Genomic DNA, 60,948 nt, shown 5'->3' with positions numbered 1-60,948 from the left:
AAACGAGTGGACAACAACTGTCATTTTTCTGACTTGTTTATAGGTAGCTTAACCTCTTTCTTATATGACAGTCGCATGCAATTCCATTATATCGACAACGATATGTTAACAAAACAAACCGACAAATATGTGATGATAATGCATTTATATTCAATACCAGACAACACAACTAATAAGCAATTGATACAAGGTAAATGATGATCATGATGCAGTTAAAGGCGTATTTTAATACAATGCTAATTCAAAATGTGATCTTTAATGTGGTTGAAGTGTAACCTTATGTAAACAAATAACACTTTATAGATTTATGAATTCGAAAAGTGTTATTACTTTTTCTGCATACTGAATGTTTCTAAATTTTTGTCATTAGTATCTCTTGTATCTATTGTATAGAATTATATTGTAACATGTTAATACATTTTTGTTATTTTCAATGTAGAAAAGTATGTTATACTTTACTGTGTTTAATTTGTAATAGTTATGGCATTTGTGCTAAATTAAAGAAGAACTAGGAAGTCGGTTTTTTCCAAATTGCATGACAGTTTGTTATGGCTTTATTTAAAACTTCCATAAAAGTTGAACAACCAACAAACAAACAAAAAAGATTTTTCAAAGTCATCGAGAATCAAATTATATTGATGCATATTGTATTGGCGTTTGGTTTTGTTGCACTTCAGTGTTTCTATTGCTCCAATGTTTTCTCTTTTAAATTATTTAGTCGAATTCCTTGGTAACATGTATTAGTTTGTAAGTCCAGATTTGCGTTTACTCAATCGATGTAAGGCCTTTGAACAATTTTATACTTTTGTTGCCCTTATTTGAGTTGAATCTTTTTGTATTTCATAGATCGTAAAAGAATGACTTGAATTAAACGAAACTTACGTTCTGGCTCAAGATACAAGTAAGCCTATTTAAGGAGGCTCGAGGGTATAAATATTTCAGAAAAAAAAACATTTTGTTTTTCATAACAAATTTCTTTATCCTATGGTACAAAATATCATCAAAAAAATATATTCGTTTTGGCCCCAGATGACTATGAAATGTACAAATCATTGAAAAAGCTCCAAATTATCTCCCTTTTGTGCAAACATGTCATTTGTTGGCATTCAAATTGAAATATCTTTTTTAACTCATCGGTGACCTATATTTTTTATTATTATTTTCAAATAATCTGTTCTTAAACTTAATTATTGTAAAATTTGAGCGATTTCTGTAATATAGTTCATTTCCATATTACCTCTACTTCTCCTATTAGTTTAACAGACAAAAAAGTACTTTACAAAAATGTATGCTTCTTTCGTAGCCAGATTGTGAGCGTAAATGAACTGTGACCCCATGTTTTATTTTATTTTTCAATTAAGTATAAGATAAAGTTCAATTATAAAAAATATAGCGAAATCCTATATAAAGGAAAAAAATGATTTAGACCCGTGGCCCCCTGATGCTATTATGAGTGTTTATGATATGTTTTGTACGCGTCATGTTTTTTTTCTTCTGTAATTGTATGTTCTTTTATATGTATTTGTATATAAATATATCGATACATGGTTAGGGTTAAGGTGAGGGTTTGAGTAAATCTGACTGTAATTATGAGAGTATAAAAACTATAGTATTAAAACCATATCCGACGCTCAAAAGACATATTCAAATATCTATTAATTTTTGAGAATTTGGTAAAATAACTGCGGATCTTTATTTTTATGATTTTTTTAAAGCGAAATGGCTGTCGATTTTATGTTATGTTTACAATTTAAACTATATTTTTATTGATGAATATAAAAACAAATGAACAAAAATTACATTTTCAGGTTAAAATATTATATATCCCCCCAAAAAATGTGGTATGATCGCCAATGTACAAAAGTATGATCGAAAAACAAATATGTAACACTTAACAAACGGCAACTACTAAATTACAGTCTCCGGACTTGTGATAGGAACATATATACAGAATGTGGCGGAGTTTAACATGCTATTGGGATCCCAACCCTCCCCGTAGTAAAAAAAGAATTCTTTACCGTTAGGAAGATTATAAGACAGAAGACACAGATCACAGTAATTACAATACTCATAGAAGAAGACCCTATATCAATACTGAACGACAATGAGATGAAGAACAACGATCAATAGTTGTTGAAGTATTTTCTAAACTATGTTGAAGTCCTTCCTAAAATCACAAAGTGATTAAAAATTAATCTAGATTTGTCTCTCTTTGTCTGTTGTTAATTGTAATTCACAAATACCAAAATAAAAATGCTACAGACTTTCTGTATATTATACTCATTTGTGTAGAGGTTCCATCCTCTGTTTTCCATTTATAACTTTTACAAATTATAAAAAAACAATCCTTTGAATTAATCATACATTTTATTACACCAACTTGTATTTACATGTTCATGACTAGAATGTACATGCTTACTTCGTGGCATTACTTTGGCTACAGAATATTCTATAATATTTTGTTGAGGCGCCAGCGTGACTACCGATTACCCATACACAATGGCTATCAGCTGACCTATGTTGACATAGTGTCATAAAACCCCTGGTAGTTAAACACGGTTACACCACCACCTTCCATGGGGAGTGACCGGGGAAAACACTCGTATTACCAATCCTTCGGTTATTAGTGCCCCACCTGTCGGCAGGTTTAGGCCTCCCCTCTATAAGATGAGGTGGAGGAGGTCACAGAGTTACTCATCTGTAGACCCCACCGTTACCACTAATCACATTTTCCAAACCTGCAAATTGTAGAAATTGTCAGACCCAGAGCAAGGGCCGAGGTGAATAATCCCCCAATCACGACCAGTTTCCCTGGACTGCCACATGAGAGCTCAAGTCAGCTACCAAATCTGATTTGGGTTCTCACCTCCACAAAACTTTCATTAGTGAATCATTCGAAAAGTTGATTTTGTTGTGCGTAGGAAAGACTCACCCCCCTGTATATTATTTAAGAAAACCTGATTTCCAGTTTGTGACAAATGAGTTCCATCTGTTCTTTATATAGACACTTCACTTGCCCTAATGTTCTCATGTTATATAGCTATTCCCCCATTTTATATTACAAAGTTTTTGTAAGAGTAAGAAAAGCACCAGAGAGACTTATTGAAAACGTATGACTGTAGATATTTGTGGTTAAAATAGTGTAGTGATATAACTGTAGGTTTAGGATATCATAATTGAGCATTTAATACATAGACAGTACAGCTTGGAGCTGTTTAGTTTAGTTGAGTGCAAATTGAATTTATTACTTTCATTCACTAAAGAATAATCTCGTTTATCTTGATCATCTAAATAAAAAAGGGGGAAAGATTGTTATGTTTACATTATACATTAACACTTTTATAGTTTAATTGGCTTATGATAAATACTGACAGTTAGGAATTTATAATCATTAGATTAGCGGATGTTGTGTATTTGTTCTATAACCCTGTGATTGTGATTGCACTGACACACCCTTTTTGACTGTGGGAGATGTAATGTGTAATAGCCAATATTCACCGTGTATATTTCTCCGAGATCAATTTTGATTCTTTTCTACTTTTAGCCTAAATTGCTTGTCATAGGTGGCCCAGTTTTCTGACCTCGTTGCCGCTAATCGTATATCGCGCATATATTTTAACAATTCCTGTAACAAATTAAGTATGTGAGTTCTATAGAGTTGTTTTGTTCACACTTTGTTTCTGTAAACGGAATTGCATGTGACTGATATGCAACTAAAAGGATGCGCTAGTTATAAATAAAGGCAACAGTAGTATACCGCTGTTCGAGAGTCATAAATCGATTGAAAGAAAAAAGTTAATGCCTACTGTTCTGCATAGAAAAATGTATGTTCTTATCCAGCAATATGACAGTTATATTTGAGATATTACATGTTGCTGCTAGAGAAATTTAGAATTGAATAAAAGCGACAGGACCTTACTGTTCTTCATATACAAATTTGATAAACATTAGAATATATAGCTGCAATGCCAGATGCTTTAATTTAATTATGTCACTCTATCAAACTGTTAGTTTTCAAATTTTGCTGTTTTGAAGGCTACCGCTCTTAACCATCACTTATCATATAAGTAATGTATATTTTAAATAAACTACTGTTCAGCCAATAAAAAACAAAAAACATTTTTTTATCAAAATAAGTGTACGAAACTAGTCGTTTTGAATACTTGCAGTCAATCTTTTCTTTCCTAATGTCAATAGTATTAATTAAGAAAATAAACCACTGTTTTCTAACATCCATTCTATAACGTGCTTTGTCTGCCTATGATATATACGTTAACTATCAACAGGTGTACGCTAGTGTTTCATTGTTTTTTGCTTTGTGTATTGTTGTTTGTTTTTGATGTTTTTATTTATTTGTTTGCCATGGTGTTGTCGGTTTATTTTTGACTTATGCGTTTAAATATCCCCTATCTGTTGTCACAATTTCAAATTAGAGGGACATTATGTATTTAAGAAAACATTTGACATACTGATTTTTAAAACCATAGTTATTCTTTTTCTCAAAATTGATGACTTACCGAAACTGCAACTCTCCGAATAGGCTGTCTATTTCTGTGTGTGAATGCTTTTCGTTTCTGTATGACACATAGTGGGAGATATTATGGACATAAGTGTGCAAATCGTGATACAAGCATGAAATTTGGTATAAAGGACGACTAAATGATACTAAAAAAAATTCCGCTGCTGGCAAAAAAAAAACATTTTTTCAAGATGGCCACCACTCATTTTGAAAATGGCGTCATTACAAATTGACAATACTGCCTTTATCCTTAAAAGGTGTGTTATACCTAAAATCCGATGTTAGTTTTGATAAAAAGTAGATAACAGATCCTAAATGTCGACTGCACAATACATAAATGAAACAAAAGGTGACTTCCGGTTTTAAAATGCCGGCAAAAAGGTCAAACATGCCAATTTTTATACTTTCAAGCAACATCACAAGGGATGTTACTGATTACTTTCAGTTTTCTTTCATAGTTTGGTTAAAAAACATTGTGGGTATCTAAAAATTATCAAACTGACAGTTGCATGTACACAAACCCGTACAACGAAGACCAGGCCGGTAGCATTTACAATTACCAACACAGCTGGTTTTCTTGCATCCGCATTTCACAAGTTCCTGACACGACGATGCAACTGCAGAAGGCGAAGTCCATTTCTGTTTTCAATTGTCGATGTCATTTTCTTTCGTCCAACCCCAGTGTTCAGGACTTGGTACCTGTTGAATGCATACGTCCGTTTGGGCCCAAACATGTCCGCCTTGGAATGCAGCTTTTTTTGTGTGTTCCAAAAGAGCACCTCTGGTAGGCGGAATAGCATCATAAGACCGCTGCTTCCTCGCAAATAATTCAAACCGCGCCTCGTTCACTGCAAATTTTGCTGTTGATCTGTCATACATAATGCAAACAAATGCTTCTATGGGGTCGATGTCTGTGTCTTCAATAGAGTTTGGTCTCATACTCAAGCGGGCGAAAACGTCTGTTACATCCGGAAATACTTCCCATGTCTGCCAAGCTGATTTTTTCCCTTTCCCACGAAATGTCACACCCACTGAATGCATGGAAGAGAGCATAGCCAGAAATTAGTAGTGGTTTTGCTAATTAATATTCATAATATGTAAATGAGAATTGTACCACGTGATAGTAGTTTGAACTGGACTGGCTTGATATCATTAAAATCATTAAAATCTTTAAAACACGGATATTATAAGTTGCCCGTCACAGAGTCCTTATTTACAATCACTTTGATATTTTCATAAAGTTGTCAGGCGGTCAAAATCAAAACAATGAACGCGAATTTAGTGAATTTGTCATGCTTTTGTGAGTTTATTCTTCTTGAAATAGTGACATTTTAACTTTACATGGGAACCTAGAGTTCAACGACTACACACACAAGGTTTGGACTTGCTTATTCGTTGGAAATTCAAGTTTCAAATTTCACCCCGGCAACCTGTTTTTGTAATGACCTTAGTAGCCAATTTTCAACACGAAGTCTGCAAATTTGACGTTTCAGCCATTTTAGCCTGTATTTTACACTGCAATATTAAAAGCCTCTCGCTTCGATTTTGAAAATAGCTCAGGAACCTGTATTTTTGCAACAACAGTCATTATGTTTCGTTTAAAATGTGTATATTGTTGTGTATATTCATTTTCTGCCCCGGCAACTTGTCTATCACTTAAATTAAAATTAAAACAGACATTTTTTCAAAATTCCCTATCATTTTAATTTAATTTCCGTGACCCGTATCCGATTTCTTTAGTATAATATTCAAATAAGCAAAGTGGCGTTGATTTCTGGATATGGGAAGAGCAGCTACGCGAGGATCTAACGAATTCGATAATTCATGCACTGGAAGCCATCGGAAGTCTTTACTTCTTCCAAAACCGATCCACAATTTTTCCACACCTAATCTTTCAAATGCTGCAACTCCTAACACTACTACATCCGTGTCAGTACTACTTATTATCACTTTTTTACAACCATTTGCAGCAGCATGCTTAACATGGACAAACAGTTGTGTATCGGCTTCTTCGTGGTTACAAGGGAGATATTCGTATTGCTATTACAAAGATTATTTTCACCTTGCGTCACATAACCAATTTTTCTATCAGTATCTAAACGAGCGATTCTGTCGGCCAGAAACTGGAACAATTCAGTTTTGTTGTCATCCTCACGGAGAAAACTACTCCAAACCCTTGGCGTTCTACCTGAACCAACAACTTTCCGTCTTGTACCAGCATCTTGCTTTCTTCTTGTTCCAGCCTTCAAACTATTCTTCAAGTAAACGTCAAATACAATCTCTACTCTTGAATAATCATCTGTTCAAGATTTTATGTAAGGCAGTATGACATCATTTGCATAGTCATCAAATGTTTTTGCCCCACGTGGTGGTCTGGAATTAACCATTGCTGCCCCATCAACAATGAATGCGTCAGAGTGTTGATCAGTTGATGGCAAATCGCAGAAGGATTCAAGTATGTCCATTAGCTGCAATTTATTTCCACTGTTGAAAGTGCCATCCTGAGACAAAGACGGTGGAGCAGTTTGGTTTTCATGACTAAAGAAATCTTTTAAGTCACTCTGTCTACTTTGACACGAAATGAAAAGTCTAGAAAAGAGATCACAATCACTTTCAAGGTTCTTAAGCTTTGTTTTTTATAAAGACGTTTCGTTTTACGGCTGAATAACGGGAAATTGTTCTTTTTTATCGGGTCATAAAAAGAAGATTCTCCTTCGTTTGCATTTTTTGTAAGAGATCTTCGTATTGTTTTGATCCAATATCTTCGAGTCTTCAATTTCCTTAGAGTCAATTTTGTACAAATCTGATGACTCCTCTAGAAAAGGATTTCCAAACTCAGACATCACTTTAGAAAGCCGTTGAACTCTTTCGAAGAAATCCCTTTAGTGATGTTGGAATGGTTGATTGGGTATCTTCGGCAGAAAATGAACCAGAAAATTTTGTTTTATGTTCCTTAATTTGTGCCCTAATAATTTCTGCAGTTTTTCCAATATGTATGGTGTCGTCGTAATTACATGCTAATGCTATTGCTGGACCGACATCTTTTTCAAAAACCAATAACACCTCCCTACCTTTCGTATATGCTTGAAGATATGGTATCTTTGCAAGAAGCATTTCTTTCAATCGTGTCCTGTGTATTGGAATTGTACCCTCACTTAATTGCTGAACCCTTTTTTCATACATATTTGAAAGGTTTGCGAGTCTAAATGCATTGGCCCCATCACTATTTCTTAGAGTTTCAAATACGTAATTAACCAATCCAGCCAAGGCAACATCTCCTGCTTCTTTTTCTGCATCGGTATCAATCTGTGCCTGTTCTTCTGTCCTTTTCGTCATGGCTCTTTCTTTATTACATAAAGCTACAAGATAAGCGGGGTGGTATTTCAAGTCTTGGGCTATGACATCCCCAGTACTTAGTTTGGCTTTTTGTCTTGGAGAGTTTCCGCACAACTTTTCAATCTAGCATTCAGCTTCATTGTCATTGCTTCCCTGAGTGAGGAAGGTGGAGCCTCTTTGTCACACAAAAAAACACTTAACAATATCTTGTTTTAATTTTGTATCTGAATGATCAATTGAACGGCGAATGAACTTAGGAGAACAACAAGGTTCACTTTTGATTGATTGTGTCGACTCGTATCGTTGTTCGACACGTTTTAATTTGGTGTTGTTAAATTTGATTCGACAACTTGGATGGCATTTTGCCTCGTTCGTTGTTAAAGTGCTTTCAATACCAGAACCGTTGTTAAACCTTCTAACGTCTAGTGGTATAGGTAAGCTATTCATTTCGTGAAACTTAGGAATGTTGATAGCCAACATTTTATACCCATCGGCAGTTAATTTTAATGTTTAAACTGTGTCTTCTTGACATAAACAACACTTTGTCCAGTCAGTTTCTCAACTGTCTGTTGAGACTGATGACAGACGAATTCTTTTCGCCATAATGATTGTGAAAATAAAACCAAATCAAATATTTACACTTATAGCATTAATGATATCAACAATAATTGCAATACAGTTATAAAAAACCTTTTCTAAATTTCACGCAAATGATAACAGGTCCACGGATTTATCCGACTACATCGACGCACAAAAGTGAATTTACACGTAATTTTTAATAATTTTCAAGAAAAAGGAATAAAGTCAAGATTAGGTTTGTAATAATGATATTCGATGCATTTATTAACAATTTAAGTTACAATACTATAATAATAGAATAGAAAATAAAATAGTTACAACTACAAACGATAAAACAGTTAACAATATTCGATCAATATAACAAATGAAACATTGAAACCAAATTCATGAATGTGGGATAACTAAATACCGTGACACGTCTTATAGCAATGTGATTTTGTACTCAGCAAAAACAGTCACAATAGGGATTAAGTGAGATCTGACGAGGTAATTGTAAATAACAATCATTATTATACGTGGCAAAAATATCATTAGTTAGTATAGACAAATACATAAACGAAATGGTAAATGTTTTTGAATTTTGTAACTTTTTTTTTAGCATGCGCAAACCCCAAACAAGTCAAATATTCATTTATATAATATATCTCTCATGTAAGAAAGGAACCCACCGAACCTCATATGTTTTTTACCAAAAGAATGACAAAGAAAAACAGTTTTCCAGAAAAATAGGTCTTTTCGAACTTTGAAACTACAGCCATTTTGAAAAGGCCGTGGCCATCTTCAAAAAATGAGGTTTTTTTTGGCCAGCAGCGGATTTTTTTTTAGTATCATATAGTCGTCCTTTATACCAAATTTCATGCTTATATCATCATTTGCACAATTCCCTCGATTTTGCTTGCTAATATCTTCCACTAACAGAAGATCTTTGCTGAACTTGTTTTAGATCTATGTTGTCCACATCGACTTTAAGTTTCTTCAGTTTTTGTAACAATGGTACATCTGCTACTGTTTCCAATTCTTTTATGTTCTTTTGCCATTGCTGGCAGTTTTCGAAAACTCCACGATAGACTTTGGTTAGTGCAGACATATTGTGTAATGCTTTCTGTTCCTCGTCCTGTACTAGCTCTACCAAACTATCTACTTTTTTATCAATTAATTTCTTCCAGTAATTGCCCTCTTCAGTAATGGTCTTGATGACTGCTTTGACTTCCTCACGGTAAGCTTTTTGTGTAATTTTCAATTTTGTTTACGTTTTGTCTCGATGTTGTTATCTTCAATTCAATATCTTTAACAGGGTTCAGACCTTCGTTTTACAGTTGTTTTAGTAAGGTCTGTCATCAAATGGCGACTGTGTTTCTCGACGGAGCAATATTTACAGACAGGGGTATCACAATCCTGACAGTAGAATAAGAAACACTCCTTGTGTTCTGTACAAAGAAGTTTCTTTTTCTGGTTGATATCTCGTCCGCTTACAAAAGTATGGTTTTTACAAGATTTTGTGCGTAAATGAGATAATTTACAACTGCCGCAAAATAACTGACCACACTGCTTGCAGTAATTTTTACCTGGTCCGCCAGTACAGATTTCACAAGTCAATGCCGGAGCTTGGGCCATTTTATATGTTTTAGGGACTACTTACAGTTACCTTTTAGCTCATTGTTTTGTCTTTAAAGTGTAGTCTGGAAAAGACTTTCCTGTCGTAGAATACAAAAAATATTTAACTAATATATGCGAGGAAACAGAAAAGAAGTAATATATTAACGTATTTATATTTTCTGAGTGTCTCACACAATTAATGTTTCGACCGCTTCGATTGATAAATGAAATCATTTAAATTTGACAATTGGACGCCATCTTTGTCAATGAAAAACAAATCAGCGAGGCGCGATAAGTATTCAAATTTTAACGGTACGGGACCGAAAAAATACGTAATTTGAAAAAAAAGCCGACATTCCTTAAAATAGAAGTTAAAATAAAAGTTGTATTAAAGTGTTGATACTTACAGTACAACGTCAATGGTTAAGAAGGTTTATAATGTTTAAGCTGGATCTAATGATATATTCCTTATGCCACTTACTGATTCTAAATGATTCTACTAATATCATCAGAGTATTTCATTATTAACAATCAAACGAAGATCGGATAATTAATTCAATGTCTTTACCTGTCTATCTCCAATTAAGAGATGAAGGATACGTTTTTAATTTTAGTTTACGCATTGATGTATTTAAATAGCATTGTACTTAAGATACATAATGTATATTCATTTAAAGTTGACTTAAAATACTGTATACACTATCAACTATAATTGGCTTTGTTTGATATAATAAACCTTATGTTGCCAGATATAATGATTTCAATGACATCAACACGAAATATATCCACCAAATATGTATTTCCTTTATATATATTTCTTTTTACTTTGCACATAATATAGACGATAAAACTAGACTACCAATTATCTTCAGTTTTTGAAGGTTTTCTTATACACAATTACACTTCGATAAAGGTAAAATTAAGAATTGGACTTTTTAAATTTGTCAAAAAGACAACAAACCCACCAAAGCGCACGAAACAACCGAAAGCCACAAATACTTCTGCTGTTCCCTAAACAAACACTCGTTCTAAGTCCGTAACAAATGGAATCATACTAAATTCGTAACATAATGAGACTATTTACCGGAGTTGTTATCACATAAGCAACAGGACGGGTGCCAAATGTGGAGCATGATCTGCTTACCCTTCTGGAGCACCGGGTTTTTGGTGGGGTTCGTATTGTTTATTCTTTAGTTTTCTATGATGTGTCATGTGTTCTATGGTTTATCTGTTTGTCTTTTTTCAGTTTTGGCCATGGCGTTGTCAGTTTATTTTCGTTTTATGAGTTTGACTGTCCCTTTAATATCTTTCGTCTCTCTTTTTTGAGCTATATTTACAATTATGTCCTTATACCGATGATAAAATTTTGTAAATGTTTTGACTAGTTTGTGATATCGGTGTAATAATTTGTGAGAAAAACATAAGTTTCTCTCGTTAAAATCTAAAACATTGATGCATACACGAGCGAATCGTACAAATTTAGATATATAAAAATTGTAAGATGGTGACAAGGGAATGTCACCATTTAAAAATAGATAATTGACGAAAGAAAATGAAAATTCATCTCTTTTGTCACAGATTTTAGTATTAAGCTTTCCGTGAGTGATAAATATATATCAAGATCGAGGAAAAGGAAGTGGTAATTGTTAGTGTAAGCTTTATTTAAAGTAAAGTAAGTTCAACAGGATAAATGTCTTTAGTATACATACTAAAGTCGTCATTTTTGAGAGCCATAATATCATCCAAATATTTAAAAGTATTATTAAATTTGTTTATCAGATGTTGTTTCAATGGATCTTTGATGATTTTTGTCATAAATTGTAACTCATAGCAATAGTTTGTTTGCTTTTACAAATGATCGAAAATTTGGTTTTGTTGAGGAATTCCATGTGACTGTTATTCAATTGAAAGGTTCAACTATGTATACAACCAGGTTCTATTAGGCATGGCTGTAACAAGTCCGAAATATAACAGTTGTTATCATTTAGTTTGATGAATTTGGACATTTGAATTGGCCATTTGTGTAGGGACTGTCCATTTGGAATTTTCCTCGAACTCAGTGTTTTTGTTATTATACCTGTAGTTCAATAAGCGTGTTCAACCGACTGTCAAGTGTGTGGGAAAAAAGAACGATATATTAAAATATACTACGTTTGAGTTAAATATCATAGATTGATTGAGTTTGAGTTTTTGATTTTGATTCTAATAAATAACAAGAGAATCATTTGGTACTGTTTCGAAAGTAATGGAATGAAATACTACTGCTGTATCCGATTCGCCAAAAACAAACCTTGAGGTATAATACCACCAAATCACGGTACGTCATATCCGGTTGTATACGAAAATGGGTCGAAAAAAATTATTCCCTTGAATTTGACAGCTGTAGGTAATTAATCCTACATCTTAATGATCTTATTGCAGTAAAATATTTCTGTGTCATAAACATATGTCTTGGGTATTTTTTCATTTCGAATTTCTATAGAATATTTTGTAATCGTGAGGTTATATGGTGACTAAACCTTGTACACAGATAAAATAAGGGGAGAAATTTGATTGGTTAACTTCCAATGATGGTTATTATCTTATATGCAATGATGTTTTATGTGATTTTTTTCTATATTACTGGTCAGGATAAACCTTAACTCATGCCAAGTATTTGTTTATTTGAAAAAAAGATAAGTCTATGTGCAGCCTTTGTTCTTGTTTATAAATAAACCCGATATTACCCACGAAATCGGGTGCATTTGGAGCGTAGTTGAAATATTTCACTGTTGTAGGATGATTTTTCGTAAATTAAAATTATGACAGGGAATTTCAAGATGGGTATCAAAAGTATCTCAAACAGGAATTGATACCAGAAGTATTTGTTTTACACCAGTTCAAATTATTGAACGTGAATTCCATAGTTTTTTTTTTTAATTTGCACATGGCATGGGTAGCTTCATTCGTCAATTGTATCTGTTGCTAACGCTTTGAAGAAATTTCAAAGATAACCCAGTCCATGTGATTATTTTTAACAAATCTATGACTTGCAAGAATTATTTCTTAAAAAAAAACATGATTATATACCGATTTCGGGGTCCCCGAAAATCGGATTTTTATGGTTCACAGGGTCCAAATGAATGTTAGATACCAGTTGATGTAGGTCAGATACCCAAACATTGTGTGTAATCGAGTGAGGAATAAAGGGTTTTCGTAAATCTACCAAAATTAGGTGTGTTTTCAAACAGTCTGGAATGGGAGTCATGTTTATGACTTAATTGTCCGTCCGATAACGGGAACAATCACGGACGCCTTTTTATCATTGTCTTTCCAAATTAACCCAAAAGAAATAATCATTAGCGAGAAGGACAAATGCGTCTATGCATGTTACCTTTATGACACAGAGGGAGAAAGATAAGCGACACAATGCATGACAACTTTTTAATTAATAGTAAGGAATCAAATAACTATATACCAACCACACTACAATGATTCAACAAACTTTCATTTTTTTATATGGGAAAAATCTTTCCTATAAAAAAAGATCTTAACATATAAATGAAATATTGGATGATTGTGAAGTCTGATTGTGTCCATGTTGTCCTGTGACTTTTGCTTTAAGATGTGGCACGGTACTTTTCCATCCCAAATTAATATGTTGGGTTTTGATGTTGTATTGGTTGTCATATTTCTTCCTTTATATTGATAATGTTTCGTTTGTTGTCTATAATGTGTATATTTTGTCTAATCGTAAGCATTGTAAGATTGTTCATGTTAATGATAGATGAATAAACAATATTTGTCTTCAGAAATATTTTGTTTTAGGCAAATCAAATAAAAACACGCCGGGTGCCACATGTGGAACAGGATCTACTTACCCTTCCGGAGCACCTGAGATCACCATTATTCTTTGGTGGGGTTCGTGTTGCTACTTCTTTAGTCTTTTATGTTGTGTCATGTATATTATTGTTTGTCTGTTTGTCATTTTCATTTTAAGCCATCTGGTGTCTTTCGTCCCTCTTTTAAGTCCATGGAAAGTTCAAATAGAAAAATGAAGATTATGCAAAGCTGTACGACTTATATATTAATAAACTAACCGGCTTTAGTTGAGGTCGTGTTGTTAGGTTGTTAGTTTTTTATGTTGTGTTTTGTATACTGTTGTAAATATTTAGATTTTTTTTCGTTTTGCCATAGTTTTGTCAGTTTGTTTTCGACTTATTTCTTTGTGGTCATTCATCTTTTAAAACAAGTAGTAATTTCCATTTTTTTGTCTTCAACAAAGACTCAATATTCCAAAAGAGGTCGATCCTCTCATATTCGACTTATTCGTTTATTCATATGAGACTGATTTCACAAAGGAGCCTCTTGTGAAGAATTTAGCTTTCCGCTATTAAGACAATGTCATATCACTAAAATTTTCACAGTTTGGGGTTATGTTGAATGCATTTATCCCATTCATCTTGAAATAATAGTGAGGTGGCGGACAGGACAACTTTAGAAATTTAAATTACCTAAATACCTCATGGAATTTTAATGTCTATAATTGCCTATCGATTATCAAGCTTCAGAAAAAATATTTGTCGTAAATATCAAATCTGTCCAGCAGATAGGTGCAATATATGAAGGAATTGTGCACTTCGTGTTAAAAGCACCAAATTTTACTCAAACATACTTCTATCTATACTCTTCAATTTTAGATATGGAGGCAAGCTGGAAATATAGTTAACTTCCGGTAAAATCCAAAATGGCGGATGCATATTTAAATTTCAACTTTTCTTAATTCTCTTTCAATTTTTTTAGTTTAAACTAAAAGAACTAATGTTTTACTTGATCTGAATCGTATTAGATGGGTTTTAGTGTTGCTGAAGCAGCAATTTGGATGAGTTTGGTTAACTTCCGGTCGAAATTTCATGTCAAAATTCAAGAAAAATGTTGACTTTTAATTTGCAAAAAGTGAGAAGAATGGTGTAATAGAATCAGGTATTTATTTCTTTGGAGATCATAAAAATTCAATTGATATGGTGAACACTACTGTTTCATTATATATTTGAATGAAGATAGACATACACTTCGATAAATCAAGAGTCTAAATAACAATTGAAAGATGAGCTCTTACAGATTTGAACTTATTGAGGCGTCAGATAATCGAAGACTAGGTAGTTCGTCCCAAAATGTTGAAGAGGTTGACTGGACTTTAGTTCATTAATATGCTTTGGAATTTAGTGTGACATTCATTTACTCTGAATTAGTACACCATTTGTATAGGGACCAGCTGGTGACCACATCCGGTTGCAGTAATTTCTCGCTGCATAGAACACTTATTGGTGGCATTCGGCTAGTGTCTGCTCTTTGGTCAGTTTGTTGTCTCTTTGATATATTCCCTATTTCTATTCTCAATGTTAAATGTATAATTTGTCAAAATATGACAGATGAATAGCTGCAACGCCCTACCGTGACCCTCAAAGTGTATCAATATTGGTGCCGGATATTTTACTATGGCTGGAAATCTCGTTAAATACAAAGAACTTCCATGTTTACCGTCTACGACCCATCTGTATACACAATATGATGGCAGGGGTCTTCCACGTACTACGTACAAAAACAATGCCTCAAGGCACAAGACCTGCCATCTAAACACAGAATTAAAGAGAACTAAAATAAGACATCAAAAGGATACAGATGATATGTAAAAAAAAGACAATCGGAGCTGGAAACCCACCCGCACAGTCAATGTGTACAAATGCTTCAGTACACAACTTTATTAGAGAAGCTCAGTGCTGGGGACCTCATTGTACAAGAAACGATATATATGTCCAATGTCTTGCTTATCTTTATCGACAGGCATCAAAAGTCTCTAGTGAAGATGAGACTTAATAAGGAAGAGACGCACGAATAAGCCATGGAATCGCATTAGCTGACATCATCAGCTACAATGAAGATTCCATAACCAAAGAATATTTAGCACCAGTATTCAAGATGTCAGGTTTTTTCTAGGCGAATAAGGAATCTAGATGTTGACATTGAAGACAGAATTCATAATTCAAGATGAAAGAATAGACTTCTTACATTTTAAAATTATAGGTTGTTGGCCTGTGAGAGAGCTTTCACGTGTTTGACTTGGATGGAGATTTGTCTCAATAGCACTCACACAACTTCTTATATCTAATGCTAGCTTATTTACCTGATATTCAGGAATAAAAACAAGGGAGAGAGAATTAACTTGTTTTCAAAGATAATATAGAACCCTCGTTTCAGAAAACAGGTGATGAAGCCTTTGACTGAAACTAAATGCAGATTTATTAAGCAGTAACAAAAATTCGCAGCGACATGTTTATTGTTACATTTTGGTTTTCCAGTGAACTGTGAGGAAAATTATGTTCCAAAATCTCTTGTAGCTCTTGTTAGTATGTTGTTGTATGGACAATATATAACAACCGACTCTCATAAGCAGGAAACACTAATAATTGCTTGGATATTTATATTTAACAGCTACAAACGAATCCTTAACGTTAACTCTCCAAAGATCCGTCATCATGCATCTAAAGAAACATATGCACTGAGAAATAATGGTTCACTGTCTGACAGAACACATGAAATAAACATGTTGTTAAGTCGGATATCAGCTTGACAAGAAATGGCGAGACTTGCTAAAGAGTTTGAGAAGAGGGGCGAAAGATACCAGAGGGACAGTCATATATCGATTTCTTGATGAAGAGAACACAACTGAACATGAGCAGAAAATAAGAGCTCAAATGTCGTTTATCCATGATGTAGGTTCTGTGGTAGAAGAGATAGGACATCAATTTCTTGAAGACAGCAACGAACTGCTTGTTCTGTATACCAATTAAAGATATAGCTCCCTCAGCAGTTGTTTATACTATTCGTCGTTCGTTGAATAGAAAAGGGACTTTCCGATTTGATTTTCCTCTGAGTTCAGTATTTTTGTGATTTTACTTTTTAGAACTATTGACAAGATGTAACTATTATAGACAATATAAAGATTGACAGTTCAAGGAGACGTTGTCAAAGGCAAACATGCTAACCACGAAACTGATAGAGCTTCTCACGTGTAGATCAAAACAAAACAGAGCTCATTCATTTTCTGTCAAATAAACAGATGGATGAACACACTTTCGAGATGAGAATCATTGCTACAGTTGTTACAGATGTATTAGTACTTGTTTCATGTGACAACGCAGCTGATATTTATGGGTTGCTTTGGCAATGGAAACCACTTCGTATACATTTCAATTCATGAGCTTGCTAACTTTTTAGAACAAGAAAAACATATGCATTGCCTGTTTTCCATGCATTCACTGTATTCGACACTGTGGCATAGATCGCTGGTTAAGGTGAGAAAAAAAACAGGGGATACATGAATGGTATTGAATGGTGTCACAAGAGTATACACCGTTATGAGAGACCAGGGTTGCGTCCAATATCGTAGCAGCTACGTAGTGATACGTAGATATTTGTCTACTGAACGAGTAGCTAGTCTAGCTGCTATCTATATCTATGTTGCAGCTAGGCTAGCTACACGTTCAATAGTCATACATCTACGTAGCCCTTTGTAGCCGCTACGATATTGGACGCAACCCAGGTGAGTACTCTGAATGTCGACACCACTATTACGCAATTAATCGAATGATTCGTTATGCTGATATTTGATCGAACAATATCAGAGGTCAATGATATTTAACCTTTTTTGGACAACATTGCTTTTTTTATCAAACATAGGTATTTTGTCTCTAAATTATGTTTACTTGTGATATTTTTTACCGGAAGTGACAAATTTCTGAATACAATACCCCGAGGGTTTCAAAGAAATGATACATTATTTCAAACCATGAATACACAATAATATTATAGTCTACACAGCAAACTTTGGCTACCAGCTGTGAGATTTGAATAACCATTAATCAGTTATCAAATGCATTTCCGCCATTTTGATGATAAAACCGGAAGTGGATAAAATCAAGCTTGCCTCTATATCTAATTTTGTTTAGAATGGTCCAAACTATGTTTCTACCAAATTTTATGCTTTTAAAACATAGTACACAATTGTTCACCTATATGTTGGGTAACCATTTATCAGTTATCAAATGCATGTCCGCCATTTTGATGATAAAACCGGAAGTGGATCAAAGCAACCTTGCCTCCATATCTAATTTTGTTTAGAATGGTCCAAACTATGTTTCTACCAAATTTTATGCTTTTAACACAAAGTGCACAATTATTCACCTATCTGCTGGACTATTTCTATCTGATTCTATTAGTGAATATGTTGCTTTCCTTTAATTGAGGTTTCAGTTTGGCTAAATAATATTAGTTTAGATATGTGGGTAACTTCGAGTTTTATATAAAACTGAATCCTCCTTCGCCTAACTGGATGACAAAATCACGTGTAAACTACATTTTTTTGTCGGTTGTATTTCTTTTCCAAAATATATTATCATTTATTTTATCTTTGATCCTTGTCCATTAATGCATTCACCGTTACCCCATTGTGTACTGATTTAAAATTTTCATATGTTTTTACATAAGTTTTATTCATCATGTGTTTTGCTGTTTTACATACATGTACATTAAAAGAAATGAAGATACAAACACAATTTCATTGTGTAATTATTGACTGTTATATTTATCCTTTCAAGAAGAGCAGTAGCAGTAATTGCTGCATGTAAGTTTATTCTTATTTAATCTAACAAAAACCTATTTCCGCAGCAAACAAAAATCAGCTCTACCATCAGTCCGCTAACCACTAGGAGGAAACAAAATAAAAGATATGCATGAAACAAATCCGTTTTATTTCTGTAGCTAGTTAACACTTTGGTTTCATCATATATATCTATTATATAGTCATTTTCAAATTTACTGTTTGCAAAAGTATACATTACTCCAAATAATAGGAATGTTCTTATCCCTGACAGAAAACCCTAGCCGTATTAAGCACAACTTTTTTGAACTTTTGGTCTTCAGTACTGTTCAACTTTTTACTTGTTTTGGCTCTCGAACTTTTTTCATCTGAGCGTCACTGGTTGGTCTTGTGTGGACGAAACGCACGTCTGGCGTATTAAATTTTAAACCTGGTGCCTTTTGTTAACTATTATTCGTGTGTTTCTCTGTCTTATATGTTCTCCTATATGTTTGTATTGTAGTCCTGTAATGTTGTGTTGTCATTTTAACCTTTCACAGATTTGGCTATACTTTTTGGACCTTTTGGATTATAGCTCTTCATCTTTTATATAAGCTTTGGATTTCAAATGTTTTGGCCACGAGCAACACTGAAGAGACATGTATTGTCGAAATGCGCATCTGGTGCAAGAAAATTGGTACCGTTAATTTTATTAACGTTATATTTAACATTGCAATTAAAACGGACGGTTTGGCATGCCACAAAACCAGGTTCAACCCACCTTTTTTAATTCTAAGTCGGGAAATGTTGTCCATTCGTTTGATGTGGTTTGTCATTTGAGTTTGATATGTGATTAGGGCCTTCCCGATTGAATTTTTCTCGGAGTTCTGTATTTTTGTGATTTTACCTTTCTGACGATCCAATGCATGCATATACTATGAGTAAAGGGTTAATATGATTGTATACATGACATAAAGAATAATATTTATTATACAATGCAGTATAACTTTTCAATAAAACAAATTTTGTCCTATTTTTTTTCCATAATCTTGTTAATTAAGACAGTGTTTAAATACATAACATTGCACACACATGCACACTAACACCAAACTAGTTTTGAAAGTTTCTCTTTAATAAAAAAAAACCTGCTTTTTCAATGTAATATTATTAACTAATCATCTATAGCATCATAATTATCTTCATATTTTGTTTATTCTGGCAACAAAGGTTTCTTTTGACATCAAAGGAGCACCTGAGATCAACCCCATGTGTGATGGGATTAGTGTTGGTCAGTCTTTAGTTTTATATGTTGTGTATTATTTGTATTTTGTTCTCTTAATTGTCTGTTTGTCTTTTTTTCTGTTTTAGCCATGGCGTTGTCGGGTTGTGTTCGATCTGTGAGTATAACTGTCCCTCTGGTATCTTTTTTCCTCTTCTATATATTTTTTTTTTTATTTATTATTGTCTGTTGCATTGTAGTCTATGTAGTCTGTTTACCTTTTTTAGCCCCAACTTTTTTTCTTCTTATTTTGTCGACTAATAATGTCCTTCTTGTTCATTTTGCCTCTTTTTTGGCAGTATACATGTAACAATTTTATAACACAATGTGTTTGTCATATTAAGTTCACTTATGATCGACAGCCTTCATAAACACAAAAGTGTACAATGACTTGCAATTAAAAACAAAATATAATTTGTCGGTGTTTCTAGAATAAAACATAAAACACATTTTATAATGTAATATTAAAAACATATAATCTATATCATAGTTCAAAATTACGCATCTTCTCTGAGATTGAATAGAAACTTAATAAGCGACGATTAACCTTTTCTCTTAACAGTTTTATTTTTAATTTATTCTGTGAACGTATACATATATATTCTAACATTAATACTATTGGATTATCGGATTTATCCAATCGAGATAGTTAAATTATCCATTTTGAAGTCCGAGTCTCGGCATATTTGAATCATCCAGTTAGCTTAAAAGGTTATGACCTTTGATAGCAATCAATGGTCTCCGGCAACCACACTTTGATTATTTTTTTTTATACAATGGGTTAGGAAAGGGATAAATTTCAATAGAGAAAATGTGTTCTTCCATTGATCTGTTTACAACCATGATATATCAACCAAATGTCGAAAGTAAAATGCACAAGATTTCACCTAAAAATATCATACAGTTACAGGGGTAATGCATTTGAAGAAAGCATAACATATACATATACAGAACTGTTATATGCTTTCTAAAGAGAATATTATCCATGAGAGCCAAAGAAAGAAGTAATCAAATGGCTTGCTGGACCATGCCTTGAAAGGATAAATATCTGTTAAACTTGGAAGTCAGCATGAACAAAAGAATACTTTGTTAAAACATACTTGATCACCTCGTCAATTTTACGGACGCCATCACGAGTTGGTTGACCGTTATGGAATAACCGTTTCACAAATGATATCGGATATGTTCCTTACGTCGTAACTACAATCCCCTTCCCTTTCATGAATATGACCTACCGAATTAGACTATTTACCGGATTTGTAATCACTTAAGCAACACGACGGGTGCCACATGTGGAGCAGGATCTGCTTACCCTTCCGGAGCACCTGAGATCACCCCTAGTTTTTGGTGGGGTTCGTGTTGTTTATTCTTTAGTTTTCTATGTTGTGTCGTGTGTACTATTGTTTTTCTGTTTGTCTTTTTTATTTTTAGCCATGGCGTTGTCAGTTTGTTTTAGATTTATGAGTTTGACTGTCCCTTTGGTATCTTTCGTCCCTCTTTTACATTACTTCCCAGGTTAGGGGAGGGTTGGGATCCTGTAAACATGTTTAACCCCGCCACATTCTGTATGTACGTGCCTATTCGAAGCTAGGAGCCCGTTATTCAGTTGTTGTCATTTACTGAAGTTTTACGTATTTGTTTTTCGTTCATTTTCTGTACTTAATTTAGGACGTTAGTTTTATTGTAGAAATTGTTTAACATTTTTCATTTCGAGGCATTTTAAAACTGACTGTGCGGTATTGGCCTTGCTCATAGTTGAAAGCTGTACGGTGACCTAACGTTGTTGATTTCTGTGTTCTTTGGTCATTTGTTAAGTGTTTGCAATCGTTCCAAATCTTCTATTTACAACTTGATTTTTACAGCAGTATATTTGAGGATTTGACTGATTTTACTAATTGGCAAACTGACCATGTGACATAATATGTATATTATTTAGGATTATCTATACATTTCAGTTAAGGTGGCAGAAAATAGTCAAATAATCTTTTGTGTTTTTACCTTGTTTTGTGTGGGAAGTTTTTTTTCCTATTGTGACATATATTGTTTCCTTTTTTTTCTAATTCAAACGATATTCTAAACATAATCAAGCTTGACCACACATGAACGTTTTATTATATAAAGATATAATTATAAATACATCAAATGTATATGAATATTTTTGAAACAAATACAGTTGTGTGCCATATAATATAAATGATAATGTGTGAGAAAAAAGATTTAGTGGTCAATAGAATCAACCTTTCTATCGGTAAAGTTAACAGAAAAACAAATGTTTAATACTGTCACTTTAATGGCAGATAGATCATATGATGACGGTTATTATTGTTTGCATTAAAACGTACTGTGTATACAAATGATTATGATATCTTATAGTCCTTGGGATGTCAGCTGTTCTATGCTTCTCCAATAAACGTATGAAAACAAGATTTGTCGCTAGAATAACATATGATAACACATTAAAACAAAAACATACACACCACGTTATTGCAATTGTTTAATATTTCTTAAACCAATCAATAGCATATTTCAAAATAATAATCATAAATTGTATCACATAACGATTAACTGATGATTGTGTTTAATGTTCGGATAGATTGTTCATGTGTAAAGTCAACAGTTTCAAAATTAACAATTAACGCAAATTATTAAATGATTGTATACACGTCTTCTTTGAATTGAAACGTAATAACTTTTTGTTACCACAATTTATACGGAGATGTATTATTAATGTGATATTGCTAGATACATCATGCCTTACTAGGCCTCATAATTATTTTTTATACTTTCACACTGATGAAACTCATTTTCAAAAGATTCAGAGACATCTAATTCAAACCTTATAGTTATCAAAGGTACCAGGATTATAATTTAGTACGCCAGACGCGAGTTTCGTCTTCATAAGACTCATCAGTGACGCTCATATCAAAATATAATTATAAAGCTAAATAATTACAATGTTTAAGAGCATTGAGAATCCAAAATTCCAAAAAGTTGTGCCAAATACGGCTAAGGTAATCTATGCCTGGAATAAGAAAACCTTTAGTTTTTCGAAAAATTAAAAGTTTTGTAACAGGAAATTTATTAAAATGCCCACATTATTGATATTCATGTCAACACCGAAGTGTTGACTACTAGGCTGGTGATACCCTCGGGGATGAAACGTCCACCACCAGTGGCATCGACCAAGTGGTTTAAATAGTTATCAAAGGTACCAGGATTATAATTTAGTACGCAGAAACAGAAGTAAAATGATATACGTACATGGAGCTTTGTAATATGTTTGACTGAATGCGCAAGTTAAAAACAAAGGCATGAACGATCCGCTTTATAAATATAATACTTTACTACATTCCAGTAAAAGAGGAACAGTCAAAATAATAAATTGAAAATAAACTGACACCGTCATGGCTAAAAATGAAAAAGACAAACAGACAAACGATAGTACATACGACACAACATAGGCAACTAAAGAATAAGCAACACGAACCCCACTAAAAGCTAGTGGTGATATGAGGTGCTCCGAAAGGGTCAGCAGATCCTGCGCCGCACGTGGCACCCATTGTGTTGCTCATGTTATAACAAATCCGGTAAATAGTCAAAATAGTAAAATGTAGACGAAATCCGCGTCTGGCGTACACAATTATAATCCTGGTACCTTTGATAACTAGTGTTGTCTATTTGACACATTCCCCATTTCCATTTTCAATTGTATTATTCAGTAGGTCAGATTCATGAAAGGGAAGCTGTTTGTATTTATGACGTCCGGAACAGTCTTACATTAGCATGCATGCATTTTGTTAGCAAATTTTTAAAGGGTCGTTAATTAACTCAATTTTACTCGACGAACAAATTGTTCATATTTAACAGTCTGAATTTATATCTGATTTTTACTTGACAAGTTCTTATATATTTTATAGAATGTGACTCACACTCAAGTTTAACATGTCAAGTCAGAATCAAACGCGGATCGAGTCCGAACCATACTTTAATCAAGTATGTCCTTACTCAACCCTTATCTGAACCAAGGAATGCCATCTTATATAATCAATTCGTAGAACTTTACAAGTAATATGTTACTTTCAATATCCTTAGTTCTAGCAAATTGCTTTTTTTATATATATAGAAACCATTACATTCTTGACCTTTTGCTCACAGGAAAAATTCTTTATATACCTTTGAAACCTTGATATCGACAATTAGTTCAAATAAATGAGTGTTTATCGTAAACATACAGTAGAAATTGCAATACAAAATAAAAACATAGCAATTTAAACTACTTTATAGCTGTAGTCAGATGCAAATTCATAATTGATAAAATAGAATCAGTTTGTACTTTTTTTTTGTGATTATTAGTTATGAATCAGAAATAAAAAGATGGACATAATTTGTCAAAGCATAGGATGACCACAGGTCTAAATTGTATCAGTATGTTGAAGTACTATTTCATTGTGTTTAGTAATCTGCAGATCAAAATTGATCACAATTCGGTCGCTTGCATAGAGCAATATAGGCAGAATTATCTAAAGTATCCGATGAAAATACGAAAATAATAGAATTACATAGAATGGTCATGTTCAAACAGTACCAATTTCACACGGTAACTGGTTGGCAGTGAAATGAATAAGGACTCGCTTAAACAAAAAACATTTTAAATAAGCAAATACTTACCTCCAACAATTACTGTTAGTGCAAACCCTTAAAAAGATAAATAAAACACCCGTAAAAATGATTAGAATTATACTATATAAATATTGTTGTTTATCTGCATTACTTTAAAAAAGAGATATAGATGTATATCAAAGGGCAATGAAAATAGCTAATACGAATACACATAATTAAACAAATTTACATGTACAAATTCTATACGGTTTGGCACAACATCAAAGAGAAACGGTTTTAAATTTAAACTGTATTCAATTGATGAAATTTCTCTTGTATGCATGCAGCCTTTTGTGTTTAATCGTTGTAATATCAAAATAAACCAATGCTTTTTTAAACAGTCATCTACAATTAAAGTAAAATAAAACAAAACATTTGACTGCATATTCATGCACGCCAGATAAAACAGTTTTTCATTTTCTTGTTTTATTGTAAATAACAACAAATGTATACAAAGGGAACAAACATCATTTTTTTTATATAAGAGGAATAACTGTATGTTCCCTCATTACTTTTATTCACTATAGTCTGTTACATCAAGTATCTGGCGAACAATATCATTTTCTCTGTAATGTTTTATACGACCTCAAAAAAAATCTATAAGCATGTCAAATTGCTTTTGGTTATGTTTTATTTGTACTTTAAGTTATGTGTTTGAGTTTATCTAAATATGTCTTTTACACACACAAAACTACTAAATTATATATAAGTATTACCGGATAATTTGCGCTGTACTTTAAGATAATAAAAGAACTAACGTTAACTTCAACAAGACATAATGCAATATCCAACGACATGACTGTTGTGTTTAGTCTCGAAGACAACTAACTGAAGTTTCATTTTTCATACATTAACATCTCAAAGAACACATGATTGTGATAGGATTACGGTAAATCTGTGTTACTTACATCATCAAACCTTGACTGCTAAAAAAATAAATAAGAAAAGTGTAAGCTTATCAAACATTTAAAAATAATGTGTTTACTGAGTCTGGTATAATTATAACTTTTAATGATCCTTATCTCATACTGTAATATATAAATGTTTGCTCTTATCTAATACACACAATATGTCAGTAGTGCATTCAAATGATGCAATCACAGTTATAGTGTGACTGATCTTTTTGTAAAAATCTTAATCTGTCGTAATATATGCAACTGTTACAGTAAAAATTAAATATTTCAAAATTACCAGTAGTTGAACGTTAAAAAAATATGCTTATTTAGAATCATGCAAATATGCTATGAACACGAAAACAAAAGAAAAGAAAAGAAAGCTAAAAGAATTGAACGGTTGTTTAATGAATTGTTTATATAGTTTAAGTAATCAATATGAATACATGAACTCTCATGTTAATCTGAAGATGCTCCAAAGTATGTAATCATTAGTTACTGGATTACTGAAGTTTCATCAATATACCATTGTTCTCATATAAAAAACGTTATTTCACATAAACTTAAGAATCTTGCTAAAAATAATTTAAAGCACGAGCTATTTAGTTTTGTATGTGAATAAAACAATCTTCATAATGTTTCAGCACTGAATAGAATTAAAACGTTAATACATACCCGTTTCTGGATTCAATTGGTTCATTCCTGTAAAAAAAAATACATGCTTGTGCCTTATTACGTCTTTTTGAGAAGTCACAAATTCTTACTTTAGTACACGAGACGCATGTGTGTACGTTGTGTTCTTACAGATATTACCGTTATAACAGTTCAATAGAATTAGAGAAAAAAAAAATTCATTTCAAGATTTCTATACATTCTGAAGGCAATATGCCGACTTTATTTACAAAAGAATATTAGAAACACGCTATTGAAGATACACAGTGTGCTATGGCATGTCCTAAAATCACTACACTTCCAACAAGTTAGCAAATGGTTATGTTTTTAACATATTATATGAATGTCTTGTCTTTTTAACTTGGGTTTTGGTGTTGTCTTTTAGTTTAATACAATTGTGTACTACTGATTTTTATTTTTGGATTGCTTCGAGCTCAATACCCTGATATTTAATCTTTCTAGAAATCGTGTATTTGCGTTTTATTTTTTCATAAGCAAGAATTCTTTATTTTCAATATTTTCAATATTTTACTTCAAAAGCAGTGAAAGATAAATGAATAAAGCATACCCATGAATAAACATTTTCTATCTCAAAATAAGTTAATCCATAATATATATTTGTTTTCTGTAATCGTCCATTTAAGGTGGCACAATACAAAGATGTGTTCACTCCCAATCGGACAACTTTAAACTGATGTAATTCATTTAATTCTTCTTTATATATTATAAATGAGGTACCAAAAGAAAGAAGAAAGATTCATCTTTCAAATTGTGATAATTTCATTATGACATAATTATTACATAATTAATTATTATGTAATAAGTTGCTATATTGTGATGTCCACACTTGAATGAATTTAGCGTCTTTGTTCTTCATAGCATCCCAAAATATTTAATAGATTCTGGTACAACACAGTTTGACCTCCAAAACTGTGTCTCAGATTTTCAAAAACATCAATAGAACAAATTTTATGCCCAATTGAATTTAGTGGTCTCTTATGAATTATTGTTGCAAATTTCATTGTAGATTTATGAGAGAATGAAATACAATAGGAACAATCTGAGACACAGTTATGGAGGTCAAACTGTGTTGTGCAAGAATCTATAAAATATTTTGGGATGCTATGAATAATAAAGAAGCTAAATTCATTCAAGTATGGACATCACAATATGGCAACTAATTACATAACAATTAATTATGTAATAAATATGTCATAATGAAATTATCACAATTTGGAAGATTAATCCTTCTTCTTTCTTTTGGTACCTCATTTATAAAATTTAAAGATTTAAAGATCTCTGGTTGGGGATGAAAAATCTTTGTATTGTGATACCTTAATACAATATACTTACGTTACAACCTGCTCATTTCTGTAAAAAGAATACAATAAGCATTACAAAATAAAAAATACAGTATAAAACATTCAAAGAGTTGGTTATTTTTGTGCTAAATCTAGACACATGTATTTGTAAGACATTTATAGCAGGTTGAATTAAAAAGACTAAACAGTTTTAACAGAAATCCCAATGCTAAACTAAGTTAAGTTTAGAGGAAAACATGTATTCAGTGATAATATACAAATACATTACCGCTGTCCAGATAAACAAAACAATATTCTGAATATAGTAAATATATTGCTTTAATATTAATGAAATAAGACATGTTAAACGCATCATCGGAGACATATTACATGTTCGTTATGTATTGGTTCGTGTTGATATGGTGTCTGTTATATGTAAGTAGTAAATGCTTTCTAATCTTTAACAGGCAATTCAAATATTTAAATATTTGAACATACAACTGTCAGTAAGGTTAGTTTAAATATTTTTTTCTGTCATTTGGTTCACAGTCAATATAATACTGTATATAAGCTTTTTATGATAATTCGCTTTGGCGTTGTTTCGTTCAAATTGAATACAACTCCTTAACACAAGTCACTTATTCTGAATATATCTAAATCAACTTTAATAGTATCAATCATAGGAAACATTTTCCCTATACTACGATATATCATAACAGATGATAATGTCAGTAATGACAAGTTCTATTATAATACTTATAAATTTACCAACGTGCTCGACATAAGGTTTCAATAAGTTAGAGAAAAACACCACAAACAAATATAAAAACCACATTTTTATCACTTACCCACACCAATGACATGCGTATTTGTATATCTTTTGCAACTTTTGTGGCCTGAAAAATGATTATTCAGAGTGTAATTACTATCTTTGAAAAAATTTGCAAATGTATTAACACACTGCCACAAGGAAAAGACGAATATGAACCACCGTAACTTGTGCAAAAAAGTGTGCAAGTTTACAACGAAAACATTGGTATAACGTCATGTTCCAAGCACATTTTCGCCAATAAAGGAACCTTTTTATAGCGGACTATACGCCATTACTTTTAATAGCTTGTTGAAAGATGACTGCTGCCTGTTATTGTGTAAATCTTTTTATTCGAACTTAAGTGCATATTTGTCACACTAGCAATCATAACACATCCCATTGTTTTTTAAAGAACATCTAGAAAAGCACTGTTTATTTACGAATCTGTAGCCAATTATTGGTTATCAGCATATTGCAGTTGGTTTTTTTTATAAGCTCTGAAAGTGACTTTAAATAACTAAATGCTTGGAATTTTGGTCTTTTATCTTCTATCTTGTATTTGTGTTGTGCTTTGAACATTGTCTTCATCTTCAGTTTTCATGTTTATGTTACTGTGTCTTTAATCATTAAAGTTATACAGTTGAATAGAGTTTATGTACATATATTTACGTTCAAATTGCTAAACAAAAGATGCATTGTATTACCTGGTATTTTGCTGGTTTTCAGTTTTTGCCAATAACGCTTTACCTTCTCTAAAACACAAAACATCACTACATAATAAGCTCATTGAAATTGGTTAATACAATATGCAAGAAATAAATATTATCAGATTATTACATGGCATTTTTCATATCGCATGAATTATCAGCCCTTGGTTCAATATCAGCCCATGAGCCGCGTATTCTTCAGCAGAGAAAAAAAACATTTTAATATGGACGAATCGACAAAAAAATAAACAATATACATTATGAAGACTGTTAGGAAAAGTCAACCTTTTCAAAGTAACTTTCTAAATTATGTTTGAAACTTATAAAACATGTATTTATTTAATAATTTATTTGTTTCTTATTTTTATCTTTTTATTATTAGTTTACACAATATACTTTTCAGTATCTTTATAATTGTTTTGTGCACTATTTCATAATGTTTTCACTGAAAACGTTGCATTGAGGTGTATTTTCCGGAAGTTGTCGAGTATCACCGGAATGCCATGCGATAACGTTACGGAAAGGCATGTGATAACAATCGAAGCATGTGATAAACTTTTCATATCAGCCCGCTAAGCACCAATTTGAAAAATATGGAATCTACGTAAATTTGATGCTATTATTATACAGTAAAAATCATATGTTATTTAGTCTAAGTATATGATAAATAGAGAATAATACATGGCAAAATCTGTATCATATATCGTATCATCCCGAGACACCAATATCAGCCCAATGGCCTTAAGGCCCGGGAAATGATATTGGTCGAAGGTAATATGGCATGCGATTCGGATTTTGCAATGTTTTAGACGCTTTATCATATATTTTCACAAAAGATTATTATATTATATGAACTGTTTTCTGATCCATAGCACTGGAATACCTTCAGTTCTACTTTTGCCTTGTTTTAAAAGCCTTAAACGAATTACTTACCTTACAATTTGCTTGCTGTTGCTTTAAAAATATTTCATTTATTGTATTTGTTTTGTGTGTTTTGTATTTTTTATAGTTGCATTTAGTGTGCCAAAAAAGTAGGAGTGTGATAAAAAGTGTAATAAAGGGTATGATAAAGGGTGCGCATCAAAGTTGCGCGATATGGATTAAACAGCAGGCTATTTATCAAATAATAAAAACTACTATATTAACCACTAAATATATGATAAAAGGTAAGTTGATTAGAATTTCATTATGTCATTTACAAAAAAGTTTAGGTATATTTTAGGTTTCAGAAATTAAAAATATGTAGGATGCCAAACATGAGGTAAACACATCTCTTTTAAAGGTAGGGAAATAATTAGGTGGTTTATACAAGCACAAAATGAAAACAAAGTGATTATATACACCAGGAATCATTAATAGAAAAAAACACTTGTTTTAGAGTTAATTCCAAAGTGCCTTTTATGTAATTAATCACGACAAGAACAGCTACAACTTACAGAGTTAAAAGATGGAGATGTTTTATAACTGAAGTATGCGAGGTGCTAAATACATGATATGAACACAACCATCACAAATATAACTAGAATGGTCAATGCAGTTTCGAACAAAGTTTCTTAATATAAAGAATGAACAGTTATGACAGTAGCTTATTTATCACACGTGCCGTTTTATGTGCAGGATTGGCTACAAAACAGATAAATCATTCAGTAACTGAGAGTCCAAAATTATTGACTTTAGATAAGTGCTAGACAAATGTCAATAGCTGTTTTTCATGTATATACTCATACCTAAATATGTCGAAGAACGGTGTAAGTATAAGATACCGCATACCGATAATCCAAATCAATCAATTTTCAAATGTGTTGATGATGCTGAAAACATTGATTTCTTTAAAGTCTTAAATCTAAAGTTGAAATACCAGTAGCTTAAATGTGTCGTTCTATCAAAGCGTTTGATTTCTATTTTTTTATAATCGAGGTTCATTCAATGTGGACTACTGTTCATACAAAGCGAGCCAAAAATGATTCTTCGGCTTATCAAAATTAGCGTACGAATTGTTTTAAACAATTTCTAACAACATTGTCTTTTCTAGATCCGTAGTATCAATCATAAAAATGTGCTGTTCTTATCTTACAACCATTTTTTAACCTGCTTTGTCTGTTAACCTCTTGAAGAAGTATGTTCAACAGATGTTCGTTAGTGTAATAACAAATTTTCATTTTGTGTAGTGTTGTTTGTCATTTGGTGTTTTTTGTTTTTTTTTGTTTTGTTTTGTGACGGTGCTGTCGGTTTTTTATAAGAACGCCTTTGAATGTCTATTTTGCATCTTTTGCTCCGATTGCATTGCTACAAGACACACACTCAACAGATATAGATATCATTTATTTAAGAAAATATTCCGTATACCGAGGCAATTGTTAACACCATAATTAGTTTTTTTTTCTATGAAATGATAACTTACTTAAACTGTAACTCTCCGAATAGGCTGTCTATTTCTGTACCTAAAGGCTTTTTGTTTCTGTATGACACAGATGACCTTTCAGGAACTTGCTGTAATTCTATGTTGTCCACATCAACTTTAAGTTTCTTAAGCTTTTTTAACAATAGTACATCTGCTATCGATTCCATTTCTTTGATGTTTTTTTGCCATTGTTGACAGTTTTCGAAATCTTTACGATGAACTTTGATTAGTGCAGACATATTATGTAATGCTTTCTGTTCCTCATCCTGCACAAGCTTAACAAAACCTTCGACTTTTTTATCAATTAGCTTCTTCCAGGAGTTGCCCTCTTCAGTAATGGTCTTGATGACTGCTTTGACTTCCTCACGGTAAGCTTTTGTGTACTTTTCAATTGTGTTTACGTTTTGCCTCGATGTTGTTTCCTTTAATTCAATATCCTTTGCAAGTTCAGATCTAAGTTTTTTAGTTGATTTAGTAAGGTCTGTCATCAGATGGCGACTGTGTTTCTCGACGGAGCAAATTCTACAGACAGGAGTATCACAATCCTGACAGTAGAATAAAAAACTTTCCTTGTGGTCCATACAAAGAAGTGTTTCTTCCTGGTTGATATCTCGTCCGCTTACAAAAGTGTGGTTTTTACAAGATTTTGTGCGTAAATGAGATAATTTACAGCTTCCACAAAATAACTGATCACACTGCTGGCAGTAGTGTTCACCTGGTCCACCAGTACAAATTTCACAAGTCGATGCAGCGGATTGTGCCATTTTGTTTGTTTCCTTTTATCACCACCACCAACCTTAGGTTTGCTCGTTTAACATAAAAACGTACTCTTGCAGCATTTACACAACTATAAATAAAATCCGTAGGAAGAACTGAAAAGAAAATTCAATTAACTTTGCTTGTTCAAATGAATTATATACTGCAAATATGCAAATTAATACAAGTTAAAAAAAATAAATAATGAGGAACCAAAAATTCATTGTATAAGGTATAGATGATAACATTGCAATCTACGTAATCATTGTTGTAGTTTAATAGTATCATGTAAAATATATATGTTATAACATTTGCTTGTTTTTATATGTTTTCATTCCATAATTTATTCTAGATCTGATTTATAAACTCATTGAACAACATTGATAAAATATCCCAATAGGCCTCAGATAAATGGTTCTATATATTTACCTGTACTGAATAGATTAGAGATACGTTTTACCTGACTACTTACATTTAGTGTGTATTTAGTGTATAAATGTTAATAGTTAGCACGCATATATTGATCAATTTAAACATTTAAATTTTTTGCTACATGTATTTATCGTGGTACGTCTCACATAACTCAAAACCATATAAATGAACTAAAACTAAAAAAAATATTCAAGACTAATAAAGCCCTATACAATATATGACAACAGAGAAAGGAAACTCTATACCTATGGTTATGATTATCCGAAAATACAGCCCGTATTGTATATATGCTACACAGTACAATTACATCAGGGTGTTCTTTTTAAATTAAATTTAAGATTTCTACATAGGAATGATATAACTCTCCACCAGAGACAAACTGACCTATACGTTGATAACTAAAGGTTACTGTAGGTCCTCACCCTCATTCTGCTGCAGCAGCTAAACGAAGTCCCGAAGTGACAATTGATAAACAATTAAACAAAGAAATCTAATCACCTGAGGTATGTACAAGATTGGTTTGTAAAGAACTTTTAATTACCAAAACTGAGGGATATTGGGGACATCTTTACCTATTGAATCTGTATGAATTTGAATTTGGCTATTTTAACGATACTATCATAATTAGTCTAATGATACTATTGGCAATACAGACATGGTTCACAGGGCATTTTATGATAAGTCATTAATGAAAAAAATGAACTCTTTGTATATCTATCCAATCGAAATAGAGATTAAAGATACAACAGATACAGTTAAGTCTGTCTCATATCTATAAATAGACAATGAGGGTCGGTTGAAAACAAAGCTTTCCGACAAAGGAGATGATTTTAGCATTCCAATTATGAACTTTCCATTTCTATGTAGCAACATTCCTGCATACGGAGTATATATCTCCTTATTGATACAATATTCCATAGCTTGTATTTCTGATTATGATTTCCTTGATAGCGGGTTGCTGCTCACAAGGAAGCTATTGAATCAAGAGTTCAAAATGGTGAAGTCGATATCATCCCTTCGTAAATTTTACTGACGCCATCACGAGTTGGCTGAAAGTTAGGGAATAACCGTTTTACAGATGACATTGCATATTTTTCTTACGACGTAACTTCAATCCCCTTCCCTTTTTATGAATGTGACCGACCAAATTAGACTATTTATCGTGTTTGTAATAACATGAGCAACACAATAGGTGCCACATGTGAAGAATGATCTGCTTACCCTTCCAGAACACCTGAGATTATCAACAATGTTTGGTGGGGTACGTGTTTCTCAGTCTTTAGTTTTCTTTTTTGTTTCTTGTGTTTTCGATTTATGAGTTTGACTGTTCTTCAGGTATTTTTTGTCCCTCGTGTATGCATTTAGTAAAAGATGCATCATGTTAAAGGAGTAGGTCCGGTAAGGGCCAGTTTTGGCCTCAAATTTCAAGTTCATCTGACGAAAGATTTTGGAAACTTTTTAAACACTTAAATGTCTATTTCAATTGATTCAATTATTTTTTGTGGAAGATTTTAACTGATTCACTCATTAAAAACGCTCCGATTCAAGCTTAAATATGAAAAATCTATCAAATATGCCAAAAAATGTCACTTTTCATATGGTTTTTGTCAAGATTGAAAGTGGCCGCATCCGTGTTCATCCTCGACCTTTATATATGTTATGTATTTTCATTAAACACAACTTACATTTCAATATCAAGGATGAACACGAATGCGGTCACTTTCATTTAAGACAGAAACCGTCTAAAATTTAACTAAAATGCTGAAATTGTGAAGATTTCAGTAATTTAGCATGACTGAATGATGCAAGTACCCGATATATGTGCATTGTAATGCCAAAATAAGCCTATATTTATGTAGCAGAAGCATTATAACCTCCAAAAAATAACTAAAAGTTTACTTTTAAACAATTTTGTAAAACTGCTATATTTTGGGGCCTAAAAGGGGTCTTACTGAACCTACTCCTTTCTCAACATTCCATATTTGCCTGTCCAAAGTTTAAGAGCTATTAGTTCAGTGGTTGTATTTGGTTTATGTCTGTCACATTTGTTTTCCGTTACATGTTTTATATGAAAAAGGTCGTTAAACTTCTCAATTAAATTGTTTCATAAGTTTCAAGTTTGGATCTTTTATGACCGACTTTATGATACGTATTTTCTTAATGTAACTTGATTTTTAAAACGTTATATCACAGGGTTAGTATTACTTACTCAAATATTACATTATACATGTTTTATTCTCGAAAAATTTTACATTTTTGTTTAAGTTATCGTTTGTACATCTTGTTAATGATAAAACTATTATGTTTGCTATACTCTAAAAATGTTTGGCAAAAAAGTATCTGAGAGACATTCAAACTCATAAATAAAATGACTACGTCATAGATAACATAGACATAATAAAAGACAAATAGACAAGTAATAGTACATAAAACACAACATCAAAAACTAAACACTAAGCAACACGAACCCCACCAATAAACTGAGGTGTTCAATGTTTCTCCATGTTCCTGTTGAGTCGTCTTATAAGGGAAAAACTACAAGTTTTCAAACACTTCTTATGCATGACGTATGCAGATAAAATCCAAGAATGACGAGGTCTGTTTCACTGATAGCACACAACTTTGAATATAAAACGATTTGATTGAAGCAGTTAATCATAGTGTTCGTATCAATTGATTAAACACAAAAATGTGTTTAGAAATTTATGTTTGTATATAAACGTAATAGCGAATACATCTTTAAAAAAAATCAAAATTAGTATTTCTACTTCAATTATGTTGAAGCTCAAAACGAAATCAACTTCCATGAATATCGAATTGCCGTGGGCATTATCTCAAACATTTTGTGTCTTTTACGTTATATTGTATCACTGTATACCTTCACATGTCTAGTATTGGAAGGATTTTGCCAGACACAAAGTTTTAGCATTGCGTCTATATAGAAAGAAGAAAACGTGGGACTATGTTAATTGGATACAACCGCTATTAAACAAACTACACTTTCATGTTGTTGTCAACCTTTAGCTATAATTTTTTTTCAATCTGTTTTTCAATGTTTTGTATTATACATAGATTTCAACTACAGTTAAAGATGCAATAGTGCATTACGATTCAAAATATCCAACAGGTTCATATGGGTTTCGTCAGATTAAAGCGTCATCTTTAAAATCAACATCACATACAATATACTAGATTTGCCAAACAATGATCCCTCATAATCAACAAAATAAAAGGAAGACCTTATAACCATTACCTTTCCAAAACTCTTAATAGATAAGGCGGTAGTGAAATTGAAATTTTCCCTTTTTACAATTTGCCCCAATGGCGATATAAAACATCTTCTTATAAAAGGTAGAGAGTGCCAGCTGTTTGATTCACCTCCCGATAGGAAAGCTGATTTTAATACGCTTTTTTGAAGGAGGGAACAAGGCGTTTGCGCAATACTAATTGCGGTCGAAGAAGTGAGAACTGAAAAGAACAGGTTCAGCATATCTCAAGGATGAAGTAAAGAATCAGATCTACTCTCGCAAGGTTAGGACTGATTTGTTTAGTCACAAATATTCAAACACCGGGTATGTCTTAATCATAATGGTATCCGATAGACAAGATATACGTTGCAGATGTCATCACATCTAGGTAGTCTTACAAACATAGAGTAGATATTTAAAATACAGCGCATTAATATCCTAGAGGATGTCAATAATGGCAATTACATATAACAAGTTCAAGGAGGGTCATAATACAGGCATATGAAAATTTAGAAAGTGAAATGTAAGTTATCAATTGCATTCCATTGTTATCTTTTCATTTGATGTTTAAGCTTTTGATTTTGCCATTTGATTAGGGACTTTCCTTTTCCCCATTAGTGAAATAGGCAAACATCAACGGTAAATTAATTAATTCAAACTAGAAATTAGACGCACAAAGTAAGCAATTGAATATAGGTTAGGAAATCTATTTTAGGGGCCTTTCGGTACTTTTTGTAGCTGACTGTGCGATACGGGCTTTGCTCATTGTCGAAGGCCGTATGATGCACTATAGTTGTTAATTTCTGTGTTATTTGGTCTCTTGTAGGGGGCAAGTTGTCTCATTGTCAATTATATCACATTTTATTTTATAATAAGCGAAAAGTTTTAGAAATTGTTGATATCCGAATATGACTCCACTGTAAATGAAAAAGCTGAATTCACGGCCAGTATTTAAATGAATGTAAGAAATCAAAGAGGGGCGGTAGATACCAGAGGGACAGTCAAACTCAAAGATCGAAAATAAACTGACAACGCCATGGCTAAAAATGAAAAAGACAAACAAACTATCAATATGACTGTTAAATTTATTTTCTTCATTAATTTAAATAGAAATCAAAATACATGTATGTTTGAAATGTTAAACGGTTAATGTATATATGTTTGGATTATATTCATTTATGAGGTAGATAAATAGACTAGACATCTTCGTGTTGGCATTCTGTTGCATGTTGATGTCTATAATTTCTTTTATTTGTTTTAAAATGTTTAAAATCAATATATACCAATATAAAGAATTATCTTATTATCTTATAAATATGTTTTTGTTACAAGTTATAGTTATTGACCAAGCAAGTCGGTATATGTCATTTAATCTGCACAGGACGTGATGACCGAATAACCCGAACGCAGATTAAATGACATATACTGATTTAATTGGCCAATAATTGTTTTAACACATGATGCAATCAATTTACGTGAACGTTTAAGAAAATTGGACGTTATTCCGCAATCCACAGATCCTTGGAAAGTTTATGGTAGGGTAAAGAAAGGGGGAAATACGACTTTGGTAAGTTTTAAATTAATATTTTTTTTTTATATTTAGACTCATTCTTAAATTGCGATTTAATGATATATTCTTTTATCGTTTCCGTTAAATTTATTCCCAAATTTTATTTAATTGGTAAACTATGACAAATTGTGTTCTTTCAAATCGGAGTACGAAAAAAACATAACTGCAAAGGTTATTGAGTTTAAATTAGATTAATTGCTTTTGAATTTCTTTCCCTCAATGCTGAGAGAAAACAAGAACCAAGGAAGATGTTTTTTTACCTAAATTTAAAATGTTTATTATACAGAAAATACGTTTCTCTTTCAAAACCTTTTAGTCCCAGCAGCCCCCCCAAATTTCCTTTTATATACTGTGTTACTTTTTAAAAGACGTCCATCTGAATGAAGTCTGCATGATTGATCACCACATGCTCCAGCTAATCCCCCTGTTCTAAAACAAACTTATATAGGGTCCTTATTAAATTCGATTAAAAAATAGTCCCTTAACAGGATAGATATCCCAAAAGTCCATTGAGTCGGAAACTAATCCAAATCAGATTTCTTTTATTCGAATATTCTTAGATACATTTCTTTTTTGGTAGAAATTACGATTACCAAACATTGTTTTAACTATCTTTCTTACGTTAAAACACTGATTTAGATTTACGTTGTACACACAATATAATAAAATAGTTTTTGTCCCAGCTGAGATAAAAAAAATAATAAAGGAATGAGAAATCTTTCTTTTTCCTATTTTGAAACTACAATGTTTGTACGAAGTTCAACTATGTCGTAATTTCAAGGCAGATGGCAGATTCGGGGGTGGGAGCGAACAGGTCGTTAACCTTTGGAGTGGACACAGTATCGTGTTTTAGCTTAAAATCGTCAATATTGTCTTTAGTCTCGCTACACTCGTTGATATATATTTTTTTTAAATTTGATAGAATAACGCCCCTTTCAAAATCCAGGAACCGCCCTTTAATGTAAAAATAGATTTGAACGGTGTAGTATATCTGAGGTAGTTAATGCACACCTCTGCTGTGCAATATCCAGATTATAGCACAGTAAGACCCAGTAAGACCAAAGAGATTTTACCCTTGCCATGTGTAAATTTAATATTCAGACAATGCAAAACGTCATATATGAGCAAGGTCAAATCTACCCTCATCATCATTAAGTTTCTTAGTGCGATCAGATAAACTGCTCTAAATCACAGATCACAGGCACTTGTTTCAGAAAACAAATTTCCTGTATTAAACCTGAACATTACATTAAAGTATATAGGGGGAAATATTCAGCAAAAGCATTTTCTTCCATGCATTCATGAAATGGCTATCTTTTAAAGACATATCCAGGAATTAAAAAAAACAAAAATTCTTTCTACTTTCAATTTGAGGTACAGTACAATATGTCAGTGAAAAAACCCAAAGCCACTGTTACAAGTTGTGGTATGCATAAAAAATGTCCATCAGCATTCGTCCTTCTACTCGTAAAGGCATTTGTTTCTACGATCGATATGGTGTATACAATTATGTCAAAACTCAAATGAAGCAGAAACGCCGATGTAACTTAAATGCTTTACTCGATCCCTAAAGACAAATACATGACAGAAGTGTAATAAAGCCTAACACAAATGCAAATACGCACAAACATAAAACAGTACACCATAGCCACCACTTTATTCCAGAAACTGATGCCGAATGCTATCGTGAAAAATTGTAATTGAAACCTTCCCAAAACAATTAGAACTTTTCTGAAAAAAGACTATAAATGAAAACAGAAATATATCATCTTCCCATTATGTTTGAATATTAGGAAAATGACCAGAGTTATCTTACTTTTATCACAGAGAGGGTATAGCAAACAATTTTTGATGTAAGCCTAATTAACATAAAAACAATTGTCCACTTACAAATAATTTTACCTTTTTTCAAATATAAGGACTTTGTTAGCTAGATCTACTAATTGTATTAGATATTATGAATTTTTATGACAATAGATAAACATGCTTTAAGATACACTTGAATTATTGAATTACTATATCATATTCATGTTATTCAAAAGGTTGACTGGTTTATATATTCAACATGTTAAATTCTATATTGTCGCGACTGTTCAATGATAAATCGATGAGGGTATAAAAGGTAAATACAGATGATAGAAGTGAAAAAATGTCATGATAATGTAGGTCAATCTTCACTAAAAATCTGACCAGTTTAATTTTTATTTAGTATAACAAGTTTTTCCATTGTCTTTTTTGTTTTGTTTTTTTAGTTAATACTTACCTCTTACTCTGTTTAAACTGAATATGTGATAAACATCCGCACGTAAACTCCCACTACTGATTATATGTATGTATACTTATAGCGATAAGAATAACGAGATCTCTCACATATTAGATTAAACTAAGTTATCTGCATGTGATAAATCCATACACGTATTCAAAGCTATGTTTAACTCCTGTCTACTATTGATCTATATTAAAGCAGGTATAAAAGGCCCAAACAAATGTACTGTATACTATATATAGGGTTCTTCGTGATACTATGCATACTAACTGCGCATACTTATTAAACACTATACAACATATATAACAAGAATAGATAAACAACACATAAAAACGCATAACAACATAGCATAGCTATAGACAAAGGGAATAAATTACATACATGCCAATCTATTAATCTTCGTCTAAAATGATCATTATCATTTGCTGTCAAGCATTATAAACAAGCACTGCCAATCTCAACGTTAGTTTTCCAGCGTATTCATATAAATGCGAAAATATGCAGATTGCATTAAACAAACTCATCATAGATACCTAGATTGATATTTCATATGAACGCCTGACGCGCGTTTCGTCTACAACAGACTTATCAGTGACGTTCTAATAAAAAATGTTGAAAAGGCAAAAAAAAAAAACGTAGTTGAGGAGCATTCAGGACTAAAATTTCTAAAAGTTTTGCCAAATATAGCTAAGGTAATCTATTCCGGAGGTAAATTATATCTGTGCTGAAGGCCGTACATTAACCTATAATGGTTTACTTTTATAAATTGTTATGTGGATGGATAGTTGTCTCATTGGCACTCACACATCATCATATATCTACTAAACAACTACGAAAAAGACAAGGCAACCACATGTATCACATTTCTTACCATATATGTATTATGTTACTAGCATATAAATTGTATGTCTTATATGGAACAATTACACAATCATTACCTGAATAAAATGAATATAACATCCATATGACCACTTCTCTTGACATTACCTTTACATTAATCAAAACACAATGTACATAGTAAATGAAAAACGCTCGCCAGTTTCTGAATTGCATACTAATGTACTTTTAAATATATAGAATATTATAAAGCTTAAAACACTCCATATGACTGACAACGATGTGTGAACAAAATTTATAATAAGTAAATATGTCAAATAATTATAATCGTCTCGTTTGTCATAGATTATCATACTAATACGTCCGTGTATGCTGAATTTGAAATATAAGTAAAACAAATGAGCGGAGAAAGCCGTGTCGGGTGTTTTTCTAATGTCTAGTTCTTAAAGATGTAAAGATATTAATAGTACCTTATCAGAAAGAACATCATCAATATATCTGAATGGGAATGTAAAAGACCTGGCTAGTGTTATCATACGACACTCGTTGTCATTTGCCAGACAGATGTTAGTATAAAATACAACAATTCTTTTTACTGTGTATTTCAGTTTGTCTGTATTTCTTTTTGTATTCGGTAATCCTGTATTTATAATGATATTATGTCACATATGTTGTTGATTGTCTTATTTTATTTTCTAAAGGTAACACAAGTTATTCATGACAGACTCTTCTCGTTTGTTGAAATAATTATGTTAGTAGAGAGAAAACGAACTACTCACCGCGGTATCATATGACATACAAAGACATGAACATACATATTGTCTCATTGGCAATCATAGCACATCGTCTTTTTATATATTTAAATTATATGTATGTTTATCAAGTTATCCTGGGTCATGTTTATATTGTTGAATAAATAAAATGTTATCTAGATGATGTCCCATCTTTTGAAATAACAACGATTGATTTGCATTATTACTGTTTGACAAGATATTGAAATGCACAACTGTATATCCATACAATTAATTGTCTCAAAAATGACTATGCAAATTTCGGTTTTGTTCTTATTTTTGTTCTATCGTTTTACTTGGGGGTTACGAAAAATTTTGATTTCATAAATAAGTTCAATTCCATAAAAATGTGACGAAGTATTACCTTTGACCTGTTCACAACAATTATAAAGAGTTCTAGACATTAGTTGATCTGTACATCTCTTGAATCAACGACGCCTTTTAATGTTTGTTTTTCCTTAAACTGGTTTATTTGTTTATAAAATTGATTCCATTTTCGACAAATGGACTATGGAGTTATATGAAGGGCAATCGCTGTGGAGTTATTACTTAACATAACATTAAAACTCGACAATGATAATACAAGTTTTTGTCTTCAAATATTATTTTTTTCCTTCAGTTTTAATGAAGTGGTAACCTATCAGATACGAATTGACATCGAAAAATGACATGCAAAATTCACCAACCTTCGTTTTGAGCAACTAAATCAGGTGTCGTGGTATGTATGATTTTGGTGTTTGTGTGTGTGTGTGTGTTACATTTTAATGTTGTGTCGTTGTTCTCCTCTTACATTTAATGCGTTTCCCTCATTTTTAGTTTGTTACCGCGATTTTGTTTTTTGTCAATGGATTTATGAGTTTTGAACCGCGGTATACTACTGTTGCTTTTATTTGATCGTTCATAACCTTGTTGGTTGATCAGAAGGTAATGATATACAATACAATTGCAAGTGAAAATGTGATATTTAAAATTTGCATTCTAATAAATATATTCAAGAACTCAAATAATCGATTACCCTCAAATACAGACAGAAATATGAATAGTTTCACACTTGTTTTCATTCAGATAAAACTATTGATACAAAATGAATACATTAACAATGTAAATATTATATGCTTAGAATTATTACATCTCTTCTCAGAGTTCGGTTTTTATACAGATTTTAAACATTCAGAGTGTTTAACGTTTAAAATGCTTCGAATGCTTAATTTTTTTTCTTTTTAGAATGTGCAATACAATACATTATTATCTGTTGGTCGATTTTCGTTGCCATATGAGTGAATTCTTAAATGATTACCTTAAAAAAGCCTTTTCTTCATCCTACAGATTAGGTAACACTTATAATAATGTTTCCAAAATACTTTTAATAATTTTGCAATAATTAAATCAGCAAGGTCAATTTACTTTACGTTGATATTTTTTTTTTATCGTCTATTTCTATTTTAATCTTAAATAATGCAGTCGACAAGTCATGTTTGAATTCCTCTACATTAGTTGCTATATCCATATAACATTACAATAACATCAATCCATTAAGTGTTGACAAAAACTATCATTGATATAGACATCATAAAATAATTACTGTTTACAAAGCTTTTTTCGAATTTTGCGAAAAACTAAGGATGTTATATCCAAGAGAAGGATCACCTAAGCTGTTTTTGACTAATTTTTAATGCCTTTTGGTCATTATTGCTCTTGAGCTTCGTACTTTTGGCATTTTAGAGCGTCACTGACGAGTCTATAGTAGACTAAAGTGCGTCTGACGTACACAATTTATATCCTGGTATTTATAATGAGTTCACTTACAAAATGTTCAGTTCGAAACCTTTTGATGACTTAAATGAAAGTAGATCACTTTGTGAAATGAATTTTATGTTGTGCCCTTCTTCATGCGGACTTGTTTCTTTATTATTATGAAACTGACTTGATACAGGAACAACAACAAAATAAGAAGTAAGCAATATCCTTTAACTTTACTGTCCGCTATATAGATGATGTTCTCTCACTAAATAATTCAGACTTTGGTGGCTATGTTTAACACATCTATCCCGTCAATTTAGAGATAAAAGATCCAACAGATATAGTTAATTCTACCTCAAATCTAGACTTACATCTAGAAATTAACAATAAAGGTCGATTGAAAACCACCATTACGACAAACGAGATGATTTTAGCTTCCCCATTGTGAACTTTCCATTTTATGTAGAAACATTCCAGCAGCGCATGCAGACGGGGTATAAATTTCCCAATTGAAACAATATTCTTGCGCTTGTATTTCCAATCATGATTTCCTTGATAGAGTATTGCTGCTCACAAGGAAGCCAATAAAGCAAGAGTTTAAAATTGTGAAGTTGAAATCATCCTTTTCGTCAATTTTACGGACGCCATCACAAGTTGGTTGACAGTTATATAATAACCATTTCACAGATGATATCGGATATGTTTCTTACGCTGTAACTACAACCCCCTTTCTTTTCATGAATGTGACCTACCGATTTTGACTATCTTCCGGGTTTGTAATATCATGAGCAACACGACAGGTGCCGTATATAGAGCAGGATCTGCTGACCCTTCCAGAGCAACTAACTACCCCCAGTTTATTGTGGCGTTCATGTTGCTAAATCTTTACTTTTTAATGTTGTTTCTTGTGTACTATTATTTGTATGTTAGTCTTTTTTTTTTGCATTTTATGACATGGAGTTGTCAATTTAATTTCGATTTATGAGTTTCACGGCTCCTTTGTTATCTTTTGCCACTCTTTTATGAATAGAAAACTAAAATATTCAATATCTAGATTTGTGTTCTCGCTCGCAATAAAACAATATTTCATATAATCTGTAATACAGTATTATAACTTGCTATTGTGTTTTCTGTTTTTGATTAATGTATTGGCCTACCTTGAAATGTAATTTCCTGTAATTATAGCTTTTCTCATGCATTTGTGTATATAATTTTAGATATTCGGAGGAATAAACCAGCAATACTATAATAACCTTGTTATACTTTAAGGACACATGCAACGGTAAAAACATCAAAATTAATTTCTAAATATAAATGTTTTTGGTTGAACTCGGTAACAAAGGTGCAGATCTTTATTGGCATGGTGTATTTTCTATTATGATCACCGAGATAAATGGATGCTGCTCACAGATAAGCTTCATGTGTAATACTACTAAATTATGGTACGTCACATCCGGTTGTATACGAAAACAGGTCTAAGAAATATTCCCTTGAATTTGACAGTTGTAGAAAATTAACCCTTTATTTCAATGCACTTACATTTTGTGAGACATAAATATGTATGCTGGGCATCTGCAAGCACCATTCTTTTTTATTTGATGGTCTTATACAATATTTTAAAAGTAAAGGTTACATAGTTACTAAAGCAGGCAACCAGTAAATAAAAGTGTAAACATTTGGATTGTTTACTTTCGGTGCTGTTTTATTTTTATATGCAATGAAATGTAGTGTGATATTTTCACTGTAGCACTGAAAAGGATAAAACTTTATTCATGCAAAGTATTTCTTTAGTTGAAAAAAAAAGATAAATACTGTACAATTTAAAAACATACCAATTTAACAAAGAGGAAAATCAATAGCGGTATTACACCTCTTTAAACCAAGACGTCCTAATAGTGAAGTAAAATGATTCCATCGTAAACTTTAAAGACCCCGTCATGAGTTGGAAGATCGTTATTGAATATCCGTTTAGTAGATAATAGCGGATACATGCATAATGTCTTAAATTGATGTCTACGAGAAAACCATGCAAAATCAAAAAAAAATTACGAAAGGGACTTTGGAGTTTTGAACTGATTTTGGAATCCTAGTAAAGAATTAAGTACATCTAAAAGTCCTATGGTTATAAAAATACAATTTATCTCAAATTATGTGAATACAGGGCAATTCTGTTTTGGTACCAAAATCTGCTTGAATATGTTATTGAAATTGGACATGTTTGGGTTTTTTTTTATTGAATAGTTGAAAGTATTATATGACAAAATATTTTGTTTTGCCTTAAAATTCAGATTTTCTACTAAAATAAACTGTAATTTGGTTCTTATTTCAACCTTTATTATTGTTTTGATTTTTATTGACATAAATGTGTTTTTCTAAAATTTTAACTAAGCCTGCACTAAAAATGCCCATAAAACCTCAAAAGTCACTCAAATTGAAACAATATTTTGTTATATTATATGGTTCACTACAAACTAGTATTCCTTAACCGGAATTTCGTATGAAATTGATATAAGCTTTTTGAAAAAAAATGTAAAACTGAAAAATATACCTAAAATTATCTCCCTTTGTAAAACTCTTCCAAATAAAAGGTAGATTTAGTGTTAATAGCAGGAGGTAAATCAACAATCAACATTCTAGGTTCTAACATCAAATACAATGCGGTATAACTTTTTCAATAAAACAAAGTTTGTCATATTTTTTTCCATAATCTTGTTAATTAAGGTTAGATACATAACATTGCACATGCATGTAAACTAACACCGAAATAGCTTTTGAAATTTTCACTTCAATAAAACCCTACTTTTTTAATGTAATATTATTAACTAATAATCTATAGCATCATGATCATCGACATATTTTGTTGATTCGGGCAACAAAGGTTTCTTTTTACATCAAAGGAGCACATGCGATCACCCCTATTTGTGATGGCATTAGTGTTGCTCAGTCTTTAGTTTTTTATGTTGTGTATCATGTGTATTGTGTTCTGTTATTTGTCTGTTTGTCTTTTTATTTTTAAGGCATGGCGTTGTCGGATTGTTTTCGATCTGTGAGTGCTACTGTCCCTATGGTATCTTTCGCCCCTTTTTGATGCTTATTTTACACTAAAACAAAAACCATGTCCCTCTGGTATCTTTCGTCCCTCTTCTATATTTATTTTTTGTACTTATGTTTGTCTGTTAGTCTATGCAGTCTGTTCACCCTTTTTAGCCCCAACTTTTTTCTGTTTTTATTTTCGACTAATAATGTCCTTCTTTTTTGGCAGTTTACATGTAATTATTTTTATATTAAGCCCACCTTGTAAAATATCACCAATAAGTGTGTTTCGCTTAATTCTGTCTGGTTTTCCATTCCATATGAAATTATAAAATAATGAAGTGAGCTCTGTTAACCTGGAGTGTGATAGGTTTGGTAATGCAATCAATAAATGGACCAACTTTTAAAGAACAAGTTATTCAATAACTGTAATTTTTCCTAATAATGAGAGTTTTCGATGTTGCCAGCTCTTCAGAACTGCAGAGACCTTTTCAATTTTCTTAGCAAACTTAATTTCTGTTATACAGCTTAAATCTAAAGAAAATTCAATCCTCAAAAGTTTAAAATTTGAATGTGACCAATGAAGTTTTAAGTCGGGACATAGAATAAGATCAGAATATTTTTTACTTCCAACCCATAGTGCTTTTGTCTTTGAAGCATTTATTTTCAAACCTGAAATTTTATGAAAAGATTCAAAGCATAAAAGTGTTTCCCTCAACGATATTCCCCTTCCATCTAACATAAGGAATGTGTCATCTGCGTACATGCTCAAAAGAGATTCATTTTCATTGATGGTAATTCCGCTTATGTCAGAATTACCTTTTAATTTCAAAGATAATAATTCAACCCCAATTATAAGTAAATCAGGAGAAAGAGTATCTCCTTGCCTGCAACCTCTTTCTAAATGAAAAAACTTAGACATGTGTCCATTATTTATAACACAACTAGATGTCCCTGAGTATAAAGTTTCAAACCATCTACATTAAGAAGGTCGAAAATTAAAGCTTTTCAAAGAATTCACCATTCCAAGGAATCAAATGCCTTTTCAAAATCAACAAGTAATAAAAGACCTGACAGTGTCTTATTATTTTCCTGAAGAATCAAATCATATAAAAGGCGTGTGTTCTCACCCACAAATCCTGTCTTTAATGAAACCTGTGTGTGTGTCACTTATGATAAATGGTAAGACGGGTTGAAGTCTATTAGCTAAAACAGCAGAAGCTATTTTCATATCAGTATTCAAAAGACTAATCATGCTAATAGGACGCCAGTTACTAATATACTGTCTGTCTTTTCCCCCTTTAGGAATGCAAGTTATTATACTTTGAAAAGTTAAATTTCCTTCACAAAGATCACTTTGTTCTCCTGTAAGCTTAATGTTATGATTAAACAATGATGTATCATTGCAATCTAATTTTTTGCTTGAGTACAAATTTTTATAAAAATTTTGTTGTTCCATCAGAATTTTTGATTGCTCTGAAATATGCTGATCTTTATCACCAATAAGTTCTGCTATGGTTTTCTTAATAAAAATTTTCTTTTCTGATTTACAAAAATAATTTGTACACTTTTCACCATTCTCATGCCAGTTAGCTCGTGATCTAAGCAGCAAGCCTTCAACGTTCTTTTGTCTACAATTCTCCTAGTTCAAGTTTTTTTTCAAATACAAATTTTTGAACCTCATCATTTTGAGAATGATTCACAATACTTTCAAAATCTCAAATATCATTTTCAAGTTTGAGAGTGACATTTTTTTTCCTCTCTGGATTTATTAATGCTGTAATTTATGGACAATGATATAATCTTCGGATTATCTATACATTTCAGTTAAGGAGGTAGACAATGGTCAAATAGTCTTTTACGTTTTTATCTTGTTTTGTGTGTGAAGTTCTTTTTTCTACGTGACATATAATGGTTCCTTTTTTTTCTAATTCAAGCGATATTCTAAACATAATCAAGCTTGACTACACATAAACGTTTTATTATATAAAGATATAATTATAAATACAACAAATGTATATGAATGTTTTTGAAACAAATAAAGTTGTGTGCTATATGATATAAAAGATAATGTGTTAGCAAAAAGATTTAGTGGTCAATACGAATCTACCTTTCTTTCGGTAAAGTTAACCGAAAAACAAATGTTTAATACTGTCACTCTAATGGCTGATGGATCAAATGATGACGGTAATTGTTGTTTGCATTAAAACGTACTATGTATACAAATGACTATGCTATCTTATAGTCCTTGGGTTGTCAGCTGTTCTATGCTTCTCCAATAAACGTATGCCAACATGACGTAGTGTAGCTAGAGTAACATATGATAACACATTAAAACAAAAACATACACACCACGTTATTGTAAGTGTTTAAAATTCCTAAACCAATTAATAGCATATTTCAAAATAGTAATCATAAATTGTATCACATAACGATTAACTGATGATTGTGTTTAATGTTCGGCTAGATCGTTCATGTGTAAAGTCAACAGTCTCAAAATTAACAATTACCGCAAATTATTAAATGATTGTATACACGTCTGCTTTGAATTGAAACGTGATAACTGTTTGTTACCACAATTTATACGGAGATGTATTATTAATGTAATATTGCTAGATACAGCATGCCTTACTGGGCCTCATAATATTTTTATACTTTCACACTGATGAAACTCATTTTCAAAAGATACAGAGACATCTAATTCAAACCTAAACAGAAGTAGAATGATATACGTACATGGAGCTTTGTAATATGTTTGACTGAATACACAAGTTAAAAACAAAGGCATGAACGATCCGCTTTATAAATGTAATACATTACTTCATTTTGTACTTCAATCCAGTAAAAGAGGAACAGTCAAATTCATAAATCGAAAATAAACTGACAACGTCATGGCTAAAAATGAAAAAGACAAACAGACAAACGATAGTACATACGACACAACATAGACAACTAAAGAATAAGCAACACGAACCCCGCTAAAAACTGGTGGTGATCTGAGGTGCTCCGAAAGGGTAAGCAGATCCTGCGCCACATATGGCACCTGTTGTGTTGCTCATGTTATAACAAATCCGGTAAATAGTCTTCGGGTGCGGGAATTTCTCGCTCCATTGAAGACCTATTGGTGACTTTCTGCTGTTGTCTGTTTTATGGACGGGTGTCATGTTTAATAATTTCCTGTTTATAAAACTTTGAATTTTTCGAAAAAAAACTAAGGATTTCTTATCCCAGGCATAGATTACCTTAGCCGTATTTGGCACAACTTTTTGGAATTTTTGATCCTCAATGCTTTTCAACTTTGTACTTGTTTGGCTTCATAAAAAGTTTTGATATGAGCGTCACTGATGAGTCTTATGTAGACGAAATGCGCGTCTGGCGTACAAAATTATAATTCTGGTACCTTTGATAACTATTGTTGTCTCTTTGACACATTCCCCATTTCCATTTTCAATTGTAATATTCAGTAGGTCACATTCATGAAAGGGAAGCTGATTGTATTTACGACGTCGGGAACACTCTTACATTAGCATACATGCATTTTGTTAGCAAATTTTAAAGGGTCGTTAATTTACTTAATTTTACTCGACGTACAATAGTTCATATTTAACAGTCTGAATTTATATCTGATTTTTACTTGACAAGGTCTTATATATTTTATAGAATGTGACTCACACTCAAGTTTAACATGTCAAGTCAGAATCAAACGCGGATCGAGTCCGAACCATACTTTAATCAAGTATGTACCTTACTCAACCCTTATTTGCACCAAGGAATGCCATCTTATATAATCAACTCGTAGAACGTAACCTGTTATAGCAAATTTCATTTGTTTATATATATAAACCATTACATTCTTGACCTTTTGCTCACAGGAAAAATTCTTTATATACCTTTGAAACCTTGATATCGACAATAAGTTCAAATAATTGAGTGTTTATCTTAAACATACAGTAAAAATTGTAATACAAAATCAAAACATAGCCATTTGAACTACTGTATAGTTTTAGTAAGATGCAAATTTATAATTGAAAAAATAGAATCAGTTTGTCCTTTTTTTTTTGTGATTATTGGTTATGAATCAGAGATAAAAAAGATGGGCATAATTGGTCAAAGCACAGGATGACCACAAGTCTAAATTGTTTGCAATTGTATCAGTATTTTGAAGTACTATTTCATTATGTTTAGAATTCTGCAGATCAAAATCTATCACAAGTCGGTCGTTCGCATAGAGTACATATAGACAGAATTTTTTAAACCATCCGAAGAACATACAAAAAAATATAGAATTACATAGAATGTTCATGTTCAAATAGTACCAATTTCAGACGGTCACTGGTTGGCAGTGAAATGAATAAGGACTCGCTTAACAAAAATTTTTAAATGAGCAAATACTTACCAAGAACAATTACTGTTAGTGCACCCACTTAAAAAGATAAATAAAACACCCGTAAAAATGGTTAGAATTATACTATACAAATATTGTTGTTTATCTGCATTTCTTTAAAGAAGAGATATAGATGTATAGCAAAGGACAATAAAAATAGCTAATGCGAATAAAAACAATCAAACAAATATCTCGCTACTATAGTGAAGAATTGTGTCTCTTCTGCTATACATGATCGATCAAATATCGTTTTTCATTACGAAAACAAATATACATTTACAAATTCTATACGGTTTGGCAAAACATAAAAGAGACATGGTTTTAAATTTAAACTGTATTCAATTGATGAACCTTCTGTTGCATGCATGTAGCCTTTTGTCTGAATGTTGTTTTATCAAAATAAACCAATGATTTTTTTTAAACAGTCATCTACAATTGTAGTAAAATAAAACAAAACATTTGACTGCATAATAATGCACGCAAGATAACACAGTGTTTCATTTTCTTTATAAATAACAACAAATGTATACAAGTGGAACAACCAAATTTTTACTTTGACATTGTTTTTTTTAACTGTATGTTCCCTCATTACTTTTATTCACTATAGTCTGTTACATAAATTATCTGGCGAACAATATAATTTGATTTGTAATGTTTTATACGACCGCAAAAAAATCTATCAGGATGTCAAATTGCTTTTGGTTGTATTTTATTTGTACTTTAAGTTATGTGTTTGCGTTTATCTAAATATGTGTTTTTCACACACTAAACTACTAATTTATACATAAGTATTACCGGATAATTTGCGCTGTACTTAAAATAATAATAATAAAAGAACTAACGCTAACTTCAACAAGACATATTTCAATATCTAACGACATGACTATTGTGTTTAGTCTCAAGGAAAACCAATTGATATGAGATAGAAGTTTCATTTTTCATACATTAACATCTCAATGAACACATGATTGTAATAGGAATAAGGTAAATCTGTGTTACTTACGTCCACAAACCGTGACTGCAAAAAAAAAGAAAATAAGAAAAAGGTAAGCTTATCAAACATTTAAAAACAATGTGTTTACTGAGTCTGGTATAATTATTAACTTTTAATGATCCTTATCTCATACTTTAAAATATAAATGTTTGCTCTTATCTAATACACAAAATATAATGATTATTGAACTTAATTAAGTGGTGAATTCAAATAATGCTTTTACAATGATATTACGAATGGTCGTTTTGTAAAAATCTTAATCTGTCGTAATATACGCACCAATAAAAAGTTATTGGTTAATATTTCAATATGCTATGAACACCAAACAAATAAACATGAACTCTCTTGTTAAGCTGAGGATGATCTGAAGTACACTAAGATAAAAGAAAATTAAAATTCTAATATATATGCAATTTTCTTTGTAAACAACACCGTGATACCAGTTTCGATATATCGACTCAGAGATATATATAATACTGGCTGGTACAAAACACTTCTCACGTTAATCCACATGTACTGGAACCTTTTTACAAATCCTTTGTCCATTTTTATTGATTTAAAACTTGCAACTTGCATTTAAAAAAGAAAAGAAAAATAACTTGTATTCTCATTCGGATGCATAATAAAAAGAAGTAATGCACTAGAGCTCGTAGAAATCAACGAAATCAAAAATAAATCAAGATTCCGCGATAGTATATTACTGATTTTGGCACATTTAAGTCATTTCAAAACATGACGTCTTACAAATGAAAACAATACTGTATTTAAATTGATTTTCAGGTAGGTTTTTGTTTACTTTTCTATTGTATTGTATTATTCCCTTATATACTGACCGACTTTATAAACGCAACACTAGATTAATTTATTGTTATTTTTGAATGAATGTGTCACAATGAAAAGCAATAATAATTGCCTGTTACAAACGTCAAAATGATTTTTAGAAAGGTCAACAAATTCTGTCTGACAAGTTTTGGGTTCTGTTTTACACTTTCTGATTTTACATTTGTTCAACCCGTTTATTTGTTATGGCAATTATGCGGTTGTAACTTGAGGGCTTTAATGTTTTTCCTCTGTCGATTCTTAATCAATTCAGTTGATTGGAAACATTTATGGCATGAATCTGTACACAATGGCACTCGGCAATTTGATTAGCAGTTAACGTTGCGGTCGCAAACATGTTTTACAAATGACGTTGCGTAATCAAATTCTGTTGACGTTTCATTGTCACTACACGTTAATCCGTTCATTGATGGCAAGCAACAAATCTTGTCTACTTGTATCGTTGATGGAAGGACAGTAAGACGAGTTTCTGAAGTCATACAGTATGGTTGCACCACGTTTATGTGTTCATGTTTGCAGTATTCTTAAGGGCTTATTCATTTTTTTTTTATTTCTTAGTCTTGGCAATATGGAGATGTAGCTTCTTTTCATGCTTATCATACTTCTTTATATTTACAAAAATTCAAAATCTGACTAACCTGTGGTTATTGATCATACCAAATATTTTAAGTCGCACGATATTCTTAATGCGAAATGTCGGACCCATGAAAGATTGTTTCAGTTTTTTTTTTGCTTTGAAACAATCTTTCATGGGTCCGACATTTCGCCTTAAGAAATTCGTGCGAATTAAAAAATTCGGTTCGGTATGATCAATTGCGTAATATACGCAAACATTAAATATTGGAAAATTAACAGAGTTCAAAGTTAAAATAAATATGCTTATTTAGAATTATGCAAACATGCTATGATCACCAAAAAAAAAGAAATTAAAGCTAACGGAATTGAACGGTCTATGTTTAATGAATTATTTACATTATTTAAGTATTGAATATAAGTGCATGAGCTATCTTGTTTAGCTGAACATGCCCTAAACTATGTACAATCAGTTACTGGATTTTCATCAATATAAAAAATTACACATAGACTGAATAATAAGATCACAACCGAGCTATTTAGTTTTGTATGTGAATAAAAAAAAAATGTATAATGTTCAAGCACTGAAAAGAATTATAACTTTAATACATACCCGTATACCTTTTTGTCAGGTTCATTCCTGTAAAACAAATGACATTCTTGTGTCTTATTAAGTGTTATTGAGAAGTAACACATCTTTACTTTAGAACAAGAGATGCATGTATGTACGTTGTATTCTTATATATATTACCGCAATAACGGTTCAATACAATTAGAAATGAACATTTCGAGATCGCGTAACATTTGGGAAGCAATCCTCCGACTTCGTTTACAAAAGAATATTGGAAACACACTATTGTGGATACACTTTGTGCTATGGCATGTCCTTAAATAACTACACGTCCAACACACAAGCAAATGAATATGTTTTATTTTTGCATATTGATATGAATTTCTTGTCTTTTTAATTTTTGTCTTGGTTTTGTCTCTGATTTTAAATGTTCGAATGCTTCAAGTTTGATACCCTGATATATAATCTGTCTAGCATTCGTGTGAATTTGCGTTTTACTTTTTAATTATCAGTATTTTCTACTTTAAAAGAAATGAAAGAGAGAGTATTTGTTTACGCAGGACAATTTTCCATCATCTCATATACTAATTTTAATTAATTTGCTTAAGAAAATTAAATTAAAAAAATTCTAAAAGATTTAGTATTTTGATTTTTTTTTTTATCACAATTCCAACAAATATAAAATTTGATTACCCCCTCCCGCATTTTAAATTGATAAGTGTTTAGCTGACCACACACTTTACTTCACACCCACAGACAATTCAGTAAATTAAGATTTGTATGATTGAAGTATACCCATGAATAAACATTTTCCATCACAAAATAATTTAATTAATACCATTTTCATATATTTGTTTTCTGTAATAGTCCATTTAGTACAATATACTTACGTTAAAACTTGCTCATTCCTGTAAAAAGAATACAATAATCTTTACAAAATAACAATACAATATAAAATATTCAAAACGTTTTATGTTAGTGCAAATTCGAAACACAAGTCTTTGTTAGAAATTCATATCAGGTTGAATGTAAAAGACTAAACAGTTTTAATAGACATCCCCAAAGCTACAACCAAGTAAGTTAATAATGGGAAACGTGTATGCAGTTATGAAATACAAATGCATTGCCGCTGTCCAGATAACTGAACAATATTCTGAATATTGTAAATACATTGCTTTGATAATAATGAAATAAAGCATATTGAACGCATTATCGGACACAGATTGCATGTTCGTTTTATGTTTTGGTTCGGGTTGCTATGGTGTCTGTTATATAAAAAGAAGTAAATTATTTTCAATCTTTTACCACCAATTGGAAAGTAACATCATCTAAATATTTGAACATAACACTGTGAGTCACGTTAGTTTAAAAACTGGTTTCTGTTATTTGACTCACAGGCAATACAAAACTGTATACAAGTGTTTAATTTATTTCACTTTGGTGTGGCTTCGTTCAAATTGAATACAACTCCTTAACACTAGTCACTTATTCTGAACATATCGTAATCAATTGTGATATTATTAATCATGGGAAACATTTTTCTTATACTTTGATATATCATAACAAATGATAATGTCAGTAATGAAAAGTTCTATTATAGTAATACCAAAATAACCAAACGTACTCGACATAAAGTTACAATAAATTAGAGAAAAACACCCCAGGCAATTATAAAAACAACATTTTCAAAGTTGATGTTTTTATTACTTACCCACAATTATTACATCTGTATTTGTATTTCTTTTGTGATTCTTTAGCCCTGAAATAATATTAATCAGGGTGTAATTCATTTCTCTGAAAAAGCATGTAAATACAATAACACACTGCCACAAGGAAAAGACGAATATGACAAAACCGTAACTTGTGCAAAAAAGTGTGCAAGCTTACAACGAAAACATTGGTATAGCGTCATTTTCCAAGCACATTTTTGCCAATAAAGAAATCCTTCCATAGCGGACTATACGGCATTACTTTGTGTATCCTGTTGAAAGCCTGACTGCCGCCTGTAATTGTTTAAATCTTTTATTCGAACTTAAGTTAACATTTGTCCCATTGGCAATCATAACACATCCCATTGTTTTTTTTAAAGAACATCTAGAAAAACACTGTTCATTTCCGAATATCTAGCCAATTATTGGTTATCAGCATATTGCAGTTGGATTTTTCATAAACTCTGAAAGTGACTTTAAATAACAAAATGCTGGACTGCATATTTTGGTCTTCTATCTTGTATTTGTGTTGTGCTTTGAACATTGTCTTCATCTTCAGTTTTCAATGCTTATTTACTGTGTCTTTAATCATTAAAGTTATACAGTTGAGTAGAGTTTATGTTCATATATTTACGTTCAAATTGCTAAACAAAAGATGCATTATATTACCTGGTATTCTGCTTGTTTTCAGTTTTTTCCAATAATGCTTTACCTTCTCTGAAACACAAATCATCACTACATGATAAGCTCATTGAAATTGGTTAATACAATATGCAAGAAATAAATATTATCAGATTATTACATGGCATTTTTCATATCGCATGTATTATCAGCCCTTGGTTCAATATCAGCCCATGAGCCGCATATGCTTCAGCAGAGAAAAAAACCCTTTTAATATGGACGAATCGACAAAAAAAATTAACAATATACATTGTGAAGACTGTTAGGAAAAGTCAAACTTTTCAAAGTAACTTTCTAAATTATGTTTGAAATTTATAAAACATGTATTTATTTAATAATATTTTTTGTTTCTTATTTTTATTTTTTTATTATTATTTTACACAATACACTTTTCAGTATCTTAATAATTGTTTTGTGCACTATTTTGTAATGTTTATCACTGAAAACGTTGCATTGAGGTGTATTTTCCTGAATTTGCCGAGTATGACCGGAATGCCATGCGATAACATTACGGAAAGGCATGTGATAACAATCGAGCATGTGATAAACTTTTCATATCAGCACGCTAAGCACCAATTCGAAAAATATGGAATCTACGTAAATTTGATGCTATTATCATACAGTAAAAATCATATGTTATTTAGTCTAATTATATGATAAATAGAGAATAATACATGGCAAAATCCGTATGATATGTCGTATCATCCCGAGACACCAATATCAGCCCAATGTGATACGGATTTTGCAATGTTTTAGACGCTTTATCATATATTTGTACAGGAAAGTATTGTATTATATGAAGTGTTTTCTGGTCCATAGCACTGGGTTACCTTCAGTTCTACGTTTGTCTTGTTTTAATAACCTTAAAAGAATTACTTACCTTACAATTTGCGTGCTGTTGTTTTAAAAATATTTTATTTATTGGATTTGTGTTGTGTGTTTTGTATTTTTTTATATATATAGTTGCATTTAGTGTACCAAAAATAAAGTAGGAGTGTGATAAAGGGTGTGATAAAGGGTGCGCATCAAAGTTGCGTGGTATGGATTAAACTGCAGGCTAATTTTTTTTAATATAAACAAATACTATATTTACTACTAAATATATGATAAAAGGCAAGTTGATTAGTAATAATTAGAATTTGATTATGTCATATACAAAAAAGTTTAGGTATATTTTAGGTTTAAGAAAAATAAAAATATGTAGGATGCCAAACATGAGGGAAAAAATCTCTTTTAAAGGTAGGGAAATAATTATGTGGTTTATACAAGCACAAAATGAAAACAAAATGATTATATACACCAGGAATCATTAATAAAAAAAAACCACTTGTTTTAGATTAATTTCCGAAGTGTCTTTCATGTGACTTATCATCACAAGGACAGCTACAACTTAGAGAGTTAAAAGATGGAGATGTTTTATAACTGAAATTGAGAATGGAAATGGGGAATGTGACACAGAGACAACAACCCGACCACAGAAAAAAACAACAGCAGAAGGTCATCAACAGGTCTTCAATGTAGCGAGAAATTCCCGCACCTGGAAGCGTCCTTTAGCTGGCCCCTAAACAAATATATACTAGTACAGTGATAATGAACGCCATACTAATCTCCAAATTGTACACAAGAAACTAAAATTAAAATAATACAAGACTAACAAAGACCAGAGGCTCCTGACTTGGGACAGGCGCAAAAATGCGGCGGGGTTAAACATGTTTGTTAGATCTCAACCCTCCCCCTATACCTCTAGCCAATGTAGAAAAGTAAACGCATAACAATACGCACATTAAAATTAAGTTCAAGAGAAGTCCAAGTCTGATGTCAGAAGAAGTATGCGAGGTGCTAAATACATGATATAAACACAACCATCACAAATATAACAAGAATGGTCAAAGCTGTTTCGAATAAAGTTTCTTAATATAGAGAATGAACAGTTATGACAGTAGCTTATTTATCACAGGTGCCGTTTTAAGTGCAGGATTGCCTACATGTACACAAAAGTTAAATCAGAAGAGTCCAAAATAATTTACAATAACTAATTGCTAGACAAATTTCAATAGCTGTTTTAATAGTGGATAGTTGTTATATTCATTTTGTACATTTAATAGGGACACTAATACCTATATATGCCGAAGAACGGTGTAAGTATAAGATACCGCATACCGATAATTCAAATCAATCAATTTTCAACTGGATCGATGATGCTGAAATCTTGATTTATTTAAAGTCTTAAATCTAAAGTTTAAATACCAGATGCTTAAATGTGTCCTTCTATCAAAATGTCTGATTTCTATTTTCTTATAACTGAGGTTCATTCAATGTGGACTACTGTTCACACAAAGCGAGCCAAAATTGACTTTTCGTCGTATCAAAATGAGCACACGAAATTAGTCTGTTTTAAACAATTTCTAACAACATTGTCTTTTCTAGATCCGTAGTATCAATCAAAAATATGTGCTGTTCTTATCTTACAACCATTTGTTTACCTGTTTTGTCTGTTTACCTCTTGAAGAAGTATGTTCACCAGATGTTCGTTAGTGTAATAACACATTTTTATTTTGTGTAGTGTTGTTTGTCATTTGGTGTTTTTTGTTTTTGTTTTATCATGGTGCTGTCGGTTGTTTTTAAGAACGCCTTTGAATGTCTATTTGGTATCTTTTGCTCCGATTGCATTGCTACAAGACACACATTCAACATATAGATTTACCATTTATTTAAGAAAATATTCCGTATACCGATGCAATTGTTAACACCATAATTAGTTTTTTTCTATGAATTGATAACTTACTGAAACTGTAACTCTCCGAATAGGCTGTCTATTTCTGTACCTAAAGGCTTTTTGTTTCTGTATGACACAGATGACTTTTCAGGAACTTGCTGCAATTCAATGTTGTCCACATCAACTTTAAGTTTCTTAAGATTGTTTAACAAAAGTACATCTGTTATTGATTCCATTTCTTTGATGTTTTTTTGCCATTGTTGACAGTTTTCGAAATCTTTACGATGAACTTTGATTAGTGCAGACATATTATGTAATGTTTTCTGTTCCTTATCCTGCACAAGCTTAACAAAACCTTCGACTTTTTTATCAATAAGTTTCTTCCAGTAGTTGCCCTCTTCAGTTATGGTCTTGATGACTGCTTTGACTTCCTCACGGTAAGCTTTTGTGTACCTTTCAATTGTGTTTACGTTTTGCCTCGATGTTGTTTCCTTTAATTCAATAACCTTGGCAAATTCAGATCTAAGTTTTTTAGTTGATTTAGTCAGGTCTGTCATCAAATGGCGACTGTGTTTCTCGACGGAGCAAATTCTACAGACAGGAGTATCACAATCCTGACAGTAGAATAAGAAACTTTCCTTGTGGTCCGTACAAAGAAGTTTTTCTTCCTGGTTGATATCTCGTCCGCTTACAAAAGTGTGGTTTTTACAAGACTTTGCGCGTAAATGAGATAATTTACAGTTTCCGCAAAACAGCTGATCACACTGCTGACAGTAGTGTTCACCTGGTCCGCCGGTACATATTTCACAAGTCGATGCAGCAGCTTGTGCCATTTTGTATGTTTTTGTTATCACTATCGACAACCTTTGGCTAGTTCGTTTAATATTAGTGCGTACTCTGGCAGCTTTATCGTAAATACATATTACAATTATTGGGGAAAACTGAATGAATTATTTAGATTGGCTTTTCAAATGAATTAATTTTGTTTGAACTTTATATCACAAATATAAAATATGTCAAATAATTTCTTTTAGTCAATGTTCAAAACATAAGCAATAATATTGAGTTATAAGATACCTTGTACAAACCATTGAAATCTTACTCATAAAAAAGTTTTGAAACTATAATAAAATATTAATTATAGTATTTGTTAACACTAATCAAATTGTGTTTATTGAATCTTATTAAATAAATCTGATTCATTACGCAATGAGCGATTCATAACCTTTAACTCAACCGACTATACAAGGATACACAATCAAACATGACCGCCGAATTATGTGATTAAATATCTTTACCTGTACTGACTAGGTTTTGGGTACGTTTTACCTGACTGCTTACACATATTTATTTAGTGAATGAATGCTATATATTTAACTTGCATATATTGATCAATTTAAATAATATGTATACCATTGTTAAGGGTACAATATATTCTAATTAAAATGTTATAAATGTTTAATTAATGAATAACAATGGTATTGAGCTGAGTCCTTCGAGGTTTAAGAATAAAAATTTAATTAAAAAAAAATCTTCCTTTTTTAATAACCTTTAGTGATGTCGATAACCAAGATAAAGGACGAATAGTATGCACATGTATGGTATTTAAGACATATTCCAAAAGTTATCAAACGTACGAGGATTATAATTTAGTACGTCAGACGCGCGTTTCGTCTACATAAGACTCATCAGTGACGTTCATATTAAAATATTTATAAAGCCAGACAAGTACAAAGTTGAAGAGCATTGAGGATTCAAAATTCCAAAAAGTTGTGTCAAAACGGCTAAGGTAATCTATGCCTGGGATTAGAAAATCCTTAGTTTTTAGAAAAATTCAAAGTTTTGTAAGCAGGAAATTTATAAATATGACCACATTATTGATATTCATGCCAACACCGAAGTGTTAACTACTGGGTTGGTGATACCCGCGGGGACGAAACGTCCACCAGCAGTGGCATCGACCCAGTGGTGTAAATAGTTATCAAAGGTACCAGGATTATAATTTAGTACGCCAGACGCGCGTTTCGTCTACATAAGACTCATCAGTGACGCATATATCAAAATATTTATAAAGCCAAACAAGTACAAAGTTAAAAAGCATTGAGAATTCAAAATTCCAAAAAGTTGTGCCAAAAACGGCTAAGGTAATCTATACCTGGGATTAGAAAATCCTTAGTTTTTCGAAAAATTCAAAAGTTTTGTAAGAGGATATTTATAAAAATGACCACATTATTGATATTCATGCCCGCGGGAGTGTTAAGTCAGGACATACGTTTTGTTGTAATGAAAATATAGGTTTTGGCGATATTATTTTGTGTTTGTAACAAAATCCTTTAGCAGTGAAAAAAATACCCAACTTCTTCTGTATTATAAACAAGCAGAATGTCTACTTTTATTTTTGACAAAAATATTACCCAAGAATTGAAAGTGATGCATC

At 31.8% G+C, this 60,948-nt stretch overlaps 1 protein-coding gene across 2 annotated transcripts; it reads right to left on the bottom strand.

Annotated features, from left to right (window-relative positions):
* Nucleotides 1-22,160: 22,160 nt before the first annotated feature.
* Nucleotides 22,161-32,172, bottom strand: LOC143042646 (E3 ubiquitin-protein ligase TRIM33-like). Of its 2 annotated transcripts, XM_076215054.1 has the most exons (8): nt 31,371-32,172; nt 28,967-29,014; nt 28,300-28,347; nt 27,504-27,521; nt 26,154-26,180; nt 25,494-25,511; nt 24,595-24,621; nt 22,161-22,359 (listed from the first exon to the last, which is right to left on the bottom strand). In XM_076215054.1, exons 1-8 carry the CDS (start codon nt 32,132-32,134, stop codon nt 22,320-22,322), a joined length of 990 nt encoding a protein of 329 aa, XP_076071169.1. In that variant the 5' UTR covers nt 32,135-32,172; the 3' UTR covers nt 22,161-22,319. The 2 variants fall into 2 exon arrangements, with proteins under 2 accessions (XP_076071169.1, XP_076071170.1); XM_076215055.1 differs by lacking the exon at nt 28,300-28,347 and having other exon boundaries at nt 22,163-22,359; nt 31,371-32,169.
* Nucleotides 32,173-60,948: the final 28,776 nt, after the last annotated feature.

This window comes from Mytilus galloprovincialis, chromosome 8 (assembly GCF_965363235.1).
Source record: "Mytilus galloprovincialis chromosome 8, xbMytGall1.hap1.1, whole genome shotgun sequence".
NCBI lineage: Eukaryota > Metazoa > Mollusca > Bivalvia > Mytilida > Mytilidae > Mytilus > Mytilus galloprovincialis.
The sequence above is the reverse complement of the archived record's forward strand: the minus strand, read 5'-3'. Positions and strand labels throughout refer to the sequence as shown.

What these genes read in the sequence shown, in the direction of transcription:
- LOC143042646 (XM_076215054.1), bottom strand. Translation starts at nt 32,134, where the DNA reads ATGGCACAATCCGCTGCATCGACTTGTGAAATTTGTACTGGTGGACCA. An exon ending in GAAAACCAGCAAAATACCAG is followed by an intron (nt 28,348 to 28,966) that starts GTAATACAATGC and finishes ATCATTTTTCAG; the next exon opens with GCCACAAAAGTTGCAAAAGA. An exon ending in ACTAACAGTAATTGTTGGAG is followed by an intron (nt 22,360 to 24,594) that starts GTAAGTATTTGC and finishes ATGTTATTCTAG; the next exon opens with CGACAAATCTTGTTTTCATA.